Source organism: Bidens hawaiensis, unplaced genomic scaffold (assembly GCF_021521415.1).
Source record: "Bidens hawaiensis isolate Kalapana, Puna unplaced genomic scaffold, B.hawaiensis_p1.1 tig00028736_1, whole genome shotgun sequence".
Classification (NCBI taxonomy): Eukaryota; Viridiplantae; Streptophyta; class Magnoliopsida; order Asterales; family Asteraceae; genus Bidens; species Bidens hawaiensis.
The window spans coordinates 264-72,352 of NW_027505128.1; positions in this window are offsets into that span (position 1 = coordinate 264).

The following is a 72,089-nucleotide window of genomic DNA, read 5'->3' on the forward strand; positions in this document are numbered from 1 at the left end:
GTCGTGTATGTATATATGTCGTGTATGTATATATGCCATATATAGTGTATGAATGTATGTCGCGTATGTATATATGCCGTATATGTATATAAGACGTGTACGTATGCATGTCGTGTATGACATATATGCATTTATAACGTATGTGTTTATATATAAGTATGACGTATACGGACTAATACAGTATATACACTAGAACAAGGAACCCATTTAATTATGAAAGGTAATGAGTAAACCGAGAAAGACCTAGAAAGAAGAACCGAGGACACAAATGAGCATTAGAGTAGTAGTTAACTTATGTGCCTTATTAAACAGTCAGTCGTACATTGCAAATGAAGGACATAACCATCATCATCAGAAGCAGAACACAGGTGAGCTTCTAGCCCCATTTTCGTTGTTATGTTTTCGGGGCTGTGTGCATACTCAATGTGAAATGTTAATACACTTACCTTAAGTAGTAAGTGCTTTCTATAAATTATTTGTGTGATGGTTATTATATTGAGGTTATGAAAGAGTGTTTGTCGGTGCGTGAACGATCTTCGGATAATGCACGTATCGCCAGGGAAGGTGATCGTTAGTAGATTAATGTGTAGGATGCTGAGTGTGTCCTTATGTATGATGTAAATTGCTTTGTTTACGTTGGTATGTTATATATAATTATTGTATATGAGGTACGTGTAAGCAGGTGTATGCACGGTATGCGGGCTCTACGTCCGGCATAGTAAGTTAGGATGGCAAATCCCTCTAACTTCTATTCGACATAGACGCAGAATGTGATACCGAAGTTAAGGAATGTGGACCATATTCATGTTGTAGATGATAAATGTCAATGTAGATAAGGGTTGTGAACCTTATACGTATTGTAGATAGGAGTCAGCATAGGAAAGGACTGCGGACCTTTAACGTTCTGCAGATGTAATGTGGTAGCATAGGGGAGGACTACGGACCTCGTACGTGCTATGATATAGGTGACAACCTAGGGAAGGGCTTTGGACCTTGTACGTGTTTATGGTATAGGGAAGGACTGCGGGCCTTATACGTGCCATGAATGGTGAACATAGGTAAGTATTGGGGACCTATTACTTGTTCACGACCTTGAGTATAGGTATAGACGGTGGACTATGAACATCCTCTTGGTGGACTGAGGTAAGTGTTAGTGTGCACGTATGTATGTATGTATGTATGTATGTATGTATGTATGTATGAAAGAAAGGTAACAGGTTCATTATAAATATGTATCTTTGGGTATATATATATATATATATATATATATATATATATATATATATATATGTAAGTATGTAAATGTATTGTATGTTGCCTGATTAACTAAAACTCACTCAGCGTAGCTGACTTTTAGTATGCACGCATGTAATAGCTTGAGGCAGCTCGCTTGAGGGTGACACATGGCGTGATCTGAAGAGACTGGCATCTAAAGAAGAATTGTCATGATGTTTTAATATGATGTTTTATGTTATGTTTAAAGACAAGATTTTATATTTTGTAACGAATGTTTGATGTTTTTATATTTCGCGAAAAGTTTTAATTCGCTCTGATATTTAGACCTGTGTTTATGAGTAAATCCAACGTCCAGAGTAGGGCACCGGGACCCAGGCCTTACAAATTAACTAATAAATGGTTTCTCCTTTGGTGTATATAAAGAGAGATAAATATTAACATCATAACTTAATCTCACACACATACAATTTTGTGTGCCTTCTCTCTCCTAAATCGGGTCCCTCTCAAGAACCCTAAAATCATCCTTAGCTATACATCCTAAAGGGGAACTCGATCAAGCTGACAACTATCTCGTATACATCATTCTATGATGCGGTTGCAACTCTCCATGCTATAACAGGTATACATATAAATATAAGTTTATCATATTATTCATGTTTTCCATTATCACCAAGAGGAATTGATCAACATGTCTTATCAAGAGCGATGTTGTTTAATCGGTTCTTCATGGTTTTCCATTAAATTTGGATTTAAACAGGAAGACTTGAATCTAAAGTCTTGATAAACCCTAATTTTGTTTTTATAATGCCTATACTTATTGAAATCGGTTTATATGTAAACAGTTTAAAACTTATTAAAAAAACAAAAAAAAACCCGAAAATCCAATAAAAATCGAGAACTCAAGTGCTGACTGAGAACTCATAACTTGTCCGAGAACTCATAAGTGTTGATCGAGAAGTCATAAGTGTTGATCGATAACTCATAATTTGATTGAGAACTCATTACTAGAATTGAGAACTCATTACAAAACCGAAAGCCAAAACTTTTCTAAATTATACAGGTTACTCTTAACTAATTAAAACTTTTGTAAATACTTTAAACTTAAAAACCTTTTACAAAACATAAAAGCTTTACTTGAATGAATTTTAATGTATCACTTATGCCCAAAGGTGATGTGTTAGATCTACCCCTCATTCAAGTCTAATAACAAAGCTTTTTTTATTTTGCTTACATGATTTAAATGTCTCATTTCTGTCCAAAGGTGACGTGTTACATTTATTTCCAGCAAAGGTAACTCGTGCATAATTAAAATAATTATCTCACTTCTTCCCAAAGGTGATGTGTTACAATTGTTTTGAACACATATACTTAAATAAATTTTAATTCTGCCCAAAGGTGATTTGTTTTTTGTTTAAGTAGAACTTTTAATTATAGTCTATTCGTTTGATGGTAATAATAGGCACATCACATCTTCAATAAAATATAATGATCCTCACATTAATGATCATTCATTAATCTAATAATCATAAATTTTAATATGTATTATTTTAACATCCCATAACGTTACTCACTATAATTTTCTTCTATAAATTACTATCTGATTCAAATCATCCACTCTAATCTCAAACCCAAATATGTTTTGCTTCATAAAGAGTTTCATTAACTTTCTCAAGACATGACCATCTCGCTGCTCCTTCTAATAATAGTAATAAAGAAGAAACCTAGAACATGAAAAATGGATTGATTCAAATATAATGTCTCTTATGATAATCAGTAAACTCATGCTATCAAATATAGTTATTCTGGAATTAGCTAAAACTAATCTAATATCTATAGAATAGTTAAAATAACTCCTAAAATGCATGTGTTCCTTGAAAATTCTAACTATTAAGGTTAAATGACATTACTGTATACATCATAATGTACAATATCATGACCCGTATAATTAAGGGCTCACACATGAAAATAAGTACAGTTTTATAATACATTACATACTAAAATTTTCAATAGTACAATTTGGTGCCTTAAGAACAAATTATAACACTCAGAAGTACCCAAGGAAAATGAGTGTGTTGATCATTAACATATGTACAAGAAAAGAAATGTTTGATACTGGAAAAATATGATGTTATTCAACTCGTTACCACTAAAACCTAAAGGAGGATAATTCTAAGTTTCATAAACAAAATACAAATATTACTTCCATCTTTAAGGTCTCTAAGGAGAAGTCTCATTCAGACATATGTCATTAGATTAGACATAAGCAACAAGACTATCCATAACTAAAATGAACAACCTGTTAAAACTGATAGTTGTATAATATTAATGATATTTAAGTATGTTAATCCTAATATTCCCATTAACACATGATTGGTTGAGTCTACTTCTATACGTTTACCCGAAATCAACAAATAACTAACATGAGTGTTAGTGACAAATTTAAATGTTAAGGTTATTAGAAACCATGGAAAACTGTCTTCTAATTATGCTTTATGATACCTTAAATATTCTAGAGATTAATCAGAATTTAGTATCAGTACATAAGCTACATTATCACAGTTATGAGGTTTGCATAGCCTACTTAAAGTCACTCTTAACTTAAACTTTCATATTATTTGTTATTAATATATGGATTGAAACATTTATAAAATAGAAATAGATAATAATATATACTTTCACAACTTTTGTTATCATACAAATAAAAATTTAACAAAAGACAAATGAGACCTATAAAATTCAGCTATTAAAACCAAATTTCTTGAGAAATCATGACATGGTTGATGAGGGTGATTTTTCATAATCTCATTCTTAGTGATTTTAAATCATGTGTTAGATGCCCTAAACATTACTTGGCTTAAGAAATAAGTATGGTTCCACCAGAATTTATATTTCCCTTACATTCGTGTAACTAATTCAAACATAATATTCAGACATAATTCTTTATCATTTAAAAGACTATCTACTTGTATCTAATCTGTATTCTATGGTCCACGGTCTTACAAAGATCCATTCATATATATTTAATACAATTTCTTCTAAATATGTCTCTAACTTTACTATGACATCTGGGCGTTAATGACATCAAATCAAGTCTAACATATATATAATATATTACCACATCACGTACATCATTGAAACTTCTCTTGTATTCTTCCTATAGATATTAAAGATTAGTAGGAGCTTTAGGTGTCTTAATCATAACATACTAGATTTGCAAGAGGTAGGGAGTGAAAACTTGATAGTATCTCAATTACACCTATTGTACAAGACACTACTCCATCACAACACTATTCTATCAAAACTTATCTCTTTAGAGTTTACTACTACTCTTACAAAAGTTTCATTGTTGCTTAAACGTGGGCAAATTAAGATTTGTTACTAAACTAATCCTCACCAAGAGAAACCACAACAACTTATATTATTAACTTGTTTCTCTGTTAGAATCCGTTGGTCTTTAAATATTGACCCTAAGCATGCTAATTTCCTAAAGGTTTCTAAGGTCAGTGGGAGCAGTAAAGGTCCTTATAGTGACTTGACAAAAGTACAAGAGGCAGGGGAAGGGAGTCATTAAATTTTACTCCAAATTTAACTCCAATTAACCTCGTGTACACCATACTGCACCAACTCTTACACACTTAGAATCCTGAAAATGTAGGGCTCCGTTGCCAGTGCCCTACATTGGACGTTGGATTTACTTATAAACGTAGATCTAAATATCAGAGTTCATTAAAACTTTCGCGGAATAATATAAAACATCGACCATTCGTTACAAAGATACATATATTGTCTTTTAAAACATAACTTAAATTATAACATTCAAAATATCATGAAAATCTTCGGATGCCAGCCTCTTCAATCCAATCATGTGTCCATTTCAAACCAGCTGTCTCAATCTGTTAACTTGCATGCATACTTAAAGTCAGCTACGCTGAGTGAGTTCTAGTTAATCACATAACTTACTTCACATACACATATACGTGCCCAAAGGTACGCATTAAATACATATCCTGTACTTTATTCGTCCATACTTATTTATAGCTAACCTTACATTATAAAGGGCCTTTCACCCTACATACCTTGGATATTATTAGGGTCCGGTACCATCCATCCTCGGATATTATTAGTGTCCGATCTCCCTTCATCCTCGGATATTATTAGGGTCCGGTACCCTCCATCCTCGGATATTATTAGGGTCCGGTCACCCTTTCTTCCATACCTCCATAGCATACTTTTCTACATATTCATAATCGTAAGTTTCATACGTACATACATCATTCATTCTTCATCTTACAACATACATAACATCAAACCATTACCTGACAGTACATGCAATATCCGAAGATCGTTCATGTACCGACAAGAAATCAATCATACATTTCACATAATACATATATGGCATTCACTTATCACTTAGGATTAGTGTATTAACTAATCACATCGATTATGCACACAGCCCCGAAAACATAACAAGGAATGGGGCTAGAAACTCACCTGAATGCGATTACGTTCGCCGTTAATAGTTATTCCTTTCTTGAGCTGTGCACGACTAACTGTATAACAATTACACGTATCAATTAACTTTCACTACACATATCGTCCTTCTACTTTAAGTTCTAGGGGAGGCAGACCCTAGCAGGGTCCAAGGGGCAGAGCCCCTGGCTGGGGTCGAGCTGAAATGACATTAGAATTTTATTTCCATTAACTGTCTTAACACATTTTTCATTAGAAATTTAACTCATTACTTAATTTGCTAACTTAAAAGTTCAGGGCTTCTTTGTAATTAAATCATTCTTTTTCTAAGTCTAGGGACTATTCTGTCATTTTATTAAACTTCTAGTTCGTTACTTGGTTCTTAACGAATTGACTCGTCATAACGAACTGGTCCTTATAACGAATTGAACCCTCTAACGAACTGGTCCTTTGACGAATCACTCCATATAACGAACCAGTCCTTAACGAATCAGTCCATGTAACGAATCAGTCCTTGTAACGAATTGGACCTTCTAATTCGTTATCTCTGTTAACGAATGGTCATAGCGCATTGGAGGTAATTCGTTATTTTTTCCATAGCGAACATGGACACGAAACTAACGCTAGTTCGTTAAGCTTCCATTAACGAATCGCTTGAGGAATCACCACTAGTTCGTTAACTCCTCGTTAATGAATTAGGGTTAGGTCAGAGAATGTCATAAACATTCTCTGACGCCCTAACCTCGTACCTGCCTTTTCCGGCGCCGCCTTTCCGATGCCGCCATTTCCGGAAACCGAGATCTTGCCGGAAAAGCGAGATCTCGCTTATTTCAACACCGCTTTCACCGTTTTTCATCCCGTTCGATCCAGATTTGAGCTAGGCTGACCCCTAAGCTCATCTTAGGTTCGGTTTATACCGAATTCCACCCGGATCTCGTGACTTTAACGGTTTAAGGGTGTCGGCTCGTCGTTTCGTGACTAAAACTTACGGGTTTGGGTTTATACAATATCATACTATCATTACCTCGAGTCGGTGCTCGTTTCCTTGGTGATTTCGGCTAGAGAGAGAAGGAGAAACTAGAGAGAGATCTTAAGTGTGTATTTTAGATGGTGTATGGAATATGTGAAATGAAGGATTAAATGGTGATTATAGTTTATATATTTTGGGTCATGGCCTTAAGCCCATGGTCTTTTCTTCTTTCCTTCTAACCCATGTCCATAACTCATATCCATTTAACCAACACAAGCCCAAATCATACTTTATTTATCTAAACCAATAACGACACACTATAAAATAAACGAAATTTATTTTATTATTATAAACAAAAGTAGGATGTTACAAGTCTTCCCTCCTTAACGAGGTTTCGTCCCTAAAACCTAACTATCACTAAAACAATCCCGGGTGAAACTTGCGCATCTCTTCCTCTGATTCCCAAGTGGCATCCGATCCTTTGCGATGCTTCCATATCACTTTCACTAGGGGCATAACCTTATGACGAAGTTGCTTCTCCTTGCGGTCAACTATCTCGATCGGTTGCTCAATATAGTTTAATTGTTCATCAACCTCAATGTCCATCAATGGCACGTGCGACGTGTCATCAGCAAGACACTTTCTCAGATGAGAGACATGGAAGGTTGAATGAATTCCTTCTAACTCTTCGGGCAAATTCAGCTTATAAGCCACTTCACCCACACGATCCATAATCTTAAACGGTCCAATGTACCTCGGGCTCAACTTCCCTCTCTTTCTAAAACGGATAATTCCTTTCCAAGGCAAGACCTTGAGCATTACATTGTCAGCAAAGTTAAACTCAATCGGTCATCGCCGCTTATCAGCATACGACTTCTGTCTGTCTTGAGCTGCTTTCATTCTTGATTTGATCAGATTGAACTTTGAAGAAGTTTCTTGCACAACTTCTAGGCTTCCCATCTCTTTCTGACCAATCTCCCCCCAACACACCGGGGTTCTACATCGTCTACCGTAAAGCATCTCAAACGGTGGCATACCAATACTTGAATGGTAGCTGTTGTTATAGGAGAACTCTCCTAGATGCAGATGATCATCCCAACTTCCTCCAAAGTCTAAAACACAAGCACGTAGCATATCCTCAAGGGTTTGGATTGTCCTTTCAGACTGTCCATCTATTTGAGGAAGATAAGCCGTACTGATGTTCAATCTCGTTCTTCCAGAATCTCGAAGTGAATAAAGTATCTCTATCAGACACGATCGATAACGACACTCTATGCTTAGATACAACCTCTTTAATGAACAAGCTTGCTAACGTTTCTTACGAGATAGCCTCTCATATAGGCAGAAAGTGAGCACTCTTGGTCAAACGGTCCACAATCACCCAGATGGTATCATGATGCCTAGCTGTACGAGGTAGCTTACTTATGAAATCCATGGTGATGTGTTCCCATTTCCATTCTGGTATCTCTAGAGGCTGCATCTTTCCATAAGGTTTCTGGTGCTCTGCCTTGACTTGCAAGCAAGTTAGGCAGTTACTGATATAATCTACTACATCATTCTTCATATCTAGCCACCAGTAGTCCCTTTTTAAATCTTGATACATCTTAGTGGATCCTGGATGAAATCGAGTATCTTGACTTATGGGCTTCGTCTAAGATTCGACCACTAAGATCTCCATGGCGTGGAATCCACATAAGGTCAAACCTAGTATTAGCACCATGAGTGTTTTCCATCAACTCGTCTTGCTGACCGAAAATCCTTTCATTCTTCACTAGCCCTTCATCTACCAACACCTCTGACTGTACTTAGATGATTTCTTCGAAAAGACTTGAGTTCATAATCAACTAGTATGACTTCACTGTTGCAATGACTTCCTCATTCTTATGACTTAGCGCGTCGGCGACCACATTAGCTTTACCAGGATAGTACTTAATGTCGCAGTCTAATCCTTAATCAACTCCAACCATCTCCTATGTCTCAAGTTCAATTCCTCCTACTCGAAGAAGTACTTTAAACTCTTATGATCTGTATAAATAGTACACTTAGTATCATATAGATAATGCCTCCATATCTTTAAGGCATGCACTGCTGCTGCTACCTCTAAATCATGCGTCGGATAAGTACTCTCATGGACTTTCAACCATCTAGACGCGTAAGCTATCACCTTTCCTCGTTGCATTAACACGTAACCTAACCCACGATGCGAAGCATCAGTATAAACAACCAAATCCTCGTCACCATCGGGTAAAGCAAGGATTGGAGCTTGCTTGAGTCTCTTCTTTAACTCCTGAAAAGCCTCTTCTTGAAACTTACCCCAACTGAATACTATCGACTTTCGGGTCATACCGGTCAACGGTGCGGCTATCTTGGAGAAACCTTCGATGAATCTCCTGTTGTAGCCAGCTAACCCTAAGAAGCTTCATATATCAGTCGGATTCTGTGGAGTCTTCCAATTAGTTATCGCTTCAATCTTAGCTAGGTCCACGGTAATCCCTTCAAGATTAATCACGTGACCTAGAAATTGCACTTCTCGCAACCAGAATGCGCATTTTGAAAACTTAGCATACAACATCTCTTTCTTCAGAGTCTCCAATACCTCTTTCAGATGCTCAGCATGATCAGACTCGCTATTTGAATAAAACAATATATCGTCGATGAAGACAATAACTGACTTATCCAACATTGGCCGACACACCTTATTCATCATGTCCATAAATGTTGCAGGAGCATTTGTTAGACCGAATGACATCACGAGGAACTCGTAGTGTCCATACCGTGTTCGGAACGTTGTCTTAGGGATGTCTGCCTCCTTCACCGTCAGCTGATGATAGCCTGATCTGAGATCTATTCGTGAGAACCAACTTGAACCTTGCAGTTGGTCAAACAGGTCATCAATCCTTGGCAAAGGATATCGATTCTTTACCGTAAGCTTATTCAACTCGCGATAGTCTATGCACATTCTCATGCTTCCATCTTTCTTCTTCATGAATAACACTGGTGCACCCCACGGGGAAACACTTGGTCTAATAAAACCATTATCAAAAGTTCTTGTAGCTGGGACATCAATTCCTTCATCTCAGACGGTGCTAGACGACAAGGCGCTTTCGCGACGGGCTGGGCTCCTGGTATTAAATCTATCTGGAATTCTATCTCTTGCTTCGGTGGCAACCCCGGAAGATCCTCAGGGAATACTTCTGGGTAGTCGCGCACGATAGGAACATCTTTCATTTCTTTCGTCTCTGCCGTAGCGTGGACAACATACGCCAGGTAGGCACCGCACCCTCGCCTTAACTAACCCTCGGCTTTTATCATCAAAATAACATTAAGCCCAGAACTTTCCTTATCGCCGTAAATCATCACCGCATTACCATCCAAGGATTTTAACCTTATTATCCTACTCTTACACACTATCTGAGCTTCATACTCAGACAACCAATCCATTCCCAAAACCACATCGAACCCTCCTAAGGTCATAACATACAGGGTAACAGGGAACTCACGTCCCTCTAAATCTATCTTACATTTCTTAACCATTCTCATTATTTTAACCGAAGTGTCACTAGCGGTTTCTACTACAAAGGTTTCAAACACTCGGCAACATTTCATTTTAGCTAATTTACTAAATGGTGTGGCTACGAAACTCTTATTCTCACCCGAATCAAATAATACTGAAGCAGAAATACCGTTTACTAAAAACGTACCAGTCACAACATCCGTAATCTGTTTAGCCTGTCCTGAGTCAGCATGTAACTAGTCCTTGGCCTAGCTTGTTCGGCATCCTTCTTCCTACTTCCTTCAGCTTCACCCTCGGTGCACTCCCTTGCCATATGACCCGTCTTACCACATTTATAGCACGTGGGTTTCGCATTGAATTCGTTAGCATAGTGCCTCACCTTCCCACACTTATAGCAGGCATTTTTCCCAAGCCTGCACTTTCCACCATGAGCCTTTCCACATTTGTGACACACATCCGAACCACTGCCCCACTTGCACTCGCCACCGTGCACCTTCCCACACGTCTTGCATGTCTTTCTCTCCCACACCTTCTGCGTCTTGTCCTTAGGGTTCCATAACTGAGTACCTGGTCGTTTGACAGGAGCAACCCATTTCTTATCATTCTTCTCTTCCGCCACCACATCATCTGCTGACAAGTCGTCGTAAACCATTTCTACGAGCCCTTTTGCAGAATCAAAGGTAGCAGGTTTACTAGCCTTGACCAGGATGCGAACATTCTATGGCAACCCCCTGATGTAACACTTAATCCGCTTGGCCTCAGTGTTCATCATGTCCTGCACTAGCCTAGACAGGCAATTGAATTCAGTGGTATACTTGCGGTGTGTCATCTTCCCCGCCTTCAGACTCAAAAACTTCATTTCAACCCTTTCTACCTCCATATCAGCACAAAACCTCTTCATTACTAACTCCTTCAGATCATCCCACCTCATCGCCTTTATCTCTTCCCGACTCTTTCTCTGCTCCACCGACTCCTACCAGTACATTGCCTCCTCACCAAACGATTGTGTAGCCTATCCCACAGCTTGGTCGCGACGGCACTCGCTAATTCGGATAATTTTATCCATGGCGGTTATCCATTGAAGAGTAGCGATTGCGTCTCCCAAACCAGTTAGCTTCGGCGGGTCACAACCTTTAAATGACTTGTAGTTGCACCCACCTCGGCCCCTCCTCCTGTCATCATCAACCTTCAATGACCTAACCATACTCGAGGCCTCCCTCTCCCTTTCATCACCATTCCTACCATCGCCTTCCTCCCTTTCAGCAGTCCTTTCACGGCCTCCAGCAGACCCTTCAGGACAATGGCTGCTTGAATTGCGGGGGGTCCAGTTGATGCCCCCCGTTATTGTTCGGATCTCGTCCAGCTGCGCTTCCTTCACCTCCGGTATTGGAAGTTGTTTCTACCGAAGGTTTCCGAGCACGACGAGGCCTGCAATGACGTCCAGTGCGGCCTCCTATTCTAACAACTGCCGTAGATCTAGCCATCGTATTCTAGAGAGGAAAACACAAACGTCATCACTCAATGAACTATTTAGTACAAGGATAGTAAGGCTAACAGGTAATAATAGTGGCCAGCTGTGATTAGCTGATCACGTTACTTTCTGTGTCCTTTACACTTCCCTTTATGAGTCTATTTGTGCTGGTTCTACTCTTAAACAGTTAATCAATCAAACAATCAGAAAATCCTATCCCTACATACACATATCCTTTCTTTAGCAATTAATCTAACATTAACATTCATTATTCAACCATACACTTTACCGTTACATAGCTTGCTTGAGTGACACATGGCTATCCTGATAATGTAAGGCCCCGTTACCGGTGCCCTACATTGGACGTTGGATTTACTCATAAACGTAGTTCTAAATATAAGAGTTAATTAAAAATTTCGCAGAATAATATAAAACATCGACCATTCGTTACAAAGATCCATAATTTTTCTTTTAAAACATAACATAAATTATAACATTCAAAACATCATGACAATCTTCGGATGCCAGCCTCTTCAATCCTGCCATGTGTCCATCTCAAACCAGCTGTCTCAATCTGTTAACCTACGTGCATACTAAAAGTCAAGCTACGCTGAGTGAGTTCTAGTTAATCACATAACATACTTTACATACACATATACGTGCCCGTAGGTACACATTACATACATATCATGTACTTTATTTATTGCTAACCTTACATTATAAAGGGCCTTTCACCCTATATACCTCGGATATTATTAGCGTCCGGTACCCTCCATCCTCGGATATTATTAGGGTCCGGTCTCCCTTCATCCTCGAATATTATTAGGGTCTGGTACCCTCCATCCTCGTATATTATTAGGGTCCGGTCACCCTTTCTTCCATACCTCCATAGCATACTTTTCTACATATTGAAAATCGTAAGTTTCATACGTACATACATCATTCATTCTTCATCTTACAACATACATAACATCAAACCATTACCTTACAGTACATGCAATATCCGAAGATCGTTCATGTATCGACAAGAAATCATTCATACATTTCACATAATACATATATGGCAAACACTTATCACTTAGGATAAGTGTATTAACTAATCACATCGAGAATGCACATAGCCCCAAAAACCTAACAAGGAATGGGGCTAGAAACTCACCTGAATGCGATTACGTTCGCCGTTAATAGTTATTCCCTTCTTGAGCTGTGCACGACTAACTGTATAACAATTACACGTATCAATTAACTATCACTACACATATCGTCCTTCTACTTTACTTATTACCCTCAACGAACGGGGGTCTGGGGCAGCGCCCCTGGCAGCGGGGTTCTAGGGGCGGAAGCCCATAGCAAGGTCCAAGAGGCAGAGCCCTTGGCTAGGGTCGAGCTGAAATGACATTAGAATTTTATTTCCATTAAGTGTCTTAACACATTTTCCATTAGTATTTTAACTCATTACTTAATTTGCTAACTTAAAAGTTCAAGGGCTTCTTTGTAATTAAATCATTCTTTTTCTAAGTCTAGGGACTGTTCTGTCATTTTATTAAACTTATAGTTCGTTATTTGGTTCTTAATGAATTGACTCGTCATAACGAACTGGTCCTTGTAACGAATTGAACCATCTAACGATCTGGTCCTTTGACGAATCAGTCCTTATAACGAATCAGTCCATAACGAATCAGTTCATGTAGCGAATTGGACCTTCTAATTCGTTATATCTGTTAACGAATGGTCATAGCGCATTGGGGGTAGTTCACAATCATTTCCACAGCGAATAGGGACACGAACTAAGGCATGTTCTTCAACCTTCCATTAACGAATCGCTTGAGGAATCACCACGAATTGGGGTTAGGTCAGAGAATGTCAGAAACATTCTCTGACGCCTTAACCTCGTACCTGCCTTTTCCGGCGCCGCCATTGCCGGAAAACCGGGATCTCGCCGGAAAAGCGAGATCTCGCTTATTTCACCACTGTTTTAACTGTTTTTCGTCCCGTTCGATCCAGATTTGAGCTAGGGTGACCCCTAAGCTCATCATAGGTTCGGTTTATACCCGATTCCACCCGGATCTCGTGACTTTAATGGTTTAAGGGTGTCGGCTCGTCGTTTCGTGACTAAATCTTACGGGTTTAAGTTTATACAATATCATACTATCATTAGCTCGGGTCGGTGCTCGTTTCCTTGGTGATTTCGGCTAGAGAGAGAAGGAGAAACTAGAGAGAGATCTTAAGTATGTGTTTTAGATGGTGTATGGAATATGTGAAATGAAGGATTAAATGGTGATTATGGTTTATATATTTTGGGTCATGGGCTTAAGCCCATGGTCTTTTCTTCTTTCCTTATAACCCAAGTACATAACTCATATCCATTTAACCAACACAAGCTCAACTCATACTTTATTTATATAAACCGATAACGACACACTATAAAATAAACGAAATTTATTTTATTATAATACACAAAAGTATGATTTTACAGAAAATGACAGCAACCTAACCAAGAGCTAACTCATAAAGCGGAAACTTCTAATAAACCCGATAATCGACTCAGGAGATCATCTAGGTTTTATAACCAACTAATTTTGATGATTATGTGACCTCTTTAACTAAGTTGCAATGGATGTTGGAAAGTTTACTAATCATACCTCTTCTAACTAAACCATTAATATCAATCAATCTTCTAACTGGATTATAACTATTATTAGAAAAAATTGACTCCACAAGTCAGAATAACATTTGTGATTTGGTTGAATCACCTAAGAGTGTTCATAACAAAACTAAATCCCAATAAAAAAAAGTTAAGATACTAAGAAGCACGATTGATTGTTATAGGTTATATTCAAGGATAAACCAATTATCAAAGAATCTTCTTACCTATATTACAAAAGATTTCTATAAGGATCATTACTATTCTAGTAGCTTATAATAGTTAAGAGCTACATTAGGCGAACATTAAAACAAACTTTCAACCGGCTTTCATATTTATATGTTCATAAAACAAACCTAAAAGTTATAAACTGAATGTCAAAGAACATTTAGTCTGTAAGTAAATAAAATCCATATATGGGTTAATTCAAACATCAAAATGTGATGAAATTTTTATACAATTATTTTCATAAAAAACCAAGTGGATTAATGTATCTACCTCAAGATGAGTGAGAGCAACTAAAAACAAACTTGTCCTTATAGAGATGAAATTCTTCTGACAAATATATGTTACATAAGTCAAAGCATTGTTCGTACGTACTTTGATACGATAGATCTCAAAGATATCCCTTCTGTAATAGATATCATAGCATTCTGAGATTGACCAAAAGGGACGTTAGTTCTGTTTTATAAATTTTACCATAAATGGGTCCTTACACATGTAACAAACAATATTGCTCTATTTAAAGGATAATAGAATCATTGGGATTATTACCTTATGCTTCATTAAGTAGAAGCCTTATGTAGGTTCAAGTCAATACTAGTTCATAAATTACTCAACATCGCAACACACTAGATATGTCTAGATTAATGTATCTAAAAAAGTATTAAAATATTTTTTAAAGAAACGAAAGACTATAATTTAAAAGAAGAAGTGACAAACAGGTAGATTGCTCTAAACTTTGTCATATTTAGCGATAAGAAAATGTAATTTTCGGGATATATTCTTATGTCAGTAGATAAATCTATCTCATAGAGGAGTCATAATGAACTGATAACAACAGCCTAAGTCATCACGACATAATATATTAATTAGTTACAACGCTGGTGTCAATAACTGTTCTTGAATATTTATTAGTGGACTCATAAGTTTTATTAAACTCCATATAAATTATATATTGAAGACTTATTGTGATAAAGTCAACTACCATGTTTTCTTAAACTGTAACAATTTGAGAGGTGTTGCATTAAATTTTGATATGAAATTAATTGTTCGTTTATGAACGAATTGAGGAATCTAAATTTTCATATCGAATACATTTATGATATGCTTAAGGATCCTATAACTAAAGGTCTATTGCCCATAAGTATTATAAAAGAGCTTATGATTATGAGGGGTTTATTGATAACCATGTACAATTGCATATCGTACTATATATGATTAACTATTAATTTTCCTTGTCAGTTTTGGTTTTGTATGTCTTATAATATGTTCTGCATGCATAATGACATCTAGACAAATTATTATACAAATCAAACGTTTGAAGGGCTTACCTGAAAATTTTGATCATAACTATTTACGTTTAAAATAAGGACTATTGTATGATTAATGGGGGTCTTGAGCTGATGTTCAATTAAATGACTGTATTTCTCTGCTTCAGTTTGAGTTTAAAGCAAAAATGAGTATTAACTTCTGATCGGACTAATCTAATACTCATAATAAATGATTATTCGGTCAAGTGGGAGAATATAAGAATAAATAACATATATATATATATATATATATATATATAACCATCATTATCATTTATATAATATTAGATCAAAATATTAATTATACTTTATTGTATAATAGTTTGGTAATTGTTAATAGACCGTATTACTTTTAATTAACTATTAAAGGGTTTTCCCTTGGTTGTATATAAAGAGAGATAAATATTAACATCATAACCTAATATCACACACATACAATTTTGTGTACCTACTCTCTCCTAAACCGGGTTCATCTCAAGAACCCTAACACCATCCTTTACTATACATTCTAAAGGGGAACTCAGTTAAGCTGACAATTATGTCGTTTACATCCTTCTCCGATGCAGTTGATACATGCTATAACAGGTACACATATACTTATAGGTTTATTATATTATTCATGTTTTCCATTATCAGCATGAGAAATAAATCAATATGGGAATACTATTATTTTTAAATTCGTCAGGATAGTCATTGTAAAAACTATCATAGGAATTGTTGGTGTATCTCATTGTCCACAAAAAGTACGGCATCACATATGAATATGAGTTACAAATCTAACTTATAAATACGTACTTTTTATAATGTTGATACGTAATACATGTCCCATGAAGTTGGATTCAACATGATCGGAGGTTATAGACTCATAGTCATATTGTCTAGATAAACTAGTCACCAGACGTACACATGATATCTGATGATAAAACTTTTTCTCATCCCATTGCTTCAAGTTTGTCGTCGATAACACATTGGTTTGAAGTAGGACGATCGAGACACGCGCCTTAATTATTAGGATTTTTTTGTCTTAATTTATGACAAGCTCAATGAATTGAAAGGTCTATTATGACTTGTTTTTCCTTGATAAAGAAAGGATCATGTCCTTGTATTCTATGCTTAATGAGTTGTTAACAGTTGGACCCATAACATGCAGTGTTTTGCCAACTTTAACTTCTGTAAGCATATATTTTAGGGCATATTGTTTTGGTTTTAATAATGTCTTGTAATCTAGCTACTAAATTTGAAAGGAGGGGGTCCAAGGAATGGGTATATAACCTACAAGTACTTTATGTTTTCTAGAGTGTACATAGTACATAACCAAATAAACAAACCTCTTTTTATATAAAAAAGAGTATTGGGTACGTACTAGATAACACAAACCTCTTTTTATATAACCTACTACACCTATCACCGACGGAAATTTTACCGACATTGACGGAAATGTAAAATTCTGATTAAAAATTCCAAATATTTTTAAGTTCCTTTGTTAAAAAGCAACAATGCTTGCAGCGATCTAACATAGATTTTTTGGTTGATATCCACAGCAGTGTTAGTGATACAAGTGATTGAAGATAGTCTTTGGTAATTCATCAGTGACCTTTCATTAGTGATTCACGGTAAACTCTGTCAGCAATCCATTGCTAATGTGCTCTAATTTGTACTGGTTGTATATTAAAAGTAGAAAAAGAGTTTTGAACGATTGTTTTAGGAAATATATAGTGGATTCAAAAGTAGATTGTAAATTTTATAACCAAAACCAGAAAGAAAGAAATGAAAAGGATTTACAATAGAAAGGGGAAAGGCAAAATAAAGAAACATATGGGCGCGCGAAATGTTATTGTCACATGCATGTGCTCATAGATAGCTAAGATGACACACATGAGGAAGTACGGATTCATGCTTCTTCTAACCATAACATAAACTACAATGTTGCCATATAATTAATTATTTAAAAAAAAATCAAAGGCCTACTTTAGATTAATATAAAAATCAAGGTTAAGATTGAAAACATAATCAAACCACAAGGGTGAAAAGTGGAACTAAATCAAATCATTCTTAGGATTATTGAAAAGCTTTACAGCCTATAAATAATCCCTTTTAGGGTGACAATTTGTTAAGAACCAAAAAGGGTATCATTTCTTTAAACATATGACCAAAATACAAGTGGTCACAAATACTCAGTTTTCTATTAGTGCACCATCGGTATCGATGGATTCTACTAATTCATCAAACACGTTGAGGGTTCGTGTGAGATATGGTGAGTGTCAAAGGAACCATGCAGCGAGTGTTGGTGGGTATGCTGTTGATGGGTGTCGGGAATTCATGGCGGTGAACCAGGAAGAGGAGGGGGCGGAGGCTTCACTTACCTGTGCCGCCTGCGGCTGCCACCGCAACTTCCATAGTCGGGTGGTTGAAACTCATCAAGAAGCATTTTGCTGCAACGATTGTGAGTAACAATAAGAACCTCAAGCGCACGTCTCCTTATGAAACATACCCTCTATTTATACAAAAACGTACTGTATATATGTGTATGTGGTTTGTTTGTCTTCTTTTGTGCTTATTGTTTTGTCTTTTAGCAAGGGTAAATGAGTGTTGGGTGAGTTAATGTTAATTAATCAGTTAAGTAAAATTAGGTTCATCTGTTGTTTTTACTAAATCTTTTTTGCTTTAACGATATAACTTTTAGCATTTTTATATGATGCTTTCTACGAAATCTTATTTCTTGAGTTATTGATCATCGTATTTTTACAAATCAACACAACATATACAACCTTTCAAAATCTTTTGAAAATATGGTCAAGTTAATATGTTTGTTAATATTCAGCAGTTTGCAATGGAAAATCAATAACATTTCAATCTTGGAATGATTTTTTGTCACAAGCCCGCCCACACACACAATAACGCCATTGATTATACTCTAACCTCTTTTTAACTCCACATAAGTACCACATCATTTATTTTTTTTCTCTTTCACTCTATCTCACCCAAAGAAAGTGGTTTAATCCATTTAATTTCATCTCACTCTTATTAATTTGTTAATTTAATATATTGTTATTTGTTTTTTTAACCGTGAAAATCTTAATCCATGACCCTATTTAACAAATTTAACACAAGTGGAGAGTGGTTTAATCCATCTTTAAAATGTCATGTCATCTTAATTTGGGTTTGAGTTAAAGTATATCCCTAGGCCTAATAAGTGAGAAAGTAAGATGGCATAAACTTTGCATGCTTTTCTTTCCATTTTTATAGAGGAGGAGAATGAAGACATATGCATGTACCTAACTAATAAAGGTATTAGATGCTTAGGTAAATGAATACGTATCATTGCCCAAAGTTCAGTATGGACCCTTTGACATGTTTCTTACGCTGTGTTCCCGAGTATCAATTATGGCGAGAAAGGAAATGAAATGGAGAGAATGAAAAGATTGAGTGTGTTCCTTAGTTTTTTTATGGAGAGAAAGGAAAAGAAATATATACGTTGGGTGTTCCCTAGTTTCATTTAAGAGAGGAAAGGAAAGGAAAGAGGGTGTTTTAAAGAGTAAATTGAAGGGGATATGTTTCTTTCCAATATGGAAGGAAATGGTAGGAAAGAAAGGAAAAGGTAGAGAATTGAAGGAAAGGAAATGAAAAGAAAAAATTCCTTTATTTACCTTTCATGCGTTTAATGAACTCGGGAACACAACGTTAATGTAAATATTTTAAAGATAAAGAGGAGGAGAATGAAGACATATGCATGTATTCATTTACCTAAGCATGTTATACCTTTATCAGTTAGGTACTAATCCAAAAAAGGAAAGAAAAACATGCAAAGTTTACTGACCCTTTGCATGCTTTTCTTTCCATTTTTTTTATAGAGGAGGAGAATGAAGACATATGCATGTAACTAACTGAAGACGTATTATTTTTTGGATTAGTATGTGGTTCAATTAGAATTCAGCTAATTACTTGTAGAAGTTGTTGGGAAGTTGTTGGAGTTCTAGATGCGCAGTTTCCTATGGCCAGCAAATGAATTTGGCAAGGTAGTAAGCGAACTCTATAGAACTTACCGTAAGTGACGTGCTAAATTTGGTGAAAACCTCCACAGAGTTCGCTTCCCATGTCACACCTGCAAATTTTGCGGAGTTTGCTGATTAATTAACTTGTTGTTTGTTAGATTTGGCTCCGGAATAAACCATAATAATTATATTGAAATAATAAATAACAATCATTAAAAATTTGCATGTGGTTAGATATATATGTGTCCAATGGTGGTAATGTTAGGCATGACACGTATGAATGATGGAACAAAGTTTCTGGTTTACCTGAACTCAAAGTCGGGTATATGTCATTTCTAATCTTGTCACAAGGCACATGTTACGTTCTAACATAAACGTATTTTTAAGAATGGTGGAATAACAAATGTTTTTATTGGTCATATAATATATAGTGAATTTAGTGAGTAGAAGCAAACTTGCAAAATAATATATATTAAATTTCCCTCTTAAAAGGGGTTTAATCATATTATAATTTTACATTAGCAAACATTAAATTAAACGTTGTGACAAGACAAATGGTTTTTTACTCCTATATAGCAAATACCAACTCATTTTTAATGATGTGTCATCACCACAATCATTCTCGGTTATTTTTACTCACTTGCCTCCCAATAGGGTCCGTGATGGGTTTTTTCGGCTTCAAACCCGCACCCGAATAGAACAGCCGGATATAATACAAATAGACCGTATAACCCAGTTCCTTGACAAACCTCTTCATTCTCTATGATTTCTAAACCCTTGCACCATACCTCCTCTAATTCGCCATCAATCTTCATTATAATCACAAATCAAGGTATGCTATCTTTAGATCTGAATATTGTTTGTACATGCTTTGTCAAGATTGTCTCGTAGAGAGAGAAAATAACTCAATCGCTTTATTTTGTTGAAACAATGAGATTAATTCTTCTAAGTTATGTGAACGAATAGGCTCGGAGATTCATCAATCATCATTTTAATGTACCCCATGCCTGGATGTAAATCCATGGCCAGTGGCGGACCCAGGATTTTTTGCCAATGGGGTCCCATATTTTCGGTGTTCAAATTTTTCGGGTCGGTCGTTGTTCAGGTCGGGTCGAGGCGAAGAACATAATAAAAAACAATATCATAATAAAACTTTCTTTTCAATCATCACTACCTGAACGGGTCAAAATGGGTCGGGTTGACACATAAACACTTTGTTTTCCCTTTCTTAAACATTTTTGAGATAGAACCTAGATCCACCCTTTCATAAGCATATGTTGAAAACCATTAACTTAAACTAGTGAAAAATAAAACTGATATTTTAAAGTGTTTGAATGTTTCTAAAGAAAACCATGCATAAAGTTGAAAACAATGATATGTATTTTAGAGGTGTTTGAATGTTTCCAAAGTTATCATTGCAACATTAGCAATCAAATGATTGATTAACACTAAAAATTAACACAAAAAACCAAAAACTGAGCCTTGTAAGACTTGAACCCATGACCTTTCAAAGATAAAACAATGGACTTTCCACCAGACCACATCAACATTAATAGTATGGGTTCCAAGTATTAAATCTTATGGGATCCTCAAAAAATTTAATATACCGCTTCTAATAAATTTTTAAAAAACATTGGTGCTCGGGACCCCGATCCACACTATGTGGTTCCGCCCCTGTCCATGGCCTCCTATCTAACAAGCAAAAGCCTCTATTAAATGAGCTAGTCTCACATTAAGATAATTTGAATATCATATGATAAATGAATCTATGTGTAAATGCTTAAAGGGGCCCTTCAAACGACAACACACTTTTTATTACATCTTACGTATACTATCAAAAATATATACTATAATTTTTTCATGGAAATACATAATCCTAACTTTTGCGTATTGACCGATAATAATTCCAACTTTATAATTCACTATCAGTGGTCCAAACTTTAAACTATTTTTTGTCTCAATAGACCCCTGTTAAAAAAATTTTAACGTCGTTAATTTTTTTCGAGTTTTAAACTGATGTTTTAGGGCTTTTAATCGAAAGAACGATATGAGTCAACCAATGTAAAACTTATCTCGAAACATTGATCCAAGAGACGAAAAAATGTTTCAATTCGGGTATTCGGGTGTTTGAATTTTCAATTAACAAAAATCATGTCATTTGAGTCACCGTTTCGAGATAAGTTTTACATCAGTTTAATCGTATCGTTCTTCCGGTCAAAAGACCTAAACATGGGTTTGAAACTTGGGAACAAACTTGACGGTGTTTAGTGTTTTTTAACGAATATCTATTGTGACTAAAATAATTGAAAGTTGGAACCGCTGATAATGAGAGTTAAAATTGAGGTTATTATCGGCCATACACGAAAATTGGAATTAGTTATTTCCGATTTACCATATTTTAAATAGGATTGTCTATATCTATGTGCTTAAATTGATAGATTAAAGATGGTTGTAAAAGTTAACCCAATTGACTATGTTCTTAACCATGTTGCGTGTATTTAAACAACTTATACAAATGCTTTTGTAATTGTTCAATTAGTTTTGTGTGTTAAACATAAAACATTGTTTATTACAACCTTATTTGTGTTCATTCGTTTACGTCTTAAAATTATGACGTTTTTCAGAAGTTAATTTACATATTAAAGTAAGACAATTCCACATGTTATTCAATTAGACACTCCACATATGTTGCCAAGTGTACACGTTTCCATTTTTATAATTTTGCATTCATTAATGATAAAATGAAAATTATGTTATTGGTAGGAATCAAACTCACTGCCTTACTTTTAAAGTATTTGTGGTTTACCAACTCAACTATGATAAATTGATGTTAGACTTCTCTGTTTCTTAATTGGTATAGATTCATAACCTTTCATTTTAATTTCTTTTAAAATACAAATAAGAATTATTCTTAATAATCTATGCATTTTAAAAAATTGTTTATATTTTATGAATCTTTAAAATATGTAATTTTGTATACTATTAAATTTAACCTTTTTATTTTATTTCTTTAACTATCTATACGATCTCTATCCTAGTATAATTTAATAAAGGAGCACTACTATTATAATGGTTTCCACGAAGAAAACCAACGCCACCATGTGCTCAAAAGAATAAAAAGAGGATGTGTAAAATCGGTAATCCACATTTCAACTTTGAGATGAAGAAATTATTGATTCCTACTAAGTACTAACACCTTATTTTATATTTATTTTGTTAAATTAAAATCTTGAACTTATTCTAAGTATTAAGATATTATTCTCAGTAATTATTTTCTTTGATGGGTTTATGGGCTAGTTTCTTTTCATGGATAATACTGTTTGCTTGAGTTGGGCTTTGTTGGCTATTACTATAGGTGTTGGCATATATAGTATATAACTACATACAGAAAGCCAATATGTTGAAAATTAAAACATGAACATATATCGGTTCCTAAATTAAAATAACACGAAATACATAAAAAAACATGTTCAATCTTATTTTACACAAAAATTTAAATAGAAAACCCTTACAAGTAGAGTAATTAGATTTAAATCTTTATGAGATTTTAATCTTGAACATTGTTGAAAGTATTAAGATATTATTCTCAGTAATTATTTGCTTTGATGGGTAGGAGAAAGTTAACGTATACATGAAATTAACGTGTTAATTGTGAAAATTAAGTAAAGTTATTATATACAAGTCAAGTAATGTAATTACATCATTAGTAATAATTACATAATTACTCTATGATATAATTACATAATTACTCTATTTGTATATATATTAATATACTTGATTGTCACAATTAGCACGCTAATTTTATTTGTATTTGATCCAAACCCTTGATGGATATATGTGCTAGTTTCTTTTCGTGGATAATATTGTTTGCGTGGGTTGGTCTTTGTCGGCCATTGCTATAGGTATTGGGATATATGTTACATACAGAAAGCCGATATACTGAAAATTGAAACAGGAACATGTATTGGTTCCTAACAAATAACATGAAATAAAAAAAAACATGTTATTTTACACAAAAATTTACATAGAAAACCCTAATAGAAAACTCTAACAGTTACATATATGTGCACATTCTTTTTCTATAAATTCTTTTTATATTCTATCTTTTATAGTTTTAACATTAATAATTAAATATATTTAAACATGCTATAACTAATAGATTTATATATTTACATTTACAGGAGGTTTTGTGCTCTAGTAGGTTGTACTCCATACTTCATGAGTTCTTTGAGCTTCTTAGTTTGTACATTGAGGATCTGTATTTGTACTATCATATGCTAGTTACACGTATCTATGGGTATTAACGTGTACACCCCTCCTTTATGGGTCTAGTACCACTGCCAGTCCACCACATATTCGTCTTATCTTCATCTTCTCTCTCTTCATCAAAATCCATTTGCTTCTACAACGCTCAGTTTATCCCTTGTCGATCATCGTTCTCGTTGCCTGTTTTTGTCGGGTTCGAATTCAAAACCCTAGGCGGCGGTGGTGCGGTAGTTACGATGGTCTGGTAGGGGTAGGGATTTGGATTTGTCTCTTTGTTTTCCGAAAGTTATGGCAGTAAAGTTAGAAGTTGTTGTGTGTCTTTTAAACTTAAGGTTTCTCTGGGCCCTTTCCGCCTCAATCATTGTTGTCGAGTTTTATTCAGGAACTCTAGGAGGCGGAGTGGTGGTGACGCTGGTTTTCCGATCACCTGTCTCCACCGTAACCTCTCTCTCTCTCTGTTTTTTTATCAATGTAAGTCGGAATTCTAGAAGCGGTGATGGTGGTGAAGAGATCAATAGAGAGATGGGGATTTATAATCAAACCCGACATGGCGGTGGTGGTCTTGCTATGGTGCTAGTCCAGTAAATGGTCATGTAACTCCTTAACAAACTTGCAACTATTAGTATACGAATTGCTCAATTAGTGTTCAATTAGTTTCTTATTTGAAGGGTGTTACATGTTGGATTAATTTCGGTTAATTTGTAGGGTGTAGATATTGTATGGTTGTCACTTTTACTTATGAGTTGGAACTTTCTCTAAGGCTTATTGCTATGATGATAAGCAGGACACTGGCGAGTTTCTAGCCCCTTTTCAACGTACGTACTCTTACCCCTTTCTATATCATTCAAATATCATTCATAACATTCATATAGCATACACTTACCACTTAAGATAAGTGTATTAACTAAACACATAAGAGTATGCACACAGGCCCGAAAACATAACAAAGAAATGGGGTTAGAAACTCACATGTATCCTGCTTCTTTCGGAATTAATGTTAAAACGTCTCTTCAGCTGAGCACGGCTAACTGTGTAACAAGGCACATAAGTTAACTACTACTCTCGTGCTCTTACGTATCTATTCTAGCCTCGGTCTATCTTTCTAGGCTGTATTCATTTTTAAATATTACCTTTAGTTATTAATTAATTACTTATATTTGTCTTACATGCCACATAAGTTCTTGGCGCATAAGTCATTTCCACATATAAGTCAGCGCATAAGTTATTACATACAAGTTAGTTCCCAACGTATAAACTAGGCTAGCGTATAAGTCATGGTGGCGTATACGTCATGTTAGCGCATAAGTCTTTGGACGTATATGTTATACATCCGCATAAGTTATGCGCCTCGTATAACTTATTCTCCCATACTTATACACTTCATACATATACGTGGCCACACATATGCACTCCCAAAACTTATACGTGATACATACATATGCGCTCCTCATACATATACGTCCTTACTACATATGCGGCTCTAATCATATACTATCACACATACATACACATACATGTACACATATACGCTGGTATGCATATGTGTCGCCAAACATATGCACCCGTATAAGATACACGACGCATATGTACAGATCTAATTATCCTTAACGCGTTTATTGGGTTATTCTTCGATTCTGGCGTCATCAGCCGCCGTTAACCACCATGGTTGGCCGTATTTTGATCGTTTATAACCCAGGTAGCTTCGGGTGGTCCAAATCCAAGCTAAGGTGACCCTTAAGCTCGTTTTTGATTGATTAAACACCCGATTAAAGTTAGATCTACATTTAAACGGCTCATTCGTCATCCCGGGTCTGCGGTGTCAGGTTCTAAAATGTTGGGTCAGCGGAGATAAATGATTTCTACCAAGTTTCATGCAAAATCGACTTCGTTTACCCGTCCTTTTCACGAACCAAACATTACTCGTTTTACCCGAAATGAACCAAGTAACCCATTTAGTAGCAAGTTCTTTACTTTATCAATGATCCTGGCCCGTTCTATCATCATACCAATTTTCATGGAAATCCATACACGTAAAGTAAACCTTTTTAACAAAAACATACCTTTGAGGTTTATGTTCGAAATCACTCGAATATATCAAAATCATATCAAACGAACTCGGAATTGAGAGATTCAAGCGGCCACAGAACCATCTCGCCCCGATCTACAAACCCATCATCTTGCCGTAGCTGGAAAATGCCACTACAGTCGCCTGAAAAAGTGAACAGTTGCTGGAAAATTCCATTTTTTGCTGTCACAGTTTTTCTGATAAAAACCGGAATTCCCTAACACTGATCGAAGATCTGATTGATGAAAATCTTCATTTATATGTCATGAACATTTAGTTAAAATTTGAGACCGATCCGACGGTTAGATCTCCGGGAATTTTCAAGTCTTTGTGGGTTATTTTCTAAACAATGGGAATTTGTTAAAGAATGTGTTTGGAGGGTAGGATGATTATAAATGAGATGGTGGCTACATTTATAGGAAGCGGGTAGGGTTTCATGTTTAACTTTTCATCTAATGACACTTGTTCCCCTCCTACTTTAGATGATTACATTTATCTTCTATAATTTAATTAAACACAATTCCTTTAAATACCGACGAAACCTGGGATGTTACATTTTGGTGGAGGGGAGCGTTTTACGGTGGAAAGCAAATGATGATATTCATTAATGAATATGTCATTTATGATTTATGGCTATGATGATGCTCTGGTTTCTAGTGTGGCAACCTATGTTGCAATCGTGTATCAGATTTGAGCCTTGGTTAACATCCCCCCCCCCCATTTTGTGAATTTGGGTTTTCTCATAATCTTGCAAGGATGAAGCCGCATAAATCACCGAAGACCCACATACCCAGAAGCAACAACAACAACAACAAGACATGTCACCAGGTAACACTCAAAGATACAAATGTGAAACCAGTATTCTATTGATTACGACATCAAATACTTTTACGGAAATAGTCGTTGATATGATGTACGATTAGAATTACTTTAGTAGGTGCACTGTGTGTTGAGAGTTCAATTGGATAGCATAACAGTGCTAAGTGAATGATAAAGATAACTGATCAATATTTCCATACTTTACAAGTATATAAAGACGATAAATCATTCTTTATACAAACCATAACGAATGAGCTTCATTCGTCATCATACGTTAACTCTAATACTTTAAGCAAACGAATAAATTCATTCGTAGTCTTCATCTGTTAACATGTCTATCCAATGGACCCGAATAAACACGCATGGACACATTCGTTATTAGCTACTCTAACGAATGTGTCTTACATTAGCGAATGTACTTGATACATTTACCAAACACCCCCTATAATTTTTAACTAAGACCAATTACATTAAATAAATAACGATACGAACAAAACATGTACTAACAAACATCCCCTTGTCTCGTGCTATTTGTCTTGATCACTTGAACCTTTTGGTCTTCGAATCCGCACAAATATGTATCCTGAATGCACGACAAACATGAACCATGCGATGAAATTGCATAGCGGCTTCATTATCTTTAGCGTCATCCCAACGAATCCAATTCTTGTATAGGACTTCGTTTTCTGATTCCGATAAATTAACCAACCACATGGGGTCGATTACTCGAATAAACTCAGTCTTCAGCCCCGATCCCATCACAATCACGGCTTCACCTGTTCGATTATCATAATACCACCTATTGAATTTCTTGTAAAGACTTAGGTAAAAAGTCTTCACATGAACTTTCTTCAACGTACAAGGCGTTACCTTAAGTACCAGCTTCCTCCAGCCTGTTCTCGGATTGATATCGTCGATGTACTTTCGTGTTGGAACTTGTGGATTGAAGTACTTCAAGCCCTACTTTACCTTGTGAAGATGGCTATTTTCCACCACGATTAACGAATGGTCTATTGGCCAAGGTACGCACATCCCACCTCATAATAGTTAGAACATCGACAATACGTTGAAAGTATTGTATGACGTGTTCCCATTTAACAATACAAACCTTCAACTCCGAGTCGTGTACCCACGAGACTATATCACCCTTCACCGTCTTTGTGGCGACAAATTTCTTCATTTGATAAGCAGTAGCCCGAGCTTTCAACTACTTATCGTGCTCCTGTTCCGCATACCTTAACACACCAATAAGTTTGTTCATTTTTTCGTAACAGTCTCACTTACTTTAGCTTTATCCTTCTTTTTCTTTTTCTTCTTCTGTTTCTCCCAACGCTCTTAGGCCGCTTGATAATGCTATGTCATAAAGAATGGAATTCCTTCATTTGTATTCGTATGAGTGTACAGATCAAGATATTTCTCAGTCGTTGCATCTTCGACCTCTACATCTTCATAATTAAATGACGTATTCCTGATTGGAATATTTGTGTCAAATATCACATCCTCATCATCCACGACCTCCACGTCGTCCTCTTTTTCTAACTCATCCACATCGTCATTCAATAACAGAAGCAAGACAATTTGTTCTTTTGTTAATGAATGATCAACAAATTCACCTTCTTCAATCTCGACCGCATTCACCATACTCATAACAATACCTTTATTATAATCTATAAATAGGATCATGTTCGCCTTCACAGAATCCATCTGTTGCACATTAGTAGTATCACGATACACTTCTAATTACTTTCCCGAATCTTCAAAATCAACACCACCAGATCCAGATGGACCAGCTCCTGGTTGCTGATCACCACTCACACTAGCTGTAATAACCCGCCCGTTTTGTTATTCGGATTATTTTAATCAATAAAGTTAGTGCACGTTTATTACTTAATCGTTATTAAATAAATGTATGTTATATTATTATTCATTTTTTTCATCTAACCCGTTTATACTTGGATCCAAACCCAACCCGAACCCAAATTGATTTAATTATCAACCCTAACTTGTTCTTGAGCCCAAATCCATCAACCAACGTTTAATTAGGTGTTCCTAAACCCTAATTCGCATCTAGCCGGCCCTAATCCCTCATTCAATTACGTTTAGAAGGTTCTAGAACTTGGGCCGTAGCTTATTATCCACGCTATGAACCCTAATCTTGTTTTCTATATAAACGATGATAATTTTTGCAATTAAACTCACACCTAGCTTCCTTAAGCCGTCGCCTTCATTAACCCTATACTTAATTATATTAACTTTCACGTTTACTTGCTCGTTCGTAAGCTTTTTTGGCCGACATCTGTTGGATCACGTTCACCATCAAATTAAGCGAGTTAAGGTAATTGTTTTATATGGTTTTCATCGCGATTTCATGTTGAATAAAAGCCCCATCGTAATTTTGATTAACTATAACGGATTCGATCAAATCAAGTTGCTAGGGTTTTGATCAAACTGGTTCAATCTGTTTCTGTTTATAACATTGGGTTTCTGGTTTATGATACATTCACTGGGTAGCGCAGCTGGTTAAGACTTTGGGTTGGGATGGCAGGTCGCGGGTTCAACCCCCTGCCACCCCGTATTTTTAGCATCTGTTTTGTTTATTTTCTTTTAAATCAATTAATAAACATATATTTAATAATAATAATTAATTAAAACTATTAAATTGAAAACTGACAATAAAACACTTGTTTATTCACATCTTTTGTCCGTGTATATACGTATATGTAAACATATATGTGTATATGCATATAAATTAATATTTATGTTTTAATATATATAAATTATAAGTAAATTTACATATACATATAATTATAAAACTAACAATGTTTTAAGATGTATTTTATATGATAGAATATTTTAATAATTTAATTTATCAAACTAATAATACTTTAAAAGATAAATTTTACTTGTTATATGTATGATAAATCATTATAAATATACTTTATATATATAATTTAATTAACTAATAATTTTACATATAATATCTTTATTAAATTAATTGTGATTAAAAGGATGTAATATTAACTTAATTATCGAGTTTTCATGAATCTATCTAGTTCATATACTTAGATAGTCCGTTTACTCTCATTTTCTTCTAGGCTTAACATTCGCGTTTGATTTCCCACATTCTCATTATCATAATCACTTTTGTTCGTCTTCGAGGTGAGTACCACATTCCTCTATTTTACTCGTTTTCATACTGTTTTGGGGACATATGCGTAAATTGGATTTCTCATATATACTTATATACAAAACTGCAACTTCGTCTTATGTGTTAACAACTTATACCTTACTTGTTTATGTGCTTATTTGCTTTGTATGCTTTCGCGTTCAGAGAGGTCCAACATAATCTCAGTCTAGTATGATCATACTCCAGTCGTTATAGCTTTGTGCTTCTCGACATCTCATTTATACTTACTCATTTGGTTATTTTGTTATACTCATATGACTTGTTGCAAATACTTATTTTCTATATGAACATTTAAACTGGTGTGTTGCTCACTCAACCTTATGTTGACAAAACTATATTCTTTTCAACGCACATGCAGTATTCGTTTGATGTGAAGTAAAAGATCACTTAAGGATTCATGCTAGAAGAAAAACTTAATAAGATATATTGTTACTGATTGATATATGTACTTGTGTATTTGAATTTTGTATGGATAATTGTTATTTGGAAATTTATTTAATAGATATCGACACTTTTAATAATGCATGATAGTAACCTTGAGAGCTGTGACAATCAGTTCACGCCCCGGCATTTCCGCCGTAGGTTGGGGTGTGACAGATTGGTATCAGAGCCGAAGGTTTAAGATAGGTCGTTAGAAATTGCCTTAGACACATGTTTTGGAACCCTATACGTGCCTATCTGTTTACCTTTATGTGTTTAAATTAAATTGTTTACAGCTTTCTTAGATAATTATTTAATGATTATTTATTAGTTATTGTTATGCACACACACACACAAACTCCGAGGCTATGTCTCAACATTCAAGGAAAACTTTTCGAAAAGTAGATTGCTTTTATTTTCGGAAAATTCCTTAAGAATTCCCACCTGTTGTTTTCGCTCGTTCTCCTTAGGACTAGGTTATATGGCATTGTCCCCATCATAAGAAAAGGGGAGAGAAACTGTGAGTTAGGCATTGGCAAAACGGTTCCAAGAACCAAAGGTAAGACGCTAATCCTTACCTGGGTGATAACCTGACCACAATACTCAACCCTATGGACCCAAGCGAGACCCATGAATGCCATATGACCGACACCCTAAGCTGTCAACCGTAACCACACTAGTGGTTGCATTCCTATATTTTTAAACCGAATTCACGGTGGTTCGTGGCTTAAATTCGGTAACCTTCCGATTATTGTTTTACGTTATTTTAAGTGGTTAGTCGGGAATCCCGACTATCCATTTCTTAACTTGTTTTCGTATTTTTGTTGGAGTAATCAAACGTGGTGATTTCACAAGATACTCCGACTACCCATATTTTGTTTCGATAGTTCGTTATTTAGTTTGGTCGGTTAAAACGCCATGTAACGCTCATTGGGCCGACAAACTTCATTACATTGTTAATTCGTTAATTAGTTGGGACAATCAAATTTCCATGTAACGCTCATGGGATGTCCAACTCAGTTGCTTTTAATCGTTAGTTTCGTTGGGCCATTCAAATTGCCATGGAAAGCTCATAGGAGGCCAACACACAAATTATTTTTCGTTGGTTTAATCTAAATTTAACTTAAACAAATAAATTTTAAACTGACTTAACTCCTTATGCAGTCATCACACATTAAACTTATTGACTACATCATTTAACAACTATTTACGCAATGTACCCCTCATCTTATAATCTTTTACATTTAATCTTTGTGGTGCAAATCCCCTCACTTCTTAAGTCAACATTATTATTTTTCACATAATTAAACATTTTACTATTCTTATGATTTCCTCAATTTATCTTATAAATCCTCATTTTTGATCCCTATAGAATGTCGTCACTAAGAAACCATCATCGTCATCAACGTTCATCTTGTTCTCAAGATCGCCGCTTGGCTGCTAGAATCACAAATCATCACTCAAATTCAAAGCTCAAATCCAATGGATCTGCTAATTCGGCAGTACCAAACAATTCTGATTTCCGCAACTTCCTGAACACTAAACCCCCACCCTTTCTTGGTCTGGAAAACGCCACCAAATTGCTGCAATGGTTTGAATAGATGGAAAATATTTTCATCCAGTGTGAATGTCCGGACGCCAAACGGACTAAGTTCGCCTCGAGCAAGTTCGAGGGTCGAGCTGTCATCTGGTGGAATGCCCTAAGGAATGACCAAGGGTCTGACTTGGTTGTATCAATGCCTTGGGAGGAACTTAAAGAAGCAAGGAAGAAAGTGTTTTGTCCGGAACATGAACTGCAGAGACTCGAAGATGAATTTTGGGAACTCAAGCAAGATAGTGGAGACAACTCTACCTACTCCAACCGGTTCCGCGAGCTTAGCCGTATTGTGCCCCATTTGGTAACCCCCGAAACTCGCGGTATTCTGAAGTACATTCGCGGTCTTCCAATCATTTTTCGTGGTGCCGTGATGAGTCGTGACCCGTTAACCATTGGTGAGGCGATGGACCTAGCTGCCTCTCTCACCAATAGTCATGTTAGGGATGGAACCTTGTCTCGAAAAGATTCCAAGCCTAATCCCGACAAGACTGAAACCGACTCAACATCTGATGCTAAAGCCTAAACCAAACCTGCTTCCTACAACAACCATCACCGCAACAACAATCACAACAACAAGAGTAAAGCCTATACCGTTAACCAACCCAATAACCAACCTCCTCCTAACCAAAATCAAGCTACCCCAAACAAGAAGACTTATCTTGGTCCTCATCCCATGTGTGCCAAGTGTAACTTTCATCATTCTCCTCAAACCCCGTGCCGACTATGCACCCAATACAACCTTTATGGCCACCTTGCTAACACTTGCCGTGTCCCACCTAATGCACAAGCCACCTCACATGCCCAACTCGGTGCTCCTAATACCCGTGCTTGCTATCATTGTGGAGATCCAAACCATCTTCGTAATACGTGCCCTCAACTTATCCATGCCCATCAAGCCCCAAGCTATGACTACACCTTACTAATTGACCCATGCTCACCAGGTTCAAACTCAACCACCTCATGTCCTGAAAGCTCCTCCTATCAATTCAAGTCAACCTTACTTAACCCAACACTATCAAGCTCCGCACCCCCAAGCTCAAGTTTACCAAGCCTACTTTGCTCCAACACCTGCTATACAAGCTCAACCTATTCAGACTATTCCAAGCCAGTCTACCTCAACTGATCCTACCCATGAAACTCCTCATGGTGCTTCAAGTCTAGCCAATTAAGATACTCAACGACCGTGAAGACTTTTGCCGTTATCTTTATCTATCTTGAATATTTTGTCTTTTTCTTAATTATTGTAACGCCTCTTTATGGCCTTGGATTATTTCTCATTTGAACTATTTATCTTTTATAATGAATGAAGTTCCTTTTGTTTAAATATATTTTTTTATTAAAGTTTACTTTTATCTTATTTATGTTACCTTCATAAGTGATGTCTTCTTCAAATACTTATATTTTTGCGATGTCTTATTAAAATTCCATTGCAACTCCTTAAAAACTTTGTTCCCTTAAAAATCATGTTTTACTTAAACGTTTTGTAAACCACACAATGGGACGAGTCACGTGGACCATCCGACGATCTAAGTAATTATGGATGCCTACGTAATTACCAAAGTCCTCGCATGGAAATCATGATCCGAATAGTTGTGTATCATAACATAGAACCGTAAGTAGTTGAGATAACGGTACAAATGTAAAGATGATAAGGACATGGTGGATACGCCGCTGGTACATCCTATATATAAGTGCCCTTATCGGATTTTCATTTGAAGCGTTACTTCAACTATCCAAAGTTCTGTATTATGTATTTTAACGGTGCTGACATAGTAATTTCTTAATTTCGGGACGAAATTCCCTAAAGTAGGGGAGACTGTAATAACCCGGTTTTTCTCGTTTGGATTTACGAACTAGAACCCGACCCGTTTTGTTATTCGGATTATTTTAATCAATAAAGTTAGTGCACGTTTATTACTTAATCGTTATTAAATAAATGTATGTTATATTATTATTCATTTTTTTCATCTAACCCGTTTATACTTGGATCCAAACCCAACTTGAACCCAAATTGATTTAATTATCAACCCTAACTTGTTCTTGAGCCCAAATCCATCAACCAACGTTTAATTAGGTGTTCCTAAACCCTAATTCGCATCTAGCCGGCCCTAATCCCTCATTCAATTGCGTTTAGAAGGTTCTAGAACTTGGGTCGTAGCTTATTATCCACGCTATGAACCCTAATCTCGTTTTCTATATAAACGATGATAATTTTGCAATTAAACTCACACCTAGCTTCCTTAAGCCGTCGCCTTCATTAACCCTATACCCCGGCTGAAAAACAAACTCGGAAGAACAAAATCATATAATAGTGTGTGTTTTAGAGAGAACTTTAGATTTGTATGAGTTTAGTCGAGGTCTATGTCACTATTCATACTACAAATCGGAGCGTATAAGCTTTAACTGGTCGTTATTGGTATTTTAATAAATATCCAGTGGTTACCAGACCAAATCACACAATAAAGATTGTTAATACGAGTTATTGTTGTTAATTAACGTTTGTAGTTACGGTTAAAAGGTTTTACGAGCTATAAATCGGGTCAAAATGCTCGTTAAAGGGTTTAAATGGGCTGCCAGAGATTTTTTACGGTTGGATTCCGGCCGGTCGCCGGAAAAACGTGGGTTGGGGTTGGAATGGTTGGGTTTGATATTTTAATATTATAATTTAAATATATTTGCACAATGGCCCTGAACTTTCAATATATATATTAAAAACTGATTTTAAAGAATGTTTACAAATTGAACCTTGTACTTTCCAATGTTATTTAATTTTAATAAAAAGTTAAGATATTTTGGATTATTTTTTTATTATACCCGACTATTTTGTGACTCGTTTAAATAATGATATTATAATATTAATGTGAACGAAAACCGTAATTTAAAATGGGTCGGGTCTTTGGGTTTGAAAATTAACGAATGTTACAACAGACGTGCCCTTTGATTTACACTTACATGCCACAACCGAATCACCCTGATCATCTGGATTACCATGCCCATCACTATCATCATTTCCACCATTTGCGTTCCCACCGTCATCGCCTTTACGTTTGGAATCCGAGTCATCGTGGATCCAACGATCATTAGGTGGAGCGACATAATTTTCTCGAGCAACATGACCGATTAATCTCTTAAACCCCGGCTTGTTCTGAAGACTTTGACCATGATAAGTCCTCAAACGCCTCATCGTTTCTTCTCTCATATGCTCCAGAACCATAATATCATAAGTCAGCTCTGGGTCTTTCATTAGATTTGGTTCTAAGTGGTGAATAATCAAATGCAGAAACCTCAGATACATTTAAAACTTGTTCTTCACATGGAATGTAGTACAATTCTCCTTTAGATGGTAGAATACAACGAATGCTGGTTGCAACATGATACGATACTCATCGAATCTTACTTTACGCCGCCAATACAATGTACAAGTACATGTAAGAGATACTTATAATGGTAGCATAGATACACTTCATTGTATTGGGACTTCTCAAGCTCGCCTTTCTACTTTAAACGTCTGAGTAACTCCTTGATAATTTCCTTATCAAACTCACAACGGTCATCCACCATATCAGGAAACTGTAAGACCCTTCGTATCACCTCGACGTCGATAATGATCTTCTTTCCCTAAATCTCTGCCTCAATCTGCTCCCATCTGAATTATACTTGGTAGTATTCCAAAAAGGTTGGATAATATTGAATTATATTGGAACATTCTCCTAGATAGCATAAAATATCTTAGATTGTTTAAGAAACGCGATCATACTTCCAAACATTGCTCTACCGAAGAAATCTTCATTTAAGAAGGCACAAACAATGTTCATTTCATCAGCCATAACTATAAAAATTGAACATTTAGTATATGATTTATACTTTGAAAACCTTAAAACTTACCAACACATGGTAAATTTTTGGTTATGATAAAATTGTATCCTCTCATTCGTTAAGATAAGTTACACGTTCGTTAAAAAGTTACTAACGAATGGCCTCATTCGTTAAAACAAATTTAACGAATGACCACATTTGTTAATTCTCTTAAATGAAAACAATTAAGTCTCATTCGTTAAACAAATTAAGGAATGACACTTATTCGTTACATAGTACAACGAATGTGTTAACATTGTTTTTCAGTAACACGAGTGAAGTATTCATTCACTACTAAGAACGAATGTAAATAAATGAATGGTCTCTTTGAATACAGTATTTAAAGAGTCAAATTTAACAAGAACACCAAAAGTAAAGAATGCAATTTTTGAATTTGTAATTCATACACAACATCAAAATTATACATTAGTTTTGGTATCAATATCATAGTTACGACATCGAAAACCAAACCAAACCAAACCATTGATTTGATTAATCTGAGTAGATTTAATTGCCAATTGAATATAGTTTTATTCATTACGTATTTTGTCAAATTAACCCTCAAAACTGGTCCATAAATCATCACCAAACCGTCAAAGGACTCGGCTTTACCTGTTGAACAATGTTAAATCACTCAAACAAGTATTAGTTAATGTTAGGAATTCTGGAAAAAAAATTGCCAAGCTTTCTCTCTGTTCTGTTGAGTTTCTAGGCAAACAGTTGTGAACAAATTAGAGCCCATTCGATCATCTATGGTATATATACCCCGTACACTTGGCACAAATCCCTAGGCAACGAATAGCCTTATTCAGTAATAATAAATATACGAATGACCTTTTATTCGCCAGTCCATTCGTTAACACATTTAACGAATGTGTCTCATATGTTAAGAATAACAAATAACATGTTATTTCTTACTCATTCGTTAAACCATTTTAACAAATAAACACTCATTCAGTATCAGATAGCGGAAGCTAATGTGAATGGGTAACGAATGTAATATATACATTGTTTACTTTAATGAATGGATGTTCATTCGTTACACTGTAGTAATGAATGGGTGTGCATTCGTTACATTGTAGTAACGTATGGGACAATACCATTAATAAATGGATTTTTTACCATTTCAAAAAAATAAATTAACCATCAAAACCATCGTTTTATATATATTTACCTTAAAACATACATTAAATTTTACCCAAAGGTAAACATTTTACGTTAAAAACGTTTACTTTAACAAGCATAACTTAAAATCGTGGGAAAATCTTTCTTTTTAAACCTTTTATCCACATAGCACGGTAACCGAAAACAATCTAGTAATAAATACTTTTTGAATTTACGTATTTTTAAACTAAAACCAAAAATAAAATCTAAACATAAACTGAAAAATGTAAACTACGAAAGCAGTACATATTTTTGTCAATTGAGCAGGGAATCATATTGATCAAGAAATTCGTGCATAACATATTTATCTTTCGGCTTTATTATGACTGGTGTTAAATCAATCATTAGTATTATTTTCCACTTAAATCTTATAACAAATATTTCAGGAATTTTTGTGATATGATTTAAAGTTCAATTAGGGCACAAGATATCATAAACTATCAACCTCTAATCTCGACTCAGACTTAGTTTGATTTTTACCATGTCACCCCAACTTGACTTCAACCTAGAACTAGTTGATCAAAGTATATGATTTTTAGTTTTAGCAATCTAGCAAATAATCCCCACAACTAGATATACCACAGTTATCAAGCTATACTTCGAGTTCCTTTTCCACAGATGAGTTTGCACGATTTCATCTGTATGGCTTACATACACTGTATCCCATGTCGTCCATTTCTTACTGGTATTAAGACGCGAGCAATGGAGGAACAATTGTATGACTCACAGCGTGGTTTGATCAAGCAGTAGTGAATTTTGTACAAAGTTCAATTGTGATTAAGTTTAGGGACTTATAATGGGCAGTAAAACTACGGGTTCAACTTTTGAGTAAAATAATATTGACATTTGTGAATACCCAGATGGATAACCTTATAAAGACCCAATGGGGTCCAGAATTCTAGAAGCATCCCATCAATACAGGATTTAAGGCCATAAGACCATAAACCGTTGCAATATTAACCATTAACTAGATGCTTATTTAAAATTTGATTTTGGTGATAAAACAGATTTAAAGCTTGAGTTTGACACAAATAATACATTTCTGCCTTTATCACCAAGACTTTGTAAGAGACTAATATCTCTTTCAGTTTGGGAATTTATGTTTATATCACATACTCTACCTTATTCGTTTGTTTTAGAACTACCAATGCACTAATACATTTTAAGACACAACCTTTTACGCCAATTTTTCACTGAAATTTAAAATATAAATGATCAATGTACCATCTTTTCCCTTTTAGCTTCAAAACTCATTTTGAGGAGTAATTTTTCAATGTTTTTGAATTTTCTAAATATCTTAATGTTTTTGGATTTTATCTATACTACAATATTTTTGTATTTTCCCATTTTTCTCCCCCTAAACACCAAAATATTACAGAAAGAAAAATTTAACAAAAAAATTATTACCCGAGCTTAGGGATATCAGCAAATGATTTTAAATCATTTAAACCATGCAAAAATTTGAATCTCGTTTTATCAAAAGTTTTGGTAAAAAGATCTGGCTTTTGATGATCCGTGTGAACTTTTTCAATGTCAATTAATTTCTTTTCATAATAGTCACATATATAATGATACTGAATTTCAATATGTTTCGGTTTAAGTGGTGCACGAGGTTTTTTGTGATACATATGGCAACAAAGTTATCAATAAAAATTAGAGTAGTAAGAAACTTCTAACCGTAATCCCACGTGCTAAATCCACAAAACCTGTTAACAGTAACTCGAGGTTGCCACACCGTTGTCTGCTTCTTACACTTCAGGAAACAAGCCGGTTTCCTAAAATCTAACAAATCGCCGCTGTAGACTTGAAGTTGATCTTTCATCCTCCATAGCCGGAATCTGAAAAATCAATAAGATCAAAAGTATCATCCTTAGGATACCGTAACCCGATGTCAAGATTACCACTCAGATACTGGAATATACGCTTCACAGCTTCTAGATGAGTTACTCGGGGATTTGACTGATACCTGGCACAAAGACAAACAACAAACATTATATTAGGGCGCGATGAAGTTAAATACATTAACGAACCCAATCATCGCTCGGTAAAGGGTCGAATCAACGGTATCCTCCAATTCGTTTGGTGAAAAATTGTGACCCACGAGAAGAGGAGTAGAAGGGACTTTTCCGACAGTTATCTTGAATCGGATCAAGACATCGTTCACATACTTTGTCTGATGGATAAAAATATCGTTATCAGACTAATGAACCTGCAACCCCAAAAATAAACTCATTTCTACCATCGAGCTCATTTCGAACTTTATCTGCATCGACTTCTCGATGTCCTTACATAACGTGCCGTTTATGGATCCAAATATGATGTCATCGACATAGGTCTGGACATGGAGAAAATCTTCTTTGACCGTTTTGTAAAAAACAGTGCAATCTCCAATCCCTCGTTTGATGCCACTATCGATCAAAAGGTCATCAGTCTGCTATACCAAGCTCACAGGGCTTGGTGAAGACCATAGAGAGCCTTGTTTAATCTGTCAACATGCTCGGGATAGTCAGGATCATCAAAGTCAGGAGGTTTCTTCACATACACCTCTTCATGAAGTTCCCCGTTTAGAAACAGACTCTTAACGCCCATTTGATAAATTTGAAATGCTTAAAAGCTGCGTAGACTAAGAATATACTTATTGTCACACCCCAACCTACGGCGGAAATGCCGGGGCGTGGACTGATTGTCACAGTTCGTAAGGTTACTATCACGCAATTATTAAAATTCAAATATTTATTTATTTAATTCAAATAACACCATTATTCGTTACAAAAAGAAATCCAAAGTAAAACAAAACATTAAATAATTCAAATGACAATCATAGTCTCAAAATAAACTCTTCTAGCATTAGTCCTGAAAACAATCCTTCTAAGTCCACACTTCACATCAAACGGTGACTTGCCTATGCGTTGAAAATAATATAGTTTGTCAACACGAGGTTGAGTGAGCAACACACCAGTTCAGTTTACATATATAATAAAATACATAGCTGCAACGAGTCAAATGAGATTAACAAATCAACCAATGAGCAAATAAAATGAGATGTCGAAAAGCACAAAGCTAAATCGACTAGCGTATGATCATACTATTTTCTAAGATTATGCTGGACCTCTCCGAATGCGGTTCACATTAAGCACATAAAACATATAGCAAGTATGGCATGAGATTAGTTAACACGTAAGACAACCATTGCATTTTTGTGTATAGATAAAATGCGAAAATATACTAAGTTACGCATATGTCCCCAAAACAGTATGAAAACGAGTAAAAAGGGGGAATGTGGTACTCACCTCAAAGATGAACGAGGATGATTAAGGTGACGAGAATGAGGAAAAAGGTTCACACGCGAACGTTAACGCCTAAGAGAGTAAGGATGTGATTAAAATAAGGATCTTAATTACGACGCAAGTTAAACAATAACCAATTAATATGATAATATCATATTTATTTGGGGATTTATCATTTAGACTTTTATTTTGAAATAAAGTGTTATTTTTAATTTTATAAGTAAATTATTTATATAAATTTTTAATTTATAATCTTCTTTATATATGTATATTTATATGAAAAAGTATCTTAGAAAATATATAAATGAAAAACGTGAATTATCAAGTATTAAAAGGTCGTTTTTAGTAAAAAACAACCTTGTTTAATCATTATTAGTATTATTAAAATGGATTATTGATTAATAAGCATAAAACAATGATTTTCCAAAAAAAGGGGTTTGGAAGGGTTGAACCCGCGACCTCCAACCCCTAATGTTCAAGCATTAACCAGCTAGGCTACCTAGCCATATGCATCATATCTTGTTTTTAAAACAATAAGAACATGATCTGGTTCTGGCTTCCCCCCCTTTGCCAAGAACCCTAGAAATTTCCATAAACCCAAAACGTTAACAATCGATCAAAACAGGTTTAGGGTTATTTATCCTCATTAAAACGCGACTCAATACATGTATTTAATTACCTCGAACGGAAATCAAAAGAGGGAGAACGAGCACGAGCAGGGTCGTCCAAGAAAATAAACTGAACGAGCAATTACAAGTCAAATGATTTCAATTAAATAGAGGGTTAGTGTCAGCGATCAAACAAGGAAGGTATCCTCACAATTAATTGGAATAATATCACTGTTATTGTGTATACCAAGATTAGGGTGTCGGTTAGGTTTAATAAAGGAAAAATGAGTCAAATGAGGTGTAATTAATGTGATTATATAGTCGGTGAGGCCGTGACTAGCATAAATAAAAGATTTCCTAATTCATATCTTGATTACAAACAGATTTGGACAGTTAATTGGCTGATTGTTTGATTCGGGTCCAATAAAACGTGAAGGTGGTTCGGGTTTGGTGATGGGTTATCCATCAAGCAAAAAGGATTATAACATAACTTACAAACAGGCCCTTCAAGTTTGGAGATGGATATAGAAGGGTTGGAACTTTATATTTTGGGTTAAAAAGTGTCAAAGTTATGAAGATGTAGCGATAAATAAATAACATAGTAGTTATAACTCGATAAGTGCGGGATTTTATTAATTTTAGAGCCCGGACCCGTAAATGGGTCGGGTAACGGTTACAAATGATAAAGTGGAAACCCCGAATTGTTATAGTATCCCCTACTTTTGGGAAATTCGTCCCGAAATTAGAGAATCAGCAACGAAAATATGAGGATAGTTGAGTTTCATCTGGTCCTCACGCTCCCACGTAAACTCGGCGCCTTGCTTAAAATTCCAACGAACTTTAACCAAAGAAATGCGGCTTCGCTTAGTAACTTTATCCATATGATCCATAATCTCAATAGGTTGTTCAACGAAATGCATAGTCTCATCGATACTAACTTCATCGAGAGGGATGTGGAGATTACCCTCGGTAAGACACTTATTGAGGTTAGAAACATGAAACACCGGGTGAATGTTTGAGAGTTCAACAGGAAGTTTGAGTCGATACGCAACAGGACCAACTCTATCAATAATCTCAAAAGGACCAACGAAACGAGGAGCTAGTTTTCCCTTCTTTCCAAAACGAACAACTCCCTTCCAAGGGGAAGCTTTGAGTAAAACAAAATCACTAACACTGAACTCTAGGGGTTTACGTCTCTTATCAGCATAACTCTTCTGACGACTATGTTGAGTCAAAGATTTGACCAAAATGAAGTACATGGAAGATTGGAATCTTCTCAACCTCCTCAGAATTCGCTAAGTATGGATTCGGGCACACCTTAGACCTCCGAGCAAGCTTTTACTTAGCCGGGTACGATATTTTGTCTATCGGGCAAGGTTATCTTCAAGTAGTCTTCTTTAGCGGATATCCGAGCAGGGTTTGCAAATTAGTGCATTGCCAGGCAAGGTTCATTAGTTTATGTAAATCCGGGCAAGGTTCACTTTATCAAGCAAGTCTGTTCTTCATAGCCAAGTAAAGTTCACTCCCGAGTAAGCTTTTGGCTAACCAAGTTCATGAAGCCAAGTGATTGGAAGACCGAGCAAGGTATTCATTAATAATAGTGGTCCGAAGAAGCTTGATGTATAAACGGAATATCTCTAAGTAACATCGGGCAAGTTTCAACTCAAGCAAGGAACAGTACTCCCGAGTACACTTTGCTAATAAGTTATTTTATAGCAAGGAGTTGAAATGGATCATTGAAGAACAAGGTTGCTCGTAAGGGTTTGTCGGGCAAAGTCTGGCAAAGTCAAGAAGACTAAAGTCTACCCGGTGGGTATTTTACTTGGTAAAATACTCTTCAAGTAAAGTCTACCCGGAAAACTGATCCCGGGCACACTTCTATGTTACCAAGTTGTGAAGGATGGCAGAGTACATAGCCTACTCGGAGAATGAAGATTGATGCAAAGCCTACCCGAAAGACTTGTTTTACACTTAGAATATTTATGATTATGTAATTTGAACATGTATTTACGTTTTGGGTTTCTAGAAGGAATGACAGCTGTCATAGGGTGGCAGGCCTATAAATAGAATGATTTAGAGCACGCCGCCCAAGGCAGACAGACACATTAATTAAGAAAGAATATTGTGTGTGTGACGGCTGTCTTAGTACGGAAAAACCTTCCTTCAAGAAACCCTAAATCGATTATCTAACTTGTATGATGAATATTATATGAATGGAAATCTTTTGAGTAAATCTTGTTTGTGTTGGTTACCTTTGAATATTGATTAAGCAACCATATGTTTGTTATTGATTCCGCCTTTATTAAACGGTCATCTTTCTAAATATAACAACCCGTCATTAACTCCCTTGTCGACACATCTATTTGTGTGAGTTATGACATGATTAAGTAAGATCCAGCAGAAATCGGGGACCAGAGAGACTACGAGCAGCAAGGATATTTTGACGGATTTGAGCAATACGATCAGTCGTTTCTTGGACTAGTTCGGGACCATTGATTTGAGATTCACCAACTTCGTTCCAACAGATCGGAGATCGACATTTACAACCATAGAGCGCTATAAAGGTGCCATACCAATACTAGAGTGAAAACTATTATTATAAGAGAACTCGATAAGCGGTAGATGAATATCCCAATTTCCTCCAAAATCGAGGACACAAGAACGGAGCATATCCTCTAAGGTTTGAATCGTTCGCTCGGATTGACCGTCAGATTGCGGGTGATAAGAGTGCTAAGATCCAATCGAGTACCCAAAGCGGATTGAAGCGATTTCCAAAAACGATAAGTAAAAAGACCATCACGATCAGATATAATGGATAACGGGGTTCCATGATGACAAACATTCTTCTCAACGTAGATACGCGCCAATTGCTCAACAGAATAAGTCTCTTTGATGGGAATGAAATGAGCAGACTTGGTCAGACGATCAACAATTACCCAAATACTATCATGTTCCTTGAGGGTAGAAGAAAGCTTAGTGATAAAATCCATGTCAATACCTTCCCATTTCCACTCAGGGACGGGAGGTTGCTCGAGTAAACCAAAAGGTCGATGATGCTCAGCTTTCACTTTGGAACAAGTGAGGCATTTAGAAACATACAAAGCGATATCTTTCTTCATACCTGGCCACCAATAGACATAACGAAGGTTGGCGTACATCTTATCCGCATCGGGATGTATGGAATATCGTGACTTGTGAGCTTCTTCCATAATAAATGTGCGAAGATCATCACGATTGGGGATCCATAAGCGGTTAAGAAAGTAAGGCAGACCATTGGGTTTAGTTTCAAGTTGGGTTTTGGCACCACACGACATCTCGTCATTCATATTGCCTTCGGTGACGGATTCGTGTTGAGCATCGAGAACACGCTTTTCGAGATCATTTTGAACAAGAACACAAGTAAGAAGTATCGATTTGAATGGCTTCTTACGACTGAGAGCGTCGGCCACGACATTCGCCTTTCCAGGATGATAGCGAATTTCGTATTCGTAGTCGCTAAGCAACTCGGTCCATCGACGTTGTCTCATATTGAGTTCTTTTTGGTCAAAAATGTGTTGGAGACTCTTGTGATCGGTATACACCACACACTTCGTACCATTGAGATAATGTCTCCAAATTTTCAAGGCAAATACGACAGCACCAAGTTCGAGATCATGCGTCGTATAATTTTTCTCGTGAACCTTGAGTTGTCTTCAAGCGTAAGCGATAACCTTGCCTCATTGCATGAGAACGCAACCAAGACCTTAGTTAGAAGCGCCGCAGAAAACGATAAAATCTTCATTTCCTTCCGGAAGAGCAAGGATAGGAGCATTTCAAAGCATGTCCTTAAGAGTTTCAAAGGCTTCTTCTTGCTTTGACCCCCACACAAAGGTTTTACCTTTGTGTGTTAAAGCGGTGAGGGGCAATGCGATATTGGAAAAGTTATGAATGAAACGACGGTAATAACCCGCCAAACCGAGAAAAGAACAAACTTCGGTGGGAGTCGTAGGCGGCTTCCAATTCTTAACAGCTTCGATCTTTGCAGGATCAACATGAATACCCTTTTCGTTAACAATGTGGCCCAAAAACTGAACTTCTTTCATCCAAAACTCGCACTTAGAAACTTGGCATACAATTGCTCCTTTCGAAGCAGATCAAGAATGGTATGGAGATGTTTCTTGTGGTCGCTCTCGGATTTCGAATAGATTAAGATGTCATCGATGAAAACAATAACGAACTTTTCCAAATAAGGTTTACAAACACGGTTCATGAGGTCCATAAAAACCGCGGGTGCGTTTGTCAACCCAAAAGGCACAACGCAGAACTCCTAATGACCATAACGAGTACGAAAGGAGGTCTTGGGGATATTATCATCACTAATCGGAGTTGATGATAACCCGAACGGAGATCGATCTTCGAGAAGCATGTGGCTCCTTGAAGTTGATCGAAAAGATCATCGATTCGAGGGAGCGGATAACGATTCTTGACAGTAAGCTTGTTAAGTTCACGGTAGTCAATGCACATGCGGAATGAACCATCTTTCTTTTTGACAAATAGCACAGGTGTGCCCCACGGAGAAGAACTCGGGCGAATGAAACCCTTGTTCGAAAGTTCTTGGAGTTGGCTCGAGAGTTCTTGCATCTCGGAGGGTGCAAGACGGTAAGGGGCTTCAGCTACAGGGTTAGCTCCGGGTATAAGATCAATTCGGAATTCAACTTGACGAACAGGAGGAAGACCAGTGACATCATCTAGAAAAACATCGGGAAAATCACGAACGACCGGGATATCGGATAACTTCTTCTCTTTCCGCTCTTTCTCTACCACGAGTTCTAGGAAGGCGACACATTTCTTGCGCAAATAACGTTGAGCTTGAAAGCACGACATGAGATTAATCTTAGACGTTGGAGTATCACCCAAAACCTTAAGAGTACGACCGTTTTTTATAGGTATACGAATGACTTTTTGAAACAAACAACTTCCGTACGATTAAGAGTTAAGCAATCCATCCCTATGATTACATCGAAACTACCCATTTGCATCGGAATGAGATCAATAAGAAACTCGACTTTGTTAAGGATTATGACGCAATCCCTGACTACCGAGTCAATCATAATAGAATTCTCGTCGGCTACTTCTACGATAAAAGGTCTAGACAACTTATCCCGAGGCTTATCAATAATATACGCAAAATCCAAAGATATAAAACTCTTATCGGCACCCGTATCAAACAAAACCTAAGCTTGATGATTATCAATGAGAAACGTACCATTCACCACATCGCTAGAACTCTGAGTTTGATTCACATTCATCATAAATGCACGACCATTGGACCCTTTAAGGGTTTGAGCAACTTGGTTCAAAGAAGGAGCTTGAATTATTGGAGCTTGAGTTGATGCCGATTGAGGAGCCATGAGCTGAGGCACAGGAGGTGCATGGGTTTGGGGTGCATAGGCTTGAGGATGGTAAGTTTGCACTTGGTAGGTTTGAGCAGTGTAGTACGGTGCATGGTATACGTGGGCTTGCGGTGGATGGGAAACATAAGGAGGTGCATACATGACATGGGCTTGGTTAGCATGGGTGAATAATGGGCAGGCATTACGGAAATGATTAGGGTCTCCGCAGTGGTAGCAAGCTCAGGTAATAGGAACACCGGGTTGAGAAGGGTTAGCAGCAGGTCTAGCAGTAGGGGGTACAGACCGGGTTTGGACAACTTGGTAACCAGGCGGTGCACGACAAGTATTGGCAAGGTGGCCGTAACGGTTACATTGAGTGCACAACCGGCAACGGGATTGGACCGGGTGATGGCGGTTACACCTGGCACAAAGGGGATGTGGGCCAAAGTAGGCTTTCTTGTTTGGGGCATTAGGTTCATTTGGGGCTTGGTTGTTGGATTAGTTGATGGATTAGTTTTGATGGTTAGGCTTACGTTTTTAGTAATTCTTGTAGAAGCGGATGTTGTTGTTGGAGGGTTTGGCCTCAGCTTTGGCATCGGTTGAGGAGTCGGTCTTTGTTTTTTCGGGGGTGGGTTTGGAATCCTTGCGAGTCAAGGCTCCATTCCGAACGTGACTATCGGTGAGGGAGGCAGCTAGGTCCATTGCCTCACCGATGGTTAATGGGTTACGACTCAATACGGCATCACGGAAAGCGAGCGGGAGACCACGAATGTATTTCTGAATTCCGCGAGTTTCGGGAGTTACCAGATGCGGCACAATACGACTTAGCTCGTGAAATCGGCTAGAATAAGTGGAGTTATCGCCACCGATTTGCTTAAGATCCCAAAACTCCGCTTCCAACCTCTGCAGTTCATGTTCTGGGAAAAATTCCTTTTTCATCACCTCCTTCAGTTCCTCCCAAGTCATAGCCACAACCAAATCCGACCCTTGGTCGTTTCTCAGGGCATTCCACCATACAACAGCTCGATCCATAAAGCATCTTGAAGCAAATTTGGTCCGTTTGACGTCCGGACATTCACAGTGGATAAATATTTTCTCCATATCTTCAAACCATTGGAGCAAGTCGGTGGCATTTTCCTCACCACTGTAAGATGGAGGTTTGGTGCTCAAGAAGTTACGAAAATCATAGTTGTTGGGTGTGGCCGAAGTGGCTGAACCATTAGAATTGAGGCTTTGGATCTGGGTGACAATTGCAGGCATAGTAGCAGCAAACTCTTTCGTGATTCTAGCAGCTAGGCGGCGGTCGCGTGAGCCAGATGAACGTTGATGACGACGGTGATTTCTGAGTGGACATTCTACGGGAAAAATAATAGTAAAGGTTTATGAGTTGGGGGATCATATGTGTAAATATTTATGGGAAAACAAAGTTAGTTGAAAAAATTAAGTTTCTGTTAGGTTAACTTCACAAAAATATAACGAAATGCATCTAGGGACGTTAGCCTCCTATGAGCTTTCCATGGCAATTTGAATGGCCCAACAATAATTAACGAAAACACATGTGAGTTGGATAGCCCATGAGCTTTACATGGCAATTTAGTTTTCCCAACTAATTAAAGAATTATCGATGCAATATAGTTTTTCGGCCCGATAAGCGTCTTTAACCGACCAAACTAAATAACGAACTATCGAAACAAAATATGGGTAGTCGGAGTATCTGACATAAATACGAAACAAGTTAACAGATGGATAGTCGGAATTCCCGACTAACCATTTGAAATAACGTGAAAACCATAATCAGAAGGTTACCGAATTTAAGCCACGATTCATCATGAATTCGGTTTAAAAAATGTATATAGGAATGCAACCACTAGTGTGGTTACGGTTGACAACTTAGGGTGTCGGTCATATGGCATCTATGGGTCTCGCTCGGGTCCATAGGGTTGAGTATTGTGGTCAGGTTATCACCCAGGTAAGGGCTAGTGTCTTACCTTTGGTTCTTGGAAAAGTTTTGCCAGTGCCCAACTCACAGTTTCTCGCCCTTTTTCTTATGATAGGGACATGCCATATAATCTAGCCCTAAGGAGAACGAGTGAAAACAACAGGTGGGAATTCTTAAGGAATATTTCCGCAGATAAAAAGCAATCTAATATTGATTTTAAATAAAATTTTAAGTTTTGAGGCATAGCCTCGGAGCAGTGCATGTGTGCATGACAATAATATAATAAGGAAAATTATTAACTAAGGGAAAGCAGTAACAATCAACTAGAACACGTAAGGCAAGCAGATAAGCACGTATAGGGCTCCTAAACATGTGTCTAAGGCAATCTCTAACGACCTATCTTAAACCTTTGGCTCTGATACCAATCTGTCACACCCCAACCTACGGCAGAAATGCCGGGTGTCTGGTCCCTTGATTTCAGCTGGATATTACTTAATCATGTCATAACTCACACAAATAAATGTGTCGACAAGAGAGTTAATGACGGGTTGCTATATTTAGAAAGATAATCCTTTGTTAAAGGCGGAATCAATAACAAACATACGGTTGCTTAATCAGTATTCAAAGGTAACCAACATAAACAATATTCACTCAAAAGATTTCCATTCATATAACATTCATCATACAAATTGGATAATCGATTTAAGGTTTCTTGAGGGAGGGTTTTTCCGTATGTATTCTATGACAGCCGTCACTTTCAAGAAAATATTCTTTCTTATCCAAAAAGTGTAGAGACTAGAATCCGTCTTAGGCGGCGTACCCTAAAACATTCTATTTATAGGCCTGCCACCCTAGGACAACTGTCATTCCTTCTAGAAACCCCAAACGTAAAAACATATTCAAATTACATAATCAGAAAAGAGTCTAAGTGTAAAACAAGTCTTCCGGGTAGGCTTTGCATCAATCTACATTTTCCGAGTACGCTGTGTACTTTGTCATCCTTCAGGACTTGGTAAACACAGAAGTGTGCCCGGGATAAGTTTCCGGGTAGACTTTACTTAAAGAGTATTTTACCAAGTAAAATACTCACCGGGTAGACTTCACTCTTCTTGACTTTGCCAGACTTTGCCCGACAAACCCTTACGAGCAACCTTGTTCTTCAATGGTCCATTTCAACTTCTTGCTATAACATAACTTATTAGCAAAGTGTACTCGGGAGTACTGTTCATTGCTTGAGTTGAACTTTGCCCGATGTTACTTAAAGATATTCATCTAGATCATCAAGCTTGTTCGGACCACCATTATTAATGAATGCCTTGCCCGATCTTCCAATCACTTGGCTTCATGGACTTGGTTAGCCAAAAGCTTACTTGGAAGTGAACTTTTCTTGGCTATGAAGAACAGACTTGCTTGATAAAGTGAACCTTGCCCGGATTTACATAAACTAGTGAACCTTACTCGGCAATGCACTAATTTGCAAACCCTGCTCGGATATCCACTAAAGAAGACTTCTTGAAGATAACCTTGCCCGATAGACAAAATATCGTACCTGCCTAAGTAAAAGCTTGCTCGGAGGTCTAAGGTGTGCCCGGATCCACACTTAGCGAATTCTGAGGAGGTTGAGAAGATTCCAATCTTCCATATACTTCATTTTGGTCAAATCTTTGACTCAACAATCTCCCCCTAGATTGGAACACCTCAGCTGACCCAAAACATTTCTAAGGTTACTTACACTTAGTCAAAATACGCATCAAATTAAAAGTCAAATTACATATTCAAATAACATAAGCACATTACATAATCAAAAGTTGTCCGAAGACATTACATCACAAAGCAAACTCTGCTAATATTGTCTCTTTCTTGCATTATGAGCGGCTTGTCTTCTATTGATTATCTCATATGCAGCTTTCATTTTGAAGATATTAAGGATTCGGTAATGAGTATGACTTTCTGGTATAACCAAATCCCTTATATCCATTAAATCTTCATCATGCAGGCAGGTCAAGTCTTTATCTTTCTTACTGATTCCCAATATTTTTCCATCTGAGTTTCTCAGCAAGTAATGGTCATCCTTTTCTTTATACTCAATTTCAGCTATGATGCCATTCTTTTGTACTGTGTAATTGGGGCGGATCATTCTTCTTTCAATACTTATGCATTTATTCATGTTTGACAGTGGATTCATTCCTGTGATATTCATCACAAAGTCTCTTTCAGCAATATCCATTCTTTTCAACTTTTCTGTCCTCTTTGACCTGTGAAGTTGAATCATTCTCCAACTTCTCTTTTCCTTTAAGAACTTGAACCCCTTGTTAGCTTCATCTCTCAAAAATTTTGACAGATCGTTCATCTGCCTTCCAGCCATCTTGTTTCTATTTCTGAAGTCATACAGATTAAGATTGGCCATTCTTTCTAGTTGCTCTTCTGTATACTCACGGAAGTCACTTCTTACAACAATTTCCCTCAATTGCCTACTTTCCATAATCACCTTCAAGGACTCAGTGACAGAATCAAAGTAAATTTCTCTTGGAAGATCCACATCAGATTGTGGTCTTGTTGTTCTTTGTTGTACAGATCTACTTGATTCACCTCTTCCTCCTTGTGGTTGTCTTCTTGAGATTGGAGGCCTAAAAGGGATAGACTTCTTTGGTTTTCCAGGCCTTAAGTTGAAAACTTTAATATAGATGGCCTCCACCATTTCTGTTGGAAGGTTAGCCAAATCAACAATATTCTGTCCTGCTAGTTCTTTAAGATCCAGCAGCATTCTTGCCATACCAGGAGTGTTTGCCAATCCAGCATGCACAAAACTTCCATCCACAAAGGTTCTAGGGTTATCACTTTCCCTTAAAGCTTTCTCCCATTCAACCTTTTGTATATAAAAAAGTTCTTTCAAATCTTGTTTCTCCAAGACATTAAAATCTGCTTCACTCATTCCCCTTTGATCAATCATAACCCTTCTTAGAATATTTATCATCTCTTCATTTTCCCAAGGGAAAATGGGTTCTTCTTCAGATTCAGGTTTCTCTTTATGTGGGGTAGGAGTTTCAACTGTTCTGACCTGTTCATTTAACTTCTCCCTCATGGTCTTAATTCTTCTTTTCTTTGCTTGAGGTTCATCAGTTGGTTCAGACAGTTTGGTAGAGCTCTCAGTTTGGACTCTGTTCAATTTTTCTTTTCTTTTCAACTTGTTGTACTGGTCCAACACTGATTCTCTAGATAGGTTCTCAACAATCCCAGGCTTCATACCTCTCTCCAGCAGGTATCCACACATACCTCCATACTTTTTCTTCAAAGTTTCCATCTTCTCAAGTTTTTCATTTTCTCTAACACATTTCTCAATCACCTTTTCTCTCTCACTGTTATATAGATCTTGGAGTTGGTCAAAGTTAAAGTGAGATAGATCTTTCTTTGAATATTTATGCCTTCTGAGGTATTCTCTAAACTTTTGACTCTCCCTGTTTTTCTCTTCCATCTTTTTCTTCAAGTCATCTCTCTCTTTATCAAGTCTCTTTTGCAACTGATCATCATTAAGATCAGCCAAAGATTCAAAACTTATCCCATATCTTCTCAGCTTTACAACTAATGAATTACTCTTTTTAGCTTCTCTCATACTCAACTCAATGTTGGCTCTCTGCACATCTGTCATTTCAACTTGTGGAGATTCAACATTCACAGCTTCTCCACATTTTCCTTGATCATCATTGTTTTCATCAGAATCATCAGTTTCATCATCCTCTTCAGTTGATACATTGACTACATCTATCTTTGGTTCATCTGAGGGTGGATGATCTGGATTCTGTTCAGACCTAGCAGGCACATCAGGAACACCTGGAATCTGTTGTCCTGGTTGCAGTTTTTGCAATTGAACTTCCCTGATTAGGCTATTATCATTATCACCTTCATCTTTAGGAGTCTCAACATAGCATTTGTTCTTTTCATCCCATCTCCCTCTCTTTGTTTTCCTCTCATCATTCCTTTTCTGTTCATCAGACTTCCTCTTTCTTGTATACACTTGTTCAAATCGTTTGGCTCTTTCCATCCTGATTCTGGTGATATTAGCCATCATTTCCTCAACAGATTCACCAGTTGGCCTTTCAAGTTCCTTTTGAGGCATTTCTTCAGATTCACAAGCCTTTTCAGATTCCTTTTCAGGTTGGCTCTGTGGTTGAAACATACTTATCACCATAGCCAAGGAATTGTCAGCTTCCTCAGTTCTGTTCATCATAATCAGTGTTTCAATTGCTTCTTGATCAGCCACATCATCAATAATTTCTTTTGCAAGTTTGGCTTGTTTGATCAAGATCTCCCTATCCCTTGTTTCTCTTAAAATGTTCTCTTGTTCTCTTAAGGCATCTTCATTTGCAATAGCATCATCTTTAAATAACACATCTTTTTCTGGATATGCCTTAACAGGCTCTTCTACACTGATTTTTGCCTTTCCTTTCTCAATTCTCCTCCTCACATCCTCTTCATCCTCAGACTGTACATAGTCATCAATCTCTTTTTCTAGTGCTTCTAACTCAAGGTCATACTCTGCCCTCTTGGAGCTTTCTGGTTGTTTAGTTTGAGTGATGGGCTCCTCAGCAGCAGTATTCCCTTCATTTAACACTTCTGTCTCAACTCCAGTTTGAGTGTCAATTAAGACATCAGTAGCTATATCAGTAGTAGTAGCTACATTTTCCTCAACATTTGTCTTTTCAACCCTGTCTTCTGTCTCAACATTCTCTCCATCCCTCTCCACATTTACTATTTCATCATTAAAATCGTAGTCTTGTTCTCCTACATCTGATCTATCACCATCATACTCATCATCCTCAGCTCTCCTCTCCTCACTACTCTCCTCACCATCATCATAAACATTCATAATCAGTTTTAAACTGTCTGTAGTTTCCACAACTGTTACAGTTTCTTCAACATTCACATCAGAGATAGTTGGGATATTCTTATTATCCCCCTATTTTGGGGCAGCTGAGGTCTTCTCAACCTCCTGCTCCAGGGATTTGATTCTCATTTCAGCTTGTATCAACTTCTCAATCAACATTATATTTTCATCAGTCACTTCCTCATTCCTCCTCTTCAATTCAGCATTTTCTAACATCAAATCCAGATTTCTTTGGAACAAGTCTGTGTAAGTGAGTGGTGTTGTGGGTGGTGTTGTGAAGAATGTTTCATGTTCAGGTTGTTCTGTGTTTATGGTGTGGGTTTGAAGTAGGGATTGAGTGGTTTGATGTGGTGGAGTTTGTGGTGGTGACTGTGGTGGTGTTGGAATAGGTTGTTCTGTTTGCTCAAATTGCTCCCCCTGATCAGGTGCAACAATATCCATAGCTACTCCAGCTCCTCCTTCATCTCCATCTATGTCATCATCTCCATCATCAGAACCATCATTATCACTCTCAACATCATCTCCTCCTTCCTCCTCTGAGCTTAACTCAGGCACTGGCATCACCTCCAAGTTATGATCTAACAGCCATGGCAGAATTTCAAATGAAACTTCAGAATTGAACCTATTGGCAGCACCTGGGTTCTTAATTCTCTTATAAGTGTCAGGATTTTTCGGTAGGTGTGTTATGCCAATAGTGGGTAGATCTTGTAATTCTCGTTGAAGATTATCTGTAGGAACCTTGGGTATTTCAAAAATCTATCCTTCTCAGCCTTTTTCAAATTTGAAACTAATCCCTCAAAGATCATCTTTGAGAAATTAAATGGCAAATCATAAATGATTCCAACAGTGGCATTTGCTAGATCACGACTCATCAAAGTCCATGATCCTTTTCGTGGAGCAAACCCATGTATCACATGATGAATAAGGAATCTGTACAACATAGGGAACATTCCCTTTTGAAATTGCCCATCATGTATCGTTCCCTGATATCCTATTGTCTATTCAAAGATCCTCCTCAGGTGATCAGTATTGAAGTTTATTGGATTATGATCATCATCATTCAACCGTAAACATCTTCTGATCATTCTTTCTGTCACATGTATCTCATGACCAGCAACAGATGCTTCGATTCTCTTTCCATTGATATCTTCAATAAGTTTGGCAGATCTCCAGAAATCTAGTGAATGATTTTTGTAGATGACAGGATTTTCAGTGAAGGCAAAACTGACATTTGACCGAGCCATCCATGTAATCATTCTTTCCATCGGCTTGTTGTCAGGTGTGACTTGCAAGAGTGCACACATATTATGCTTCTTCTCGAAGAAGTATTTGGGTTGGTCTTCTTCTGCCATATCTGAACATCATAAATAAACATATTCAAAATGAAATTAGTCATAAAGTTCAGTGCTTTAAATAATTTCAAGGTATAAAAATGAAGAAGAAAGAGAGAGAAATCATCAAGAACCTGTTCTTCGACAAATTTATAACCTAATCACATAAACAGAGTATTAGTAATCAAATACATAATCAAAGCCCATTATAGCCTAATCGTGATCGGAAAACACATTAATGTTGCTTACCGAGTCGGAATTATAGGGCAAAATCAAGTTAGGGTTTGGATTAAAATTTGAATGCGATGAGTCGGTTTAGGTTTCTTTGTGAGTAAGCAGTTGCAGTGAAAGGAGAGAGAGGGAAAAGTAATGTTGAAAATTTTTCCTAACTCCCTCGTATATACCTTTTGAAAGTGGGTTTTAAATGCCTTTTGTCGTTTAGTGAGTTATTAGCTGTCACACAGTAACATTATCCACTTGATATATTAAAACATTTCTTTACCCTTTTAGTAAACCTTACTCCGAAAATTTTAACATATAACCAAAGTCTACTTGGTATACTTCCACTTACACAAAGCTTACCCGAATAATAAAAACATCAAACCTTGCTTGGTCAAACCAACTAATTTAAAGTCAAGACACTGTTGAAGAAAGCTTACCCGAAATACCAGATTTCTTGAGAAATTAATCACAAGACAAACAATCAAGTATTTAGCATCAAATAAACATCATTTCTAGGAATCAATTAAGATCCCCATATAAATTTCTTAAACTCAAATAAATGACTTAATCTAGCATAAACCCTATTAAAAAGAAAAACATAATCAATCAGACATATGTAATAAACATATTCAGTCAAGTATACTTGGAAGCATAGTGTGCATGAGCAACCTTCACAATGTTTTAACGTGCCCGAACAACCTTCTTATGCAAAGTATACCCGAATAACCTTCCTATAGTACAAAGTGTGCCCAGAAAAGGACTTCTAGCAGACAGTGTACTCGGAAAGTCAGGTTTTGAAATTACCAAGTATATTGAGGGAACAAAAATGTACCCGAAATATAAAGTGTTCCCGGAAAACAAAGTTTGCCCGAAAACACTTGTAATTTCAAAGAAATCATAAGCACAAATATCACAGAGCATGCTAGGAATGAAATTAAAACATATAAACAGATAAGTGTGCTACAGTATAGAATTTCAAATAGCTTGCCCAAAACACCTATGTTAGCAATAAGCTTACTAGGATGCACATATTTAATCATCAGGTATGCCCTTACCCGAAGGATTTCAACATATCAAACCATACCCGATCATGACAAACTTAAATAATAATATCTAAGTGTGCCCGGAAAGATTAACTAACCTTTTCTAACAACATATTCACACAAATCACAAAGCTTACTCGGTGTATTAATCCTAAGTTCACAAAATTTGCTTGAACTAACAATCAGCATATAAAATGCAAAGCTTGCCCGAAACAAGAAATCCTTGTTAAAAGCTAGCTACAACACATAATCATCTCAAGACTTCAAGCTTGCTCGGGAAATTAGTACAAGAGTGTACTCTACCCGAAAAGTGTAAACACTTCAAAGCATGCCCGAAAATCATAAACCTAGTCAAAAATGACTAAGCTTGCCCGGAAAGGTCACAAATCATCAAACCTTACCCGAAATAACATATTCAAACATATTCAACTGTTTTGTGCCCGGAAAGGTTATAAAACACCAAACCATACCCGAACTTACATATTCAACCTATAAAAGGCAAAATGCAATACTTTTTGAGTTAAACCATTTGTCAAAATATATTTTTCATTACAGATCATAGTTTAAGAGCAAATGGTGCATTTAGAGATCAAATTTCAGTTAAATTTCTCTTCAAATTGTTTCTTCCATTTTCTGAAAAGATATCAAGAATGGGATCATATTGACTAAGTAGCTTTCTCAATACTTCATTCTCAGCATTATTATGACAACATAGATAGGTTAACAGCAGGTATAAACTTAGCATGAATTTCATCTCTTTGGTGATATGATTAAGGTTCAATTTAAGTATAATGCATTAATGGTCAACACTGTGATATGATGCCTCATATCTCTTCTCAAAGCTTATTTGGCTTTCCCCAGATCACCCCAATTTGACTCCAACCTCCTGTATTTGGTCAAAAAGCATGTTTTTGTATGACAGAACTTATTGAATCTTTTTGTATTTTTGATTTTCAAACATATATAGAGGGTGAACGTTGGACTTACAGTTAAATAACAGGCCTTTCATTCAAGATGAGACATATTTTGTCAATATCTTTGTAGTTCTTTGTTGTAACCCTCTTGTTTGATAAAATATTTAAAACACTTATCAACTTTTGGTTGATTTATTCATTCTTCCCCTTGTTTTGATATTTTCTCCAATTTTTGTAACACATGTTCTTTGTCATATTTAAAGATGTTTCATTTTTGGTTGACCAAATAACAACAGGCTTGTGTATGACTGGGTAATCACTTTTCTGCTTATCATTTGGAGAGATTTATCTTGAGACATGCAAAGACAACTATGTATCTCCACATAAAGATTAGCATATTCATTATGTTTATATCACCTTAGATTTTACATCATCATGAGAAAGCAACCATACATGTTAATGACTATACTAAGGTCCTTTTAGCCTATTAAATCCATATGATTGGATAAGTAGTCAATGTACTATCATTTCCCAATAAATTACAGTTTAATATTCAATCACCCCAATTTCTCTTCATTGTCAGGTAAATGGCTATCCTGTTTGACCACAAGTGATTAGCAGGACCAAACATACATGTGAATATATGTCCTTTCAAAGTCAGAGTTATTGACATAGTTTTAAGTGAAGGAATAAGAAACAAGTTATAATTGCCCCAAATGCATTCAGTTTTCAGGTCAATGGCTATCCTTTAAATCTGTAGAGATTTAAGGACCAAATATACACAAGTGTATGTCCTTCCAACTGGGCAAATGACATAATTTTCAGCAAAAATAACTACTTGAGTCTTTTCTTTAAAACTCCTTCTTTTAAGCTTCTTTAAAGCTTGAATTGAATAATCTTATCATATCTCTACACCATTAATCAACTTGCTCATGTTTTGACCAAAATAGAGTATTTATGCAAAATTCATTATAGAATTCATTTTATCACTTAATTTTGACATAAAACACATTTTGACATAAACAGTTGTAACATAATCAAATCTTAATCAAACTTAATATTATCAGGACAAGTAGACAGTCATTCAAAGTCTAACCTATCTTAATAACATCAGAAGATCAGATAAAGCACATATTCAAGCAATTAAGCAATGATGTCAGATAAGCTTACTCTAACAATTAAATCTTAACAGAGACACTTATACTAACATCACAAATGCACATCAACTGATAATCAAACAAGCATATCAATCAAATCAATCATGTCAAAACTATGCAATCATCATCAGTTAAAGCACATATCAGTTTACATATTTAGTAGCATAATCAGTAACATACTCAAGCATATTCACATAACATTCAATTTGTGAAACCTCTAAATAAAATAATCAGTTAGCACATAGAGGAACACAACCAGGCACACATCCTTAATCAGATTTCATCAGAGTTGATCATTTCCAGGGCTTTCAAAAGAAAGTTGAACCTGGTTCTATCAAGTGGTTTGGTGAATAGGTCAGCCAAATTGTTACTTGTATCAACTATTTGCATTTCAATCAAACATTTTTCACTGCAATCTCTGTTGAAGTGATGTCTAATTTCAATGTGCTTAGTTTTAGAATGTTGAACTGGATTCTTAACAGAAAAATATGCAGCAGTATTATCAATAAGAATAGGGGTGTTCAAAAAATTCAAACCATAGTCCAGCATCTGATTTTGAATCCATAGAACTTGTGCACAGCAAGCAGATGCAGCAACATATTCAGCTTCTGCAGTAGATATTGAGACTGTTGTCTGCTTTTTGCATTGCCATGACACTAGCCTTTCACCCAAAAATTGACATCCTCCTGAGGTTGACTTTCTGCTCATGTTACAGCCATCATAATCACTGTCTGTATATGCAATCAGATCAAAAGATTGGTTCTTTGGATACCAAATTCCTAAGTCTGGTCTTCCCTTTAAATATCTGAATATTCTCTTAACAGCATTCATGTGGGAGACTTTTGGACTTGATTGAAATCTTGCACACACACATACAACAAACATGATATCTGGTCTTGTTGCAGTCAGATACATCAGAGATCAAATTTTGGCTCTATATTCATGTTCATCAACAGGCTCCCTCTTTTCATCTGCAATCATGTTTTCTTTTGTGTCCGTTGGAGTTGAAGCAGTCCCGTACTCATGACAGTTGAACTTGTTCAAGATGTCCTGCACAAATTTGTTTCAGTGAATGAAGATCTTTGCAGCCTTTTTTTGAACTTGCATTCCAAGAAAGAAGTTCATTTCTCCCATAGAACTCATGCTGTATTTTGACTTTATTACCCCTTCAAACTCTATGCACATTTGTTCATTAGTAGATCCAAAGATGATGTAATCCACATACACTTGTAACAGAAGTAAGTCTGATCCCTTTCTTTTGTAGAAGAGTGTTTTGTCAATGGCTCCCCTTGTAAAACCATTTTCAAGAAGATGATTTGATAGCTCATCATACCATGCTCTAGGAGCCTGATGCAATCCATAAAGGGCTTTGTTAAGCTTATACACCCTGTTTGGATACATTGGATCCTCAAAACCTGGAGGTTGAGCTACATACACCTCTTCATCAATCTTTCCATTTAGAAATGCAGACTTAACATCAAGCTGGAACACTTTAATGTTCTTTGAGGCAGCATATGCAAGAAAAATCCTGATAGCTTCAAGTCTTGCAACAGGAGCAAAGACTTCCTAAAAATATATTCCTTCTTCTTGAAGACATCCCAGTGCTACAAGTCTAGCTTTATTCTTAATCACCAAACCCCTTTCATCCCATACCCATTTGGTTCCTATTGCATATCTGTCAATTGGCCTTTCAACAAGATCCCACACATGTAGATCTCTGAACTGTGCCAGTTCCTCTTGCATTGCTTCTACCCAACTATTGTCTTTTAGTGCTTGAGCAATGTTCTTTGGCTCTATTTGGGATAGAAAGCAGGAGTAAAGACAGATGTTTGCAATTTCAGAATGACTTCTTGTAACTCTTTCATGCAAATCTCCGATGATGTTTTCAGAAGGATGATTCTTTTCCACATAAAGAGTTTGTATAATCATATTTGTAGATAAATTTGTGTCAAGATTTGTTTCATTGAGCTCTGGTTCTTCAATAATCAAATCAGTTTCTGCATCATGAAATTCAGGTGCTTCATCATTATTTTGTCCTGAAGTAGATGCACCATTGTTTTCTAAATTCAATCTTTGAAATAGATCTTGAAATCTTGCAGTAGATGCAACTTCTTCTCCACTTGCTTGGTTGCCTATGTCACCCTCATTCTGAACTTGATCATTCTGCACATCTTGATTGTCTTGATTGTTCTCAGTATGATCATATTCACCAATGTCACATGAGGAATTCTTCACAAAAGTATATTCCTTCTCTTTTCTTGCAACCTTCTTCCATAATTCTTCCAAGTCCAATGATTTCTTCTTTTTCTCTTCAATTTCACTGGTCTTGTAGAAAAATTCATTAAAGTCTTCAGGATAAATCTTGAAGGACCTTATCAATTTTTCATGATCAAACAGCCATGCTGCACCATCAACTGTATTGAATTGATTCTCATGATGTCAGATAATTCTATGACAATCAAATGGTATTTCACATAAACTCTGTAAGCTTTTGAGTGTGTAGAATATCCAACAAAGAAACAATCCAGGGATTTTGTTTGAAACTTGTTCAAATAGTCCCATGTGTTCAAAAGAAAATATTTGCATCCAAAGGGCTTGAAAAACTTAATGTAAGGCTTTCTGTTATGAAATATTTCATATGGAGTTTTGTTATGCCTTTTGTTGACAAGTACCCTGTTCTGAACATAGCAGGCTGTATTTATGGCTTCAGCCCAGAAAGTGACAGGCAGATTAGCATCTGCTAACATGGTTCTTGCAGCTTCAATCAAAGTTCTATTTCTTCTTTCTGCAACACCATTTTGTTCAGGAGTTCTAGGAGCTGAGAATTGTTGTTGTATTCCATTTACTTCACAGAATTCTTGCATAACTCCATTCTTGAACTCAGTGCCATTGTCACTTCTCATCATCTTCACTTTCTTATTCAATTTGTTCTCAATCATTGTTACACAACCTTTAATCAACTCAGCAGTCTCATCCTTGGTACTTAGGAAATAGACCCAAGTATATCTTGAATAGTCATCAATGATCACAAGACAATATCTTTTCTTCCCTATACTTGGCGCACTCACAGGGCCAAAGAGATTCATGTGAAGTAATTCAAGTACTTGATCAATTGAGTTGATGAGCTTTGGCTTATGAGTAGATTTGTGTTGCTTTCCCTTTTGGCATGAACTACAATGATCTTCCAATTTGAACTCTCTTGTAGGTAAGCCTATGACATGCTCACCTTTGACAAGTCTATTCATGTTCTTTAAGTTCACATAACACAGTTTCCTATGCCACAATTTTGATTCATTTTCAGTGGCTTTGGAAACAAAACATGCACCTCCTCTTGAAACAGCTTCTTTCATATTCAATTCATACAAGTTGCCATTTCTTGGTGCCATCATCATAATCATTTCAGGTGGAATCACAAACTCAGGTTTTAGAATGAAACAGTGTGAATCATCAAAACTGACTTTGTATCCCTTATCACACATTTGTGATATACTTAGTAGATTGTACTGAAGACCTTCAACATGAAACACATTATCAAATGATACTTTCCCATTTGTTAAGATTCCTTTTCCAACAATCTTTCCACTATTTTCATCACTACCAAAAGCTACAGGACCTTCAAACTTTTCTTCATAATTGACAAGAGACCTCTTGTCACAAGTCATGTGCCTAGAACAACCACTATCCATGTACCATATGTCATTCAAAGGAGTGGACTATTCCTGCACATAAGAAAAAGTTTGATTAGTTGAGTGATGAAGTGCAAGCCTTATCAACTTGCAGCTTATCAGATTCAGTTTCGGACACAGCTTGGGAAGTGAGTGTTGTTGGTTCAGGATCTTCATGAGTGAGTTCTAGCTTGTCTGAATTGTCTGTTTCATAACCACACTCTCTTGGAGTTTTGACTAGTGAGGTTGAGTTCTGGTACTCAGTAGAGTCAGTATCATACTCTTGTATCACATAGTCCTTCTTTTCATAGTAATCTCTCACATCAGGAACTGTTTCAACTTTGGTTTCAGTCTTAGGTTTCCATAGGAATCCTTCAGGTTCAAATCCATGTTTTAACAAAAACTTCTCATCACCAGTGAGTTCTGTTGGTTTCTTTCTAGGATATGCATCTTTTCTTCTTGTCTTCTCGCTGCTTGATGATCCTAGAGAACTATCGGATTTGACAGATTGAGTATCTTGTTTGAATCTCAAAGGCTTATAGTTCTTTTTGATCACTTTCTCATGCTTCTTAGGAGATATACTTCTTCTTGCTGATTCAGTCACTTGCTTCTTTATTTTGACATCAGCTTTCTTCTTAATCCTTGTCTCCTTTGTTGATTGCTTTTCTTCTCTGTTCATGGTTTCACTTCCACACACTTTTCCTTTTTCCCAGATATTCATCATACTTCTGTTTGTACAGAACAAAGTCTTGGCCATACTTTGTTCCATCTGGGACATGAAATGGTTGAAATTTCAATCTTTCATTGCATGAGTCTGCATGGTGTCCATATTCATCACACTTCTTGCACCATACCTTTCCTTTGAATTTTTCATGTTCTTTTGGTTTCTTGAATCTTTCACTAGGCTTGGGTGACTTGACTCCTAGAGTCTTCTGATTCTTTAAACTATCAAAGTTAATTGAGAATGGCACAAACTCCTCAATCATGATATCTTGTCTTTCAAGTTTGCTTTTGACGAAGACAACTTTCTCCATAATCATAGGTTCTTCATCACTGCTTTCTCTAATCCTTGATTGTCTCTTCTCATATTCTTCCATAGTTTCTACTTCTCCAACATCTAACACCTCATGACTAGAAAAGACTGGATTAACTGGGATAACATTTTCTGTATCAATTTCTTCAGTCACCATCTTCTTTTTATTTTGATTTATCCTTTCCAATGCAGTCTTGGTTGGTGGTCTGACTGCATTGTAGCTTATCTTCTTCCTTTCACAAATGTCAAAAGAAACATGTTCTCTCTTTGTTCCTCATTCTGTTTCTTCATTCTTGGTGTGACAGGTGGATACTTTGGAAGTTTATCAACTGATTCTGGTTTCTTGTATCTTTTTCCTCTCTTAGCAGCTTTAATTTCCTCTTCAGTAATTTGATCACTTAAATCACTCAAGTCATCTTGGTTCAAATCATCAGACCCAAGGTCATCTTCAGAGACTTGAACTCCAATTGACTTTTCTTCTTTCAAGTATTTCTTCACAACAAACTCTCCTTCTTCACTCACCTCAACATTCTTGTACAAATCCACAAGTTCTTCTTTGTCTTGAAAGACATCTTTGAATTGTTGTAGATATGCATTTTCTTTATCAACTTTTGGCATAAAATTGTTGTTGAAAGGTGGTGGTACTGCTTTGTACTTGTCTTCTTCTTTAACTTGGTTTAAAATTCCACAGATGTTTCCAGTGGAGACCAAGTTTTTCAAGAATTCATTGTCAGCTTGCAGTTTTGTGTTCAGCACCTTCTCTTCTATAATCATTTTCTACAACCCATCAATTTCAGTGGTGAATATTTTCTGAGCTCTGTAACTGTTTACACAGCCTTCTTCCAAACTTTTCATTCTTTCTTCACTCACTAGTTCACTTGCCTCATATGCATTGATGATACTTTGTTTCTTAAAACACTCACTTTTCAGCTTGCCTACTTTCATTTTCAGTTCATTGATAACTTTAGTTAAATCAATAATAGGAGCAGAATGTACCTGAGATGATGATCCATCTTCTTTCTCAATTATAGCCATGAATGCCACATTTGCCCTCTTGATATCATCTGCAATATCTTCTTCATGATTGCTCCAATCAAAGTTACCTTCATGCTGTGTTGTTACAGCAATATTTCCTTGATTTCTGATCTGGTTTTGATTGGCTGGAACAGTGTTGTTAGGAACATTTTGAAGGTTTTGGTTGTTGTTTCTCTGAAAACCTTGATTTTGAGGCACTCCTTGATCCTGATTGTTCATTTGAGTTGGAAGTTGTTGTTGAAGTTGGGATTATAGTTGTTGGGATTGTTGTTAAAGTTATTAGTGTTTGGTCTCTACTGATATTGAGGCTACTGTTGATACTGAGGGTGCTGATTTCTTGGTTGATTCTGAAATTGGTTTACTTGGAAATTTCTTGGCATGTTACATTCTCTTGCAAAATGACCAGGCTGTTGGCAATTGTAGCAAATGGCTTTTGACTTGTCAAAACTAATTCTTTCATTTGGTCCTGATAGGAGTGACCTACCAGTCCTGTGGTAAAGCCTCTTGCTTCTAAGAGCCAAAACAGCTGCTTCCCACTTCAAATCCACGTCCTCCAAATCATCAACATCTATCTGCTCAAGATCATCTTGTACTACACTTGTGTGAATTAAGTTCTTTGCAACAAATGCATTACATGACTCAGTGAACATTGAAAGAAATGCTTGTGTATCACTGCTTGGACCATGTCCACCATTAGTGTGAGGAACATTTCCACTTACCATAGAGGCAGAATCAGTGTCATCAATTAGCTGCACATTGAACCTCTGCTGGTTTCCTTGATTGCTTGTGCTCACACCAACAAATGATTTTGGAGTATCAGAATTGAGTACAACATGTTCTTCAATGATAGGTATCTGTTGTTGATTCTTGGTAGTCAAATTGCCCATAGGTGCAATCAATGCATTTGAAACATTGAAGCAGGGTCTTTCCTCCTTTATCATCTCATTCTCTATCATCTCTATCTCAGCAGCTTGAAGAAAACACACTACATCATCCACTTTTAGCTCATTGAAGTTATGCTTTGTGAGGATGAACTTGCAGGCAGTATACCATTCCTTTGGCATAGAGTTGAGCAGCTTGATATTGAGGTCAAAGTCAGTCATGACATAATCTGTGGTTCTGAGATCATTCACAATTCCCAGAAACCTCTCCAGAATTGATTTCAACCTTTCTCCTTCTTTATACTTGAATCTTTGTAGCTGCTGCTTCAATCTCTGCTTCTTGATGTTTTTGAGTTCAACATTTCCCTCAAACGTTTCAAGTATTGCATCATACATTTCCTTGGCATTGGGATGATGTGCAACCTTGGTAAGTATTTCCCACGACAGACCTAGCTTCAACATAGCTAAAGCCTTGTCATCTACTTTTCTCATCCTTTCTCTCACAGCAGCAGTTGCTGCCGGATTTGCACCTTCTGCAACTTCCCCTTGTGGACCATTCTTGATGGAGTTCCACATATCAGCATCATCATAGCAAATGGCTGCTTCAAACAAGACCTTCCATTTTGTGAAATTTTCCTGTCCATACAGTCTAGGAATCTTGTTAGTAGATACCTCTTGTTCCTCGTAACCAGACATTTTGTGAAATCAAAAGTAATTTCATTGTAAAAACAGAATTTTAAAATAATCAGATATGAAGAAATCGATTGTTCAGATCTGAGTTGTCTGATGCGATTAGAACAAGATTTATATATAAAGATTAAAACTTTAAATAGAATAAGGAAGAGAAAACACCAAAAGATTGTAGATCTGGAAGAAAAATGAAGAACAGAGCTGCTGGCGTCACTTTTCAATGTAACAGTGGTCTGCTTACGTCAGTCTTCTTCAAATCTTCAATCAGCAACGATCTTTCCAAAATACCGGCAACAAGCTCTGATACCACTTGCCTGGTCCCTTGATTTCAGTTGGATCTTACTTAATCATGTCCTAACTCACACAAATAAATGTGTCGACAAGAGAGTTAATGACGGGTTGCTATATTTAGAAAGATAACCGTTTGTTATAGGCATGCCACCCTAGGACAGCTGTCATTCCTTCTAGAAACCCCAAACGTAAATACATATTCAAATTACATAATCATAAAAGAGTCTAAGTGTAAAACAAGTCTTCCGGGTAGGCTTTGCATCAATCCTCATTTTCCGAGTACGTTGTGTACTCTGTCATCCTTGAGGACTTGGTAAACATAGAAGTGTGCCCAGGATCAGTTTCCGGGAAGACTTTACTTAAAGAGTATTTTACCAAGTAAAATACTCACCGGGTAGACTTCAATCTTCTTGACATTGCCAGACTTTGCCCGACAAACCCTTACGAGCAACCTTGTTCTTCAATGGTCCATTTCAACTCCTTGCTATAACATAACTTATTAGCAAAGTGTACTCGGGAGTACTGTTCATTGCTTGAGTTGAACTTTGCCCGATGTTACTTAAAGATATTCATCTAGATCATCAAGCTTGTTCGGACCACCATTATTAATGAATGCCTTGCCCGATCTTCCAATCACTTGGCTTCATGGACTTGGTTAGCCAAAAGCTTACTTGGAAGTGAACTTTTCTTGGCTATGAAGAACAGACTTGCTTGATAAAGTGAACCTTGCCCGGATTTACATAAACTAGTGAACCTTACTCGGCAATGCACTAATTAGCAAACCCTGCTCGGATATCCACTAAAGAAGACTTCTTGAAGATAACCTTGCCCGATAGACAAAATATCGTACCTGCCTAAGTAAAAGCTTGCTCGGAGGTCTAAGGTGTGCCCGGATCCACACTTAGCGAATTCTGAGGAGGTTGAGAAGATTCCAATCTTCCATATACTTCATTTTGGTCAAATCTTTGACTCAACACCGGGGCGTGGACTGATTGTAACAGTTCGTAAGGTTGCTATCACGCAATTATTAAAATTTAAATATCTATTTATTTAATTCAAATAACACCATTATTCGTTACATAAAGAAATCCAAAGTAAAACAAAACATCAAATAATTCAAATGACAATCATAGTCTCAAAATAAACTCTTCTAGCATTAGTCCTTAAAACAATCCTTCTAAGTCCACACTTCACATCAAACGGTGACCTGCATATGCGTTGAAAACAATATAGTTTGTCAACACAAGGTTGAGTGAGCAACACATCAGTTCAGTTTACATATATAATAAAATATATAGCTGCAACGAGTCAAGTGAGATTAACAAATCAACCAATGAGCAAATAAAATGAGATGTCGAAAAGCACAAAGCTAAATCGACTAACGTATGATCATAGTATTTTATGAGATTATGCTGGACCTCTCCGAATGCGGTTCACATTGAGCACATAAAGCATATTGCAAGTATGGCATGAGATTAGTTAACACATAAGACAACCATTGCAGTTTTGTGTATAGATAAAGTGCTAAAATATACTAAGTTACGCATATGTCCCCAAAACAGTATGAAAACGAGTAAAAAGGGGGAATGTGGTACTCACCTCAAAGATGAACGAGGATGATTAAGGTGACGAGAATGAGGAAAAAGGTTCACACGCGAACGTTAACGCCTAAGAGAGTAAAGGATGTGATTAAAATAAGGATCTTGATTACGACACTAGTTAAACTGTCACACCCTCAAAATCCACTAACGGAGTTTTACCGTCAGAGGGTGTGAACAAACAGGATCGGAATCATTAGTTATAATCAAACCATAAAACAAAGTTTCAAAACCATGAAAATGTTTTACGAGTAATTAAATGCGGAAGCGTAAAAACCATAGAAACCAATGTTGCGTCACGCAGGACGACTTAAAACCAATGATAACCGTTAAAAATAAGTTTGCATAACAAAAGCGTTTTCAAGCAATGCATGTTCCTAAGCCGCACGCCCGCCTCGGCTACCTGAGAATAACATACTAAAAGTGTCAACACAAGGTTGGTGAGTTCACAAGTTTAAATAAAAATAAAGCGTTTAGCGTTTGCGTTCAGCGTTTTGCGTTAAGCGTTTTGCGTTACAGCATTTTGCGTTACAGCATTTTGCGTTACAGCGTTTTGCGTTACAGCGTTACCAGATAGTGTTATGTCAATTATATATCTATAGGTAGCTAGCCTATAAAACAAGTATCACTAAGTGTTCGACACCGAAGCTGACTGTTTATCATTTGCCTTGCCACCAGGTCATCCAGACCATGGTATGTGTTTAGCCAAGATTACACCCGCTCGACATCCAGTCGAGTTTAGCGTTGGGTGGGGTTTGTCAAACCTAGTAGTACTACTCAACAATGACTCGCTATTATCCAAATATTAACCGGTTCGATGTTATGAAGGACTTTAGTTATTGCGTTTGCCACTTAGTCTTTACAAGTGATATATAATCTATATTAACAAAATCTTAAATGCGTTTTCAGAGTATGTTATCTCCCCCAAGTGAAAAGCGTTTAAAAAGTTTAAAAGGGGAAAGTGAAACTCACTGTTTGCGAAGAAATTCCCAAATTAAATCACCAAGATGCGCGTCACAGAAAAACTCTCTCTAGCGTTCTAAAACAACAAAGAGATTTTTCTAAGTGTCGGAATATTATCGAGTCTCTAGACTCGGCACATAATACCTATGCACATAACATGTTTCGTGTTTTGTTTGTGAATCGTGTGTGACTTTAACAAATGTATTTGTGATACGTTACATGTGTAAGCAATTATATACGTGTCATGTATTCATAAAGTACATCACTAGCAATTACCCCCTGTAAGGGCATTTTGGTCAACACATAACAATTATATAGCAAGTATCATGTTTCATGCATTTTCACACAATTCAGCAGCTAGTTTCACCAAGACAGAAATTCTACTTGGTCAGCTTCGTTCTTGGAGTAGACAAGAATATCATCAATGAAAACAATCACAAACTTCTCGAGGTACGCCTTGCATACTCGATTCATGAGATCCATAAATACAGCTGGTGCGTTGGTTAGGCCAAAAGGCATAACCGAAAACTCGTAGTGACCATACCGTGTTCTGAAAGCCGTCTTTGAGGTATCTTCTTCGCGCACTCTTAGTTGGTGATAACCAGATCGCAGATCGATCTTCGAGTAGTAACTCGATCCTTGTAGCTGGTCAAATAAATCATCAATTCGGGGTAAAGGATAACGGTTCTTGACCGTCACCTTGTTCAATTCCCGGTAGTCGATACACATGCGGAAAGTCCCGTCCTTCTTTCTGACAAATAAGACAGGGGCTCCCCATGGTGATGAGCTTGGTCGGATAAAACCTTTGTCCAACAAATCTTGCAACTGAGTGGACAGTTCCTGAAGCTCCGCCGGTGCGAGCCGATACGGGGCTCGTGCTATGGGTGCTGCACCGGGTGTCAACTCGATTTGGAATTCGACTTGACGAATAGGAGGGAGTCCAGGCAAATCCTCCGGGAAAACTTCCGGAAAATCTCGCACAATTGGTATATCTTCAATTCGCTTCTCCTCCGTGGGTTTCTCAACAATCTGCGCCAAAATTGCCGGATGACCCTTTCGTAGGTACTTCTGCGCCTTCATGAGGGTAATGACGCTGGTGGTCATGCCGCTTCTCTCACCTCGGACCGAAATGATCTCGCCGGAAAGGGTAGTAATGTGAACTATCTTATTTTGACATATAATCTCCGCTCGGTTCTCGGATAACCAGTCCATGCCGACCACGACATCGAAACTACTAAGCGTAAAAGGGATAAGGTCGATATCAAAGACATGACCTGACAGTTTTAACTTACATCCCGTAAGTACATGAGTCGTTACTATAGTCTTACCGTCAGCTAATTCAACAGGAAACTTAGCATCTAACGGAGTTGGAGTTAAGTCTAAGAGTTGGCTAAAGGCTTTCGACACAAAACTCCTATCAGCTCCAGTGTCAAACAATACAGAAGCAAAACAATCGTTCACAGGGAACTTACCAGTCACCACGTGCGGATCATTGCGGGCTTGACCCGACCCAATTACAAACGCTCTTCCTTTGCCATTGCTTCCACCACTACTGCCACTTCCATTACCTCCATTGTTGTCGTTATGTTTCAGTTTGGGACAATCTTTCCTGAAATGACCTTCCTGCCCACATTCGAAACATCCCTTCGTCGTCATAGATGGTTTAGGAGCACCCTCTGCCGCAAGGTCTCCTCTACATTCCTTCGCCTGGTGACCCATCTTTCCGCATCTCTGACACTTGACACGGTCACACGGGCCAACATGATAATAGTTGCACCTATTGCACTTCGGATATTTCCCAACATATCCGCTCGAACCCTGCCCGCTACCGTTGTTATTGTTGTTGTGACTCTGATTGTTAAAGCTCCGAGTGAATTCGGGCTTACGGTAGTGTTGTTGCTGTGGGAGGTTCGAGGATGAGGATCTGGTGTTGTCAAACTTTCTCTTTCCATTGCTCGGGTTGTTGTTGTTGTTGTTGTTGTCAGTGTTCGGGTTGTCACGGGCTTTAGTGGTTGAACCCCTAGGTGGTAACGCACCTTGGGTCACAGCTTGATCCGTCAGTTTGTGAGCTACACGGATCGCTTGTTGAATCGTGGCTGGTCTGGAAGACGTCACCATGCCCTGAATTTGAGGTGGTAACCCATCAATATACATTTCAATCCTCTTACTCGGCGGATCTACCATCCGCGGACACATCACCGCTAACTCGTGAGAATGGGTAGTGTAGGCTTCAATTTCTGAACCCACCATCTTCAGTGACCAAAATTCTGACTCTAACTTTGAAATCTCCTCTCTCGGACAGTACTCCTCTCGCATCATGTTTTTGAACTCCTCCCAGTTCATCGCGTTAGCCAGTTCCAATCCAAGAATTTGCACATTTGCACATCGTCTGAGGACACTTCTGAGTGTGCCTCTGGCTCAGCCGGTTCTTCCTCCGGTTCCTCTTCGGGATCTGCCTCAGGCTCGGCCTCAGGCTCTGCCTCAGCTTCGGCTGCGTTCTGAGCAAGTTGCATTTGTAAGACATCGCAACGCTCTAGAGCTATCTCGGTTCGGGTCCTTGCTACTTGTAGTTGCTCTTGCAAGTCTATCATCTCGTCTTGCATCTTTCTCATAATCTTCATCTGTTGATCACTAGCCTCTTGCATTTCCTTCATTGCCGCTGCCATGCGGGCAATTTCCTCCTTAGTCTCGGTTCCGTCTTTTAACAGTCCGGAAACGTTCGCTCTCGTATAGCGCATGTAACCCACATCTAGCTCCAAACATGAAACAACAGCTGCGAGAACTCGCTCTACAGGTTCGGTTATGGGTGGTAGGGTGTTGGGATAAGCAGGGTGGTTCGGGTGAGGTAACGGGGGAACTTGTTCGCGATAGACCATACGTCTGATCATGTTAGGGTACCAATCCCAGCTAACGTCGTTTTCGTATATGCCTCCGGATAGGCGGTACCTCTTCGGTGCGGGAGCTTCGAGTTCCGGGACTACACGGGGTGGCGAAGCGGTAGGTAACTGCGGTTCCTTCCCGTGAGCATGAGTCATCGGATCGGATGATTATGATGATGGCGGCGTCGACATTCCTACAGGTAAGCCGTGTATGCGCGCGCGTATGAGTGAAAGAGGTAAAGAGATAAGATAACAAAGACTACACAAATCTATGCAGTGCGTATCATTATAACTAATGGGTCGTCGCGGTTATAGTCTAGTATGCATGCAGCTTCTAGTTCGCTATAACCAATGGCTCTGATACCAATCTGTCACACCCTCAAAATCCACTAACGGAGTTTTACCGTCAGAGGGTGTGAACTAACAGGATCGGAATCATTAGTTATAATCAAACCATAAAACAAAGTTTCAAAACCATGAAAATGTTTTACGAGTAATTAAATGCGGAAGCGTAAAAACCATAGAAACCAATGTTGCGTCACGCAGGACGACTTAAAACCAATGATAACCGTTAAAAATAAGTTTGCATAACAAAAGCGTTTTCAAGCAATGCATGTTCCTAAACCGCACGCCCGCCTCGGCTACCTGAGAATAACATACTAAAAGTGTCAACACAAGGTTGGTGAGTTCACAAGTTTAAATAAAAATAAAGCGTTTAGCGTTTGCGTTCAGCGTTTTGCGTTAAGCGTTTTGCGTTACAGCGTTTTGCGTTACAGCGTTACCAGATAGTGTTATGTCAATTATATATCTATAGGTAGCTAGCCTATAAAACAAGTATCACTAAGTGTTTGACTCCGAAGCTGACTGTTTATCATTTTCCTTGCCACCAGGTCATCCAGACCATGGTATGTGTTTAGCCAAGATTACACCCGCTCGACATCCAGTCGAGTTTAGCGTTGGGTGGGGTTTGTCAAACCCAGTAGTACTACTCAACAATGACTCGCTATTATCCAAATATTAACCGGTTCGATGTTATGAAGGACTTTAGTTATTGCGTTTGCCACTTAGTCTTTACAAGTGATATATAATCTATATTA